Source organism: Lepeophtheirus salmonis, chromosome 7 (assembly GCF_016086655.4).
Source record: "Lepeophtheirus salmonis chromosome 7, UVic_Lsal_1.4, whole genome shotgun sequence".
NCBI lineage: Eukaryota > Metazoa > Arthropoda > Copepoda > Siphonostomatoida > Caligidae > Lepeophtheirus > Lepeophtheirus salmonis.
Genome location: NC_052137.2, coordinates 41,296,353 through 41,368,441, shown reverse-complemented (window position 1 = coordinate 41,368,441; position 72,089 = coordinate 41,296,353). Strand labels below are relative to the sequence as shown.

General features: G+C 32.9%; 1 protein-coding gene and 1 long non-coding RNA gene across 3 annotated transcripts; one reads left to right on the top strand and one right to left on the bottom strand.

Moving 5' to 3' along the window:
* The first annotated feature begins 16,989 nt into the window (after nucleotides 1-16,989).
* Nucleotides 16,990-24,772, top strand: LOC139905913 (uncharacterized). The gene is made up of 3 exons (XR_011781040.1): nucleotides 16,990-17,111; nucleotides 24,439-24,516; nucleotides 24,597-24,772. It is a non-coding gene; the product is annotated as an uncharacterized lncRNA (long non-coding RNA).
* A 2,395-nt stretch (nucleotides 24,773-27,167) lies between these two features.
* LOC121121406 (uncharacterized) lies at nucleotides 27,168-55,533 on the bottom strand. Of its 2 annotated transcripts, XM_040716319.2 has the most exons (3): nucleotides 55,252-55,446; nucleotides 30,199-30,295; nucleotides 27,168-30,110 (listed from the first exon to the last, which is right to left on the bottom strand). In XM_040716319.2, the coding sequence occupies exon 3, from the start codon at nucleotides 30,080-30,082 to the stop codon at nucleotides 27,380-27,382; it is 2,703 nt and encodes a 900-aa protein (XP_040572253.1). In that variant the 5' UTR covers nucleotides 30,083-30,110; nucleotides 30,199-30,295; nucleotides 55,252-55,446; the 3' UTR covers nucleotides 27,168-27,379. The 2 variants fall into 2 exon arrangements, with proteins under 2 accessions (XP_040572253.1, XP_040572254.1); XM_040716320.2 differs by lacking the exon at nucleotides 30,199-30,295 and having other exon boundaries at nucleotides 55,252-55,533.
* Between the last annotated feature and the right edge of the window lie 16,556 nt (nucleotides 55,534-72,089).

The window sequence follows — 72,089 nt, the reverse complement described above, 5'->3', positions numbered from 1 at the left end:
AGGTTGCGTAGCTTGTGTTTTCAAGATGTTAAGTAATATATGCTTTAAGAAACTCAACAATAAATACATTACACATTAATTATCAGCGATCTTTTAACTTAAGAAAACTTTTATAGGAAAATATGAATTTCTTTTGACATACTTTAAAAGTTAGTGAGTCGGAAGTCCTTTTCTGAATTACTAAATCACTCGTCATCATAATTAAATACTCGAGAGGATTTAGGAAAACTATATCTGTATATTTAATATATAGATATCTTAAACATCTATATTCAATAAATAAATTAGTGAAGGCTTAAATGTGACAAAACTGTAAATAAAAACGATTGTTCCCGTATTCATTGTCCCTAACACTTAAAAATATTTTCATATTTATCATTTGTAAATAATTGTGTAATGCAGCTCCATAAAAATATATTTATTTATGTGATTCATTAATTTAAGTTTATATTTTTCTTTTGTCTTAATTTTTTAGAAATATTTAACAATAGATCAATTTACTACGATTTACACTTATTACAATTATATATATATCTAAATATCTCGGTATGTAGAAAGACGTAAGATTTTTGTTGACTACTCTCATTGGTCAAAGGTATATTCATAGGTGGATTTGCTTCGTTCAAGAATGCCGTAGTAGTTACAAGGGATCAAAGTCTAAAAAAATCAGTGTACTATTTACTTTTCTTGTTGTTTTCCGTTACACCTTTAATTTTGGTATTTTACACTTTATCGGTAATTTTGAAAGCTATTTTGAGATTACTTATTTTCCAGCAAATGTTGCAACTAAACGAAGCAATAGCTTTAAAAAAATTACACAGGGTGAAAGAATAAGAATTTATCTACATTAAATATAAATGACGTGAAATTGATTTTTCCCAAATAATTACTGAAATTCCACCACTGTTAGGGGGATCCCCAAAACACTTAAAGACTTCCGTGCACGTTTTTTTCAAGTTTTTCTGACATTGCCATTTTGTAAAATATCAATTAATAAAGGAAAAGCATAAGAATACCCCATACCTAATATCCCCTCGCACACTTTCTCTTCTTTTAACGTAAGTATTCATTGCATAATACTATTAATTCATTCTTCTTTCATCTTTTTCTTTTGCTTCTATTCCAACTAATAGTCTGGTAGCCTACCACGGAAGATTTCACCCATAAAATACAGAAGGTTTGACCCCCTCAAATTATTAATGTGACCCAAAACATTTTTTTTTTTTTTTTTTTTTTTTTTTGTCAGCCTCTGGACATATTTTTTTTAAACCATAAGTTACATGGACAAAACTTGAACTAATTTATAATACTATGTCAGGGCATTATTTTCAGTCAGAAACTTGAGGCCAGACCCCCATAAGATACTCCGAATAACGGTCAAATTTACATTTTTTTCAGCTCATAAAGGTACATGCACAAAACTTGCATCAATGTATAGTACTATGTCACGACATCATAAAAAACCAATACTGACAAAACAAATCCGTTGGAAAAATGAGGTCACACCCCACCCCCAAAGTCGCCCCAAAAACGTTGAAGTTACGATTTATTTCACCCCCATAAATACATAGACAAAATGCAGCAAGCATTAAGAAGCTGATAGTCTTATGTCGTACCATCCTGCAAACATACCGTCTCCAAACAACGTTGTTATCCGCACAGCCTACGCCGATTGTCTTGTAATTGGTTTAGGCTGCTGTTCCACTGACGACCTTCATTGAAATATGGATAGAAGCCAGATTACAAGCCAATAACACTCAGCGATATATAAGCATAACTCAAATACATGAAGCCCTTGGCTATAGATTCTACGAATCACTGAATGCCTATCGTGCCTTCACGGGTAGTGACTATATATCGTCATTCAATAGGAAGGGGGAAATAAAACCACTAAATCTCTTCCACAAAAACAACGAAGCACAGTCTGCTTTTAGTTAGCTTGTTTCAGACTTAGCCAGAATTCAGTAATGTGCAGTTGAAAAGTTTGCGTCCAATTTGTACAGCCAGAAGAAAATGCCATCTGTTAATGAAGTGCGGGTCCAGTTTTTTGGTCAAGTACAAACCAAAGAAAGCTGAGGAACAAATCATAGGCCATTTCTTATAATAAGAATCAGACTCTTTTAATTGAGCGGTAAAGTCCTACAACTTTATGTAGATCAAGCAGCATTTGAAGATCTGAAAGCTATGGACTTCACCCTAAAAGAAAGGTGCACCTTAAGTACCCTCCCAATACACCCGTAACTAAAGAAAGTGAGGAAACAGTGGAAAATTGCGAACCCTGTGTATATAAGTCTAATCAACACAAAACAACTACCATTGTTTATGATAGTGCAAGTAATTGTAAATGCCTGTGTTGATGCTGGTACTAATAAAGATAATTGTAAAGATACTCCAAAAGCCAAGGAAACTGGCCTGTTAGAGAAACTGCTACTGAGGACCACGGAATACCAGAAGGAAAATTCCAAGTAAATCAAGCAGCAGGTGGGAAAAACTCTGGACAAAAATGAACTATTTATTCAAAAAGTCGTGATGGCAAAAAGCAGACCAAAAAAGAAATGTTCTTCGATTTGGCTGCCTGAAATCCTATTATTAGATCAACCCAAACATAAGAAACCTAAATGAGGAGCTGCTCTTATATCAACACTGCTTACCAGCTAGCTCTGAATTTAATCTCAGAAAATCTCAAATAGCCTTAATAACAGAGCAATACCTCCGTAAAACAACAAAAAGCCTTGCTCTTAGTAGGTATATAATCCATTACAAACATGGGTCAAAATTATGGGAACTTTTTAATCATTATAAATATGAAGGAAAAATTGGTATGCTGAATTCTGATTTAAGATTTATCCATTTTTTTCAGTACAAACTTGTTCCTAAATTGGAATATACATTTTGTGTCGTTATTATTTTGTCGTCAATTATACATGGCAACAGGAAACGATTGTCTGTGAGAATGAAATAAATTAATTTTCCTATGAGACTGATAGAAAAAGTAGAATTACAAGTCATTCATTCATGGGGGGGATTGAGAATCTCGACTGACAAAAAATTTGTCTTGGTTCTATTACATTAGATCCGATTCTAAATGTTCAAGAATTGGAATTTCTAAGACCGAGAATTATGAATCCTTATATCAAACTTTTCATGCCTAAATGAATCAATAAAATATGAAGCCATCAAAGGACGTGTTCCAGACGTTGATGACTATTTTTAAAAAAAAAACTCAGCAGGGATCAAAAGTACTTATAGAAATTTGCAGAAATGTACAAAATGGGGCACATTCAATCCCAAAGCCTTCCCTAAAAAAACATCCAGGAAGTGTCCACAATACTGGATGGATTACTAGAGCATGAAACCGGATGAAAGAACTAGAAAGCATAGATAATTAACAATACATCATTCAAGGTCAAAAAATCAAAGATCATCCAAAAGTCGGATTTTATAGCTTTAGATAGTGAGAACTCTTGCACATCTTTTTCGATATTTTTATACACATCAAAAATAATAACGTCTTATATGTTTTTGTTATTTTCTAAAAGCTTAGAATGAGAATTTAACTTATAGTACAAATGTTCATATATGTGTATTGTACATAGTTTAATTTACTATTATTTGTTAAATATAAGTAAACGAAGAAAGGAAAATTGCAACGCGCTTTTTATATTAGTCTACACTATATTTCTTTGATAAAGTCCACAAATGTCCACAAGGAAAACAAATGGGATCACCTTTAATCCATCAAAATCAAGTGCTAAAGTCTTCTCAAATTCAAATAAATTAAGATCTAAATACTTTGAATTGAATAAAGTAAGTGACTATATCGCTGTCAAATCGTATCTGGGTCGACAACCGTCAAGTTGAGCACCCTGATACTATTATATATAGAGACGGGTCCAAAGATGAGAAAGGCTATCACTCGAGGTGGCATGTCAATTCATCAATCATGAGCATCATTAAATAAAGAAGTAATTGTCTTCCAAGCAGAAATCATCGCCATCACACAATCAGTCTTACATCTTCAATCTTCTTAACCATCTAAAAACGTAATAATTCGATTGGACTCTATATCGGCAATTACTGCTATTCTTACTGCTTAGTCCAAGGTTAGCCGTGAATTTTTGAACTTTTTTGTCACCTTGGGGGTCTAAAAGAAGTTCAGCTGTTGATGCTTGTACCATTTACCATTGACACGGCATTACCTCGCTGACACAAAAATACCCGATGGATTTTGTTGTCAGCTGTGGATTCCCTCTTCTCCCTTGATACGTCATGGCAATGTCATAACCTATTCTTTTTGATATATACACAAAGTAATGAGTTATTCTATACTTATTCTCCGTTTCTAAAAGAACAGGAATACAATTTATTGTTGATCCCTCGTCATTTATATAATATATATATTGGCGATTTTATTATTACTATGAAGAAAGTTTGGCTATCATACACAATTAATAATGTATAACTTCATTTTTAATACAATATTACAAAGCAATATTATACTGTATCGAATAAAATATTACGAAGGAATATTATAAAGTATCGAATAAAATACAATGCAAATTTTAATAATATATAATTCATTTTAAAAATGATGAAGAAACCAGATGATTTCGGGTCTTTTTTAGTTTCTTTTTAGATAAAAGGTTGCATAATTCAATAAAGGTAACCCCATGATGAGTTCGAAATTTTTTAATACCACCTGGAGGCCATAGCAGAACATATGAACTTTGTCTACTTATAAAGCTATAATATTTCTCATAGTTGTCATTTTATTTCAACATCAAGCAGTATTTTAATAGAAACTCTTCCATTTTGGGAGAATATTTGAACTCTCATAAATTTGTTCTCGAGCAAAAAAATAATAGTTTAACTGAATGTATAGAATTCGAAATCAAAGTTGATTTATGTTAAATGATTTTCTAACGTACATGCTTAAAAAAATTATTTAACTAATCATTTCAACTGATGAATTTGTCCTCCAAAAATGAACTATCAACTTCAGTTTTTGTTTGTACAAGATCATTATTTTGTAAGTTTCATTCAAATAATTAATTAATATGAAATATTATACTTTGATTGATCTTATATGTGATTAATTCATAAAATTGGTAGAGTTGAGTGTATTTGCGGAATGAGTTAAATGCATTTGGAGTCGCATAACTCAGAACAACGATCACAAAAAATGATTCCAAACTATAAATTAAGAATAATTGATCCTTAGGTGTGTGTACTTTTAATGAAATTGTTTATATGGATTTATTATTTTAGGTACTGAGAATTAAAATTTAATTTCTAGAGTAGGATTCGAATATATTCTTGTTGGTGGTGGTATTATATTTTAAGATCCTGGCTTCGAATTTGCAGTTATCAATATGAGTAAATACATGTGACTCTGCTGACGCTTGGCGTACAAATCAGCCATAATTATTACTTCATGGGAATTAGATGTACCTAGATACTAAAAATTACATTATTTTGATCCTTGTAAGCTCATGAATGAGAAAATCGATAGAGTCTCACTGATGTTTCCAATTGGTTCTATTTGGGCACCAAATATAATAGCCTTTTTTTATCCTAATGAGGTAATAACATAATTATTGCAACATTATTTCATATTATAATATTAATCTTACTCTAATTCCAAATCCATTCAACTCCATGCGTAAAAAAATGCAAATTTACTCATTCCTGGCTCAATTAAATTTAATTACTTAAAATTTGATTATTGTGATCTTTCTAAGCTCTTGAATTGGGGATATGAGTAATCAATACAGTCTGTATGAAATACCTTATCCTTTTATGTTCGGTTACCAACATATAAATACGTAATCATCGTAATGAACTAATTGCATTATTATTAAATGATCAATAGAGGATATAATATTTCATATTTTTTGAATGAAACTTACAACATAATTTTGTATTAACCACATCTAAAGTTGACATTTCATTTTTGAAGGGCAAATTCATCAGTTTAAATGATTAGTTTAATAATTTTGTTAAAATTTACTTTAGAAAATCTCTTAATATAAATCTACTTTGATTTTGAGTTGTGTACATTATGTAAATCAATTAATACTTACCTTACAGGAAGAAAAAACATGTGTATTTTTATCTTTTTTACTTCATTAATAGGTATATTACCTTATACTATTGTAAATAAGAGTATATTGTAGTTAATTTATGTAACATTAATACTAATAAAAATAATTTGACCGTATTATAAACTTATTTTTATATATTTTTAATATTATCATTTACTTCAGAAACTAGTTGTTTTGTCATGCACTTGAAATTTGACCGTAATATAAAATGATCCTGAATCCACTTCTACTTTTTCCAATGACAGAATAGACTCCCATCCTTATAAATGCACTCAGTGTCATAGATTTGAGTTGTTTGGTATGTACATTCAAATCAATGAAAGAGTTTTCAAAGAATATTAGAAAACGAAATAGAGTAGACTTTGGAAGAAGTTTCAATGGAAGAGATGCATATGAAGAATAATAAGTCTCTTTGTTCCCCACTTTACATTTTATTCCAATATTACTCCTCTTGATTTAACATATCTTCAGTTATCATAGAAGTATATATAGATTCAATACAAGATATAGAGGGACGGATGTGTAATTGAACCAGTCTATGATAAAGTAACAGATTTGGACATTAAAGGACACCTGAAAAATAACTGATACTTCCATTAAATGAGATAATATCCATCGAGTAAGGTGCAAGAACCTTCTGTAAAGAGATGAGATCCCTTAATATGATGGATATCCTAATGTCATAAACACATAAGAGTTGAATGGAACTATGAATTGACTCAGATCCATATATTCAGATGTTCCGTGAAAAAGATCCATCCAAACCATCTTTATTGTCTTATAAGTAATTAATTTGATGACTAAAGTCCATCATAATAACTTGAATAACTGTTCTGACAAAAAAGTGCTAACTTTTTTTATTTTATTTATTTCTCCTTTACCCGATGAAGAAGTTTGTTTGTAAGAGGTTTCGTGAGCTTTCTCATTCCCTCTTGTTTAGATTTTACTGAGTAAATCCATCATTTTCATGAAAGAAACAATGACTAAGGATTTCAAATATTATGTAAATTGGAAGAGTTACTTAAAATACCACGTGAAATTGATATAAAGTTACAACTACGACAAATAATATAGCTTTATTATTGTACAAAGTTCATATGAGTTCGCCATGTCGAATTTCTTATAAAAATATGTTTCTCACTACAGGCTGCGTGATTTGAGCTTGTGCTGCTTCTGACCAATGTTACTTGAAAACATAGAACTCATTACTATTTACTTAATTAATATTTTATATTCTAATTTGTAAAAATCTCTTGATCCTTGTATTTTTCTCAATGTTTTATCACTGATATGATGACTCCATAATCTGAAGGGAATATTGAGTCGTGTTCATCATTGCCATCTCTACGTGTCACAGCGGTGGATAATACTTTCGTCCCATGATTGAATGTCTATAATTAGAAGAATAAAGGATCAGTCATTTTCTTTCAAGGATGGAGGTCCATTGCGTTGTCATTCTGTTGATGCTATGAGTTATGACCAACTTAGTTAAAGGAAGTATTTGTGAATTCAATGAGAGTTACCGTTTCCCAATTCTTTTTTTTAAATTGTCTCTTAGTATGATGACTTATCGGATTCGGATGTCTCAGGACTTGGACTTAGAGATATGGGGACTTGGACACATAAAAAATATGTTCTACGGCCATCTAAGGATCTCTGTGCTACTGCAATGGAAAAAATGATGTGATATATTTTTGTGTACAAAGTTACAATCATCTCCATGTATTGATAATTTGCTATGAAGTTGGATAATACCAGAGCTGTGGTACTCGAGTCACTGTATCTGGACTTGTACAACATAGCATGAGGGCATGGAGACTTTGAGTAGTCTCGGAGTTGTAAATATATAACTTGAACACGGAAAAGGTGGACTCGACTACAATACAGGATGTTATATTCAAATGAAGGAGTATTTAGTTAAAAGTGATTGGGTCATCTAAGGATTTATGTGTATGAAGTCAAGAAGAACATCATTATCAATTATAATCTCCACTCTAGATGTATTTTAACTAATACTTTAGTGTTTATGTTAATGAATAACACAAGCTTGAGTTAGGAAGGTGAGCTCATTAGACGTGTTTCATTAATTAAACTATCAAGTAAACAACTATAAATAAATATTTATTCATCATATATATAAATTAATTATTATCTTTATTGACACGATTATTAATTTGATTTAAATAAAATATTATAAAAGCTACAAATAAATTACACGTTCTGAAATATTCGTGACCTGTGCAATGAACTGCCATCTTTTATAACTTTACGACTGCATGTTATGTTCAAGAGTGTCTTCTTCATACGGAGAGATATATATTTTACTGAAATCACATGTGTCATGGTGAGATAATTATCTATTTCATCTTATGTATCTAAAGCGTGAGCTGATAAACTTCCAAATATTGAATTCATGGCAATATTAGTAAGAACTTCAATTAACATTTTTTTATTCGAAAATGATAGTCATTAATTTCGAAATATTTTTTGACTTAGAAATAATAAACAGTACATTGACCCAGATGGAACAATAAGACCTTTGTCAGGATTGACCTTACAGTAGTCTTTACAGGATATAAGTGTTATGTTTATACAGGGACCATCAACATTGTGAAACAGTGCTAAAATACATAAACTCCACTTTATCAATTTTTGAAGGACAAACACGTAGTATTCAGCTATGTATCCGATTGAGACATACAAACTCTGCAGTTTTTAGCAATACATCCTTCAATGTGAACAAATCTTTCGACTTTTGTCCTTATTCATTCCCAATTACAAAATGTGTCCGTTTGCGTCATGTTCTTCACAAGTTGCTATAATTTTGTTTTAATCTTGTGAAACATATGACATAGTAAGCAAAACAGTTTCATCTTGAGCAATACAGTTGACAGTTATATTTTTAATAATAGTATTTACTCCATGGAATATTAGGTTGGGATATAATTTTTTGTATATGTATTCAGCCATGATAAGTAGCAATATATAAATAACTAATTCATTAAAAAGAATACCTACATGTAAGCCGAAATTGCTTCGGGCTTGGACTGTAGCACTTGAGAGAAATGAGGTGCCGCTGAAAAAGATGAAGGCTATGAACCCTAAAGGATCTGTCTTACGTCTAAAATCAATGATTTTTACTCCATCATTTCTATCTATAATTTTGTTCATTTTGATAAATTGCTCAAATATCTCCTCAGTCAAATAAATATTATTAAGTTACAATGCAGCCTTATATTTTTGACGAATCTGGAGCGGCTGTTTAAAATGTCGAACAATATATCATGTAATTACAAAAATTCAGGTTTAAAAAATACATCGTCACTTTGAAATCCATCAATTTTATTTTCATATGCCCATTTCAAGGATCTGGGACTAAGTCTCACATCAATTGAACTGCTATTTTAACTTTCATTTTGCATTCACTAAATGATACATGACGCTTTGTCAGTCTATTCACAAGTCGAATGTCTTGTTTAGCTTGATTTGTGCAGATTTTTATTGTAAGACCATTAATCATTCCTTTATTAGGCCAATTAATTTCTTTATAATCCGCTAAAACATTTAATACATTTTTTACTATGTGAGGCGGATCACATACTGCAAAAACAGTTGAGCCTGGGCAGGAGGGATTGCTTAATGTAGTTGACATGTCTTCGAGTTTCTGCAACAATAAACAACGATGGATGTTGTTCATATTCTAATACATAAATAATCAATAAGTTACCTTGGGACGAAGATTACAGCAAAGTGTATTAAAAGCAGAAATATTGTATTTAGCCCCAACCATGCACACAGATCTTACCATTACACCTGTCTCATAACTGAATGTAATTGTTTTACGGATTATTACAGAAAAGAATATTTGATTGAAGTCCTTAGATGAATAAATATGCCACATGTAATTTCCAATAACTTTTCATACCAACCAACATCACAATTAAGGATTCATTAGCTGCCACCTCCTCGCCACTACTACTATGTCCACCCAAATCTACGTAGCAAAAGCATTTATCAAGCTGGTGTCAAATTCTACCATCTTTCATCGACACACTATTGATACAAAGGCTAGCCTCCTTAAATTGGGATAAATACTACGGCGTTTAAGTTCTTCAAAGGCTGGAATTTGAAAACCTCGATAACATTGGATGTTTCTTACATATATTTGGATTGTAGGAGGACTCGGCAATGTAAGGAGTTGGGCGACAAATTTAAATGCTTAGGTACCGTAGTAAAATAGTTTAATGGCAAAATCTTTTAATTCTGTAGAGAAAAAAGCCGTTTTACTTTTTTTACTATTCAGTCTCTTTATAATTTTAAGCTCAACGTCTGTAAATCTATCTCCAATATGTTAATATTCTTGCTTGAGATAAAATCCGTTTCCCTCATGACTTCAAGAACTTCATTCAATTTTAAAGTTACATTTTCTGCTTTCAGATTGAATTGACAAATCTTCTTTCGTAATTTTTCCTCCTCTATATTAATAATGACTTATAACTATTACATTTAACTTTTGATAAAAGTATGTCTGACGGGAACACATATGAGTGATCCCCATTTATAGCTTTATATTGATTATAGCTCGTGTCATCGTCAATATAAATTATTTCTATTGTAGATGAATTATAATTTTCGCCAATAAAATTATTTCCACTTCTTTGCCATCAGAAAGTTGACGTTTTCTTCCTCCTGGATATTTACAAATAGTTGAAAATTAGGTAGGAACTGAAGATTTTTTAACTTCCTAATTTCGTAGTACGGGTTATCGATGTAATCATTTGGCAAGAAATGATCCAAGCATATGACTGAATTTGATCTCGGTAAATACTCTTTTCGACGACAGACAAATATCCATTTCTTACGAATTTCTACCATAAAAAATCATAAATTATAAGGAATCTTTAAATTAATATATTTCTAACCTGGATCATTAAGCAGTATATAAAAACTGCTACCGAATGAAGCACCTTTGTACTTATTACGATAATCAAATGCAACACATGAGCTTACCATGATCCTCCAAATGAATAAATTATACATTATATGTGGAACTGGCTATATTGATAACATCGAAGTGGAGTCAATTTAGGCGGGGAAATTCAAATTTATAAACCAAATTGTATTAATACATCATATAATAGTACTTTATTTTCTTTTCAGACAAAACAATATAGTCTAAATTTTTACCCTCTGACGATTACGATACTAACATTATTTAAAAAAAAAAAAAAGATTATAAGTTGTTTTTAATTATAGAAAAATAGGTCAAAATTACATTTTTAAATAAATATAATATAGCGAAGAAATCAATAATATATTAAGAATAATTGGATATTATGTACTAAGTATAAAATGCTCATGTGAAAAACACAAGCTAACAATAAGACCTTAATTTGTCATTTATCTTAAATATAATTAATATAGCGGTCAATGTCTTGAAAACATAACCGAATATGATGCCTTGGTTAAACCTCTTTTGCCTTTGGATTTTGACTATTCTCTCTATATATTTTATTAATTCTAGGGAAATAGCATCCCCACTTTCATATGGCTTGGAATAGTTTGTAATACAGACCCATAATCAACAAATAAAGAGAAGGATTTTGAAATCTTTACTCGCCTGACAAGAATCTTAATGACGTTGTTCAAAATAAAACCGAATGAATCAATAAGATAAAAAAAATAAAATAATATTGAACTCATATATAATTTAGAAGAATATAATTGATCTTCTAATTATTTTTATTTGTTCAATTAATACTCAAACAATCAAATGATATATTGATACATTTTAACTATTGTCTTCAATTAAACAACTTATAATTAGCTCGTATGGCACACATTTAGAATTTATTTAATTTTGTAAAGATCCTAGATCTTCGAAAGAGTAATATTTCAATATGTTTACGAGTAATTTAGCTGTTTAGAAGATGGTTCCTGAGTCCGTAAGTTCGGGAATTGCAAAGATATTCAAATCTACTAAAGTTAAGAATTCATTTATTCACTTAAAAGATCCCAATAACTATTACATGTAACAACAGAATAGAATATGCTTTGCATACAAAACTACCGATAAAAGAGAGATACATTACCTTTAGAGTCTACAATCATCTTCCACATGTTTTCCAATCACGAAAGATACTCACAAGTAATATTGAAAACACTAATAAGGGGTGAGGCTTAAATTGTCCAGGTTATATAGTTATCCATATAGACTATATATTTCTGCATTATATGCATCAAGGACACTTATCGAGGAAATAGTTTTCTTATTGTATGAGACGAAGCAGTGTTGAAATAAGGAGAAAATGACCCAATAACTTCAATTAGGTTCCTAGGAACGCAAAGGATGCATAATATATTTGAATGCCTTGTACGAAAATCCATCAAAATCACTATGATTCTTTGAATTAAATATATTTCCACGCAGTTCACAACATTTTTTCTAAGACAGTCACAGTATTAACGAGTTAATCGTCCGCATAGGGCGTTTTTGTTCTTCGATCTAACAACATCCTTATCTATTCCATTTTTATAGCAGCTGAAATCTCTTCTGGCAAGCTGATTATTCAAAAAGACGTATGCCCCAAGTGTACGACTGATGTTTGACTTCCACCACACTTTTAATATTGTTGTCATAGTAGATGAGTGGTTGCGTGTTTTGTCAAAATCTGCTTTTCTTGCCCAGCAGTCGGTAAGATACATTAAATTGAGAATTCTAGTAATAGTGACGTCATAGACTATGAGTGGTTTAGAGTTTTGTCAAAATCTTGCTTAGCAGTTGGTACAACACATCAGAATGAAAATTCTAGCAAGCCCGATTACATGATGGTTTAACCTTGTATTTCTATTAACATTGGTATTCCCTAAGAACATTCATGTAACGGGGAATGTACAAAATGCCCGGGTAATCTAAAAAAATTTCCAATAGAGGTGTATCCTGTCAGCCTAAGTTTGCCCACACGTTATGCTTTCTCTGTCTATCTCGAAAGTGGAGACATTGACCAAGGATTGTTCAAGTTCAATTCTCGCAACACTTGAATAATAAATAAATAGTTCCTTGTTCATTTCTATAAGACATAATTTATGCAGTCAGTCGCAATGAAACTTCCTTCTCTGTGGGAACTTCATAAACACTGAGGAATGACTCTTTGCAAGGTTCAAGTTGCTTTCTTACATTGAGCTGTTCTAAGACATCATTTTTGTCCCTAATCTATAATATCCATTCTCTGCTACATGCAGCCAAGCCAAGACTTATAATGGGGATCGGGGTTTCCACGATCGATACCTGTGGCATCGATACTTAGACGCACTGTCCTACCTCAGTCTTCTTAAACTGCTTTGAGGAAATTTGCATAATCCTGTTTGCTTGTGATTAGCTCCACTCTGTAGCACTTGGCTGCCTGAGCAGATTGTCAATGTGAGCACTTTATATATTTCCACTCATCTTCATTTTTCCCCATTGCAACACTGGAAGATCCTGAAGTGTAGTGTTTAAAACTGCAGTTGGAACAATTTTAGTATCCGGTTACAGATTGTTGACAGAATACTCATTTACTCTCTCATATGATTCATGAGATTGTGAGTGATGGGTATTTCCATGCACAAGTTCACTTGCAAAATCCGTGGGCCGAGGTCTATTATAGACTATTAGAAGGGGTCCTTAGTACTCAATGACAGTGGTGGTGGCCAATGTCATGAAACTTAACAGTATAATGAAATGTTTAAGGCCTTACGTGAGGCTTTATTTAACTTAATTTCACACGTGGATAGGAGTTTACAATCCCTGAGAAACTGACATTATATGGGATGAACTATCTATTGGTTTAATAACAAGTTCATCTTTTTAATCTTTACAATATGTACATAATTGGTGATAACTTGGACTTGGGTTTTTTTCTCATTCTTCACACCCAAAAACGTTTGTTTAAACATATGTAGTCCTTGAGATATTCCGATCTATTTATAATTCGAGATGATCTTCTAAGAGTTACGGAAGGAGAAGATATACAAGAGGTTTCTTTGCAATTATTATTTTGGAGTGGTGTTGTATTAGCACTAACCGGTGAAATAGTAGGATCTGGTTCTTGTGACACAATCTTTGAAGTTGTATTGAATTGATCTACTGATTGTTATTTTGTATTGGAGTCATTAACATCACCGTTCTTTGGAGCTAGACTTCTGAGTGAAACATTGGTTTCAATTCTGTTGTTTTGTCTTATTAAGGCATATTCAGGGTTTGCTGAAATAAGATATACTTCTTCGACTAGAGGTTCGTATTTGCTTTGTCGAACATTTCTTTCGTGAAGCATCTTTCCTGGAGTCGTTAACCATAAAGGAAGGGCCAAAATATTTTTTTTATATTATAATTAAATATACACACGTGAGGAGTGCAATTTGTAGCAGTGCACAAGAGTGACTTGATTGCATGAAGAGCTTCCGGTAAAACCTTCTCCAATTGTTCTTGTTTTAAATCATTACTTTTTCAGTTAAGTAGTATTGTCTTCTACATTATTCCGTTGTAGCGTTCTACTTGTCCGTTTCCTCGAGGATTATACGGACTCGATCTACTTGTAGCAATTCCTTTCTTTGTTAAAAATTTATTTCATTCACTCGACATAAAAGCCTTCCACTGGTCGAAATGAATATTTGATGGGAAGCCAAATATGGTATATATATCACAAAATACTTTAATCACAGTGTTAGAAGACATATCCGAACATGGATAACTGAAGGGGAATCTTGAATATTCGTAAACGATAGTCAATATATATTTGTTATGAGAAGCACTTGGTAAAGGTCCTTTGAAGTTGACTGATAATCTTTCAAATAGGCTAGTAGCTTTAATCAAAGTTCCCCCCGATCCCTTATAAAAACAAGGTTTAAGTTCAGAATAAACAGAACAATTTTGGATAACTCGTTTAGTATCTTCCAATGAATAAGGTAGATTACGTGATCTAATGAAATGAGTTAATCAGGAGACCCTGGGATGGCTTAAATTATTGTGTAGTGTCTTTAAAGCCGTTTCATTCGTGAGAGATTGTCGGCAACTCCATTCTTTTTACCAGACCTATGAACGATGCCGTAATTGAAGCAGGCGAATTCAATACTCCATCTCATATTTTTTTTCATTTTTAATCTTATTAGAAAAGTGCTGATCAAAGATGAAAAATACACTTTGCCGATCCGTAATTAATCTGAAGTGATACCCTAGAAGAAAGTGCCTCCACTTTTGAGTGATTCGACAATGGCGTAAGCTTCCTTTTCGATTGAAGAGTGACGTCGTTCCAAATTAGAAAGAATTTTCGAAAAGAATGCAACAGGGTTTCCTACTTGTGTGAGTATTCCTCATATAGCATAATCTGAGGCATCTGTTTCCACAGTTAAATTCTTAGATAGGTTGATTGCTTTTATTACAGTAGAAGACATTTATTTCTTCAAATTTTCAAAAGCAGATTGAGTTTTCTGATTAAACAAGATCGTGAATTTTGTCTGAAAATTTTGCAATCCATTTCGAGTTATAAGAGAACATTTCTAATACTCTCTTTAGAGCAGGCTTGTTATATGGAACTGACATATCCAACAGGGCAGACGTCCTATTTTGATAAGGCTTGATATTTCCATCTGTTATTAAACATCCCAAAAATCGAATGGATCTTTTAGAAAATATACTCTTTTCGTTGTTCATAGTAAGATTATACTTCTTTGCAGCTCTTAAGAAGGCTTCTACATTTTTGTCATGCTCCTCCTGGTTTCCCCACAGATGGTGACATCGTCAATGTATGCTAAAGTCTTTTTTAATTTCTCTTTGTTGATTATATAGTCAATGATTCTTTGAAAACTTGCCACTCCGTTAGGTATACCAAATGGAATCCTTTTAAATTGATATAGTTTGCCCCCAGCATAAAATACGATATATGGTTTTCTTTTTCTAGAAGTTTAACTTGATGGTAAACATTTTTTTAATTGACAACGGTAAAGACTTCATTTAAGGCAATTTTAAAAGTAATTTCTTCAATATTCGGAAGTGGGTAAGCATCTAAAAGTGGGTTTTTTTAAATTCTTATCGATTAATCGATAATAAGTCGTTTTTTCGTTCGTTCGATGTGACCAAGACTTGGGCTCTCCAAGGTGAAGAACTATTTTCTATATCATCGTTGGACAATAATTTTGTACTTATTCCTTAATAAACTCTTCCGCTTCTTTACTATATCTCCTAGACCTTACCACTACAGGATAACAATCAGGAGTAAGGGTGGGAAAGAGTGTTGGAGAATGTACTTCTGCCACAGGTGATACAGCACATATCGATAGAGGAGGACGAGTTCCTTTGAAAGGAAAAGTAACTTACGAATGTAGTCTGATGAAGTTATGTCCGAGTATATGTTTAAGACCTTACGTAAGGCTTTCTTTAACTTAATTTTAAACGTGGAAATTGACTTTGTGATGGCATTGTGAGTAAAAAACAATAAAAGAATAATGAAGACAGTATTGGTAAATAAAAATATATACTAAGGCAGGGAGGACTCTCTCTGAATCAGGTAATAATTGAAAAAATCCGAGCCTCTTTTCTAATAGGTTTTTGTACATCTCTGATTATGAACAATAAATTATTTCGTTGCATCAATCAAAACAAGTTTTTCACAACAATGTTTTGAAGCATATGAGTGTATCAAAGGGTTACCTCTAAAGCCAGTTCATTTGTTCGGTGATCAAATGGAATTGATTATAATCTATGAAAGTATTATGGTATTCTATTGGATATAAATCATTTATATTGTATAAAATATTTATTAGGAAAAAAAAAATCAAATGTTGTTTATTCCGAAATAGCAGGCACTGAGCAATCTTTTTCCGTTGTTGAAAGATTCAAAGCATAGATACATTTAAAAATGTTGTTTGTTCATTTTAATGTAGTTGCTATCTTACACAATAGAAAGGACGTGATAAATTCATCAAATCTAACGGATGTTTTCAGCGCTATCGAAATCAGATATGAAAGAAAAAGTAAGTTATAAAACCATTGTTTTATTATTCATTATGATGATAATATTCTTAATTTGAAAATGTAACATGGTGGGGGGGGAGTTTTTTTTTGTTCAGTCACTTAATTTAATATTCATATGAATTATTTATACCATCTAAATTGTATTTTGGGTTTATAAACTATTCAAAAACTATATTTTTATCTTCACGGAACAATTTTAACATTCAACAGAACCTTTTACAAGACATTGTCTTTCTTTATGTTTGAATCTGTTCCGTATTATTATATTTTATTTAGTATACTTTTACTCCATCTAATTAGTGAACTGTAGTTTTATTAATATCTGGACCGTCTACCGTACAATCTCATCGGTGCCTTTAATAGCATTTTCAAGGGAAAAAATATAATGGAAGGTTCTTTGTCTGTCTTTATTTGATAAGTTTTAATTTATCATTTAAAATAGATTTATAGACTGATTGTTTCGACCTATGTTTTACAAGTAACATTGAATAAATATTTCTTCTTTATACCATTATTGCTAAAAAATGAGTTTTAGTAGGTAATTTCATACGATGAATTTCAGGATCAATTTTTGAAAGAATATGTACGTACATAATGGGATAACAATGATCTAAGAAGGGAATTTCGGATTACTAATTCTATAAATACGATGGAACAGAGTATTGAATAACAAAAATAAATAATTAACTGGGTTAAATATATCAAATTTTTAAAATATGTATGCATTATTTCAACATTGGAAATCATACAGAAGCCTCCCAAATCTTTTTGAAGTAATATCAACGGCATATATTTTTAATCAAAAGTTTTAACATACTGATAAGGGTGCATAACCTTTATATCTCATATTAGAAGATATATGTTAAAACTTCAGATTACGAGTATTAGAAGAGACGGATAACATAGAAAATCCAACTTTGTACCCACATAATTAGAATTTGCGAAGGTCCAAAGGATATTTGACCAATTTATTATCACTAGAGGTGGAGAATAGTACTCCAGACTTGGTACTCTACTTTGACTTGAGTTTATATTTAAAAACTTTGCAACTCGACTTGATCTTACAAGCATGGACTTGTGACTCTACTTGGTCTCAAAACCTAAGTAATACGGAACTAAAGAAATACCTTAACATATTAGACCCTATATTATAATTATAGACTTGAAATTATGTTGCTTAAAAGAAAATCGAGGACTCCAATTGGAATTAATAAAAAGATTCAAAGAATAGGTATTTGAAGCAAAGACTAGCAACCTAAATACTTTTTCTCACCTCTGATTATCACAACAAGACATAATCAACCTATTTAAGGAGTTTATTGGTCAATTAATTAAACTTGATTTACTTTTTGTAAGCCTGAGAGCAATTTCCAAATGTACATAATTTTCAAAGCTGGGCAGCGTAGTTAATTTACCATTAGACCAGATGCCTCCTCATCCGTACCATTTTTTAAGAAATTAAGGTTTCACACCATGTATATCCATTCCCCTGTACCCTAACAAAATATTTATTACGAATCAGAGCTATTCTAGTCAAAAATATTCAAAATTACCTCAAATAACAAGTATAATAGTAAGAAATACAATTTTATTTCTTGCATGATCTTCAAATAAATATAATTACTTAATAATAATATAAATAAAATATCAATAAGATATAAAGTTAAATAGACATATATTATAATGAGAAAACATTAATAAAAAAATCAAATACACATTCTCCTCCTTTTTGAAAAGCTAATCCAAGTTTCCCCTCATAAAGACTAGATTTTTAAAATTGTGAGATGTGAGCGGATACCTCTTCGGGCGCAAAGTATCTGAACCCAGACTGATGAGCCAGCAGATAAGGGCTGGGATGTATTGTACTGAAAAAAGAAGAAAAGAAAAAGTCCATCCAGGCTCCCCTAAACTCCAAGGGGAAGTCGAACGGGTATACTTTCCAGGAACTGCTCGGACGGGTTTTTGACCGCCTGTTGACTTCTACCCTTAGGTTTTCCTACAAATTAGTCTCGTTCTGTTCTGTGGCTGTGCTGCCACATATAGTCAGTGTCATCTTCCTTCTCTCTTGAACCTCTTACCTTCGCAGCTTTTGGGAGGTACTTTTATTATCTGAAATTTGTCTTCTGAATCCTTCAGAAGTTGATTCTTGACATTATCAGACTAGTCCAGATTCTCTTTTCAGACGACGGGCATTTTGTGGTCAGGATGAATAAATGTGGCCATGAGAAGTATCAATTCTTTGAACAAGTGACCAAATCTTTTTTCAAACCCTTTGGAGCGACTGTAACGCTCCTCCAAAAGCTATGCCACCAACTTTTACTGTAGACACCCACCATTGGATCTGACTTAAGATAAACCAACTGGTCGTGTAGATATTGCAGATGGGGGGGGGGATATCCCATATAGGCCTTGTTCTTGTCCTGCTGATTGTCTAGGCAGAGAGCAAGAGGAGCGATCACCTTGACATACTCTTACCAGATGGCATTGCCCCCCTCTGTTGTGAACGATAGAAGGTGGGCTACTGATAAATCTGATGTTAAGTTTTACCAACATATCTAGCTCCTTTTCCAGGTCACAAAATACTTGTAGGACTCATAGTTGAAGGTCCACCTTGTAACGCCTGAAGTCACCAGTTTCCTATTGATGGCCGTCATGTTGTCCGCTGCTGCCTGTTCTGTACACTCTAAATCAGGTGAGCCTGTCCGGACATTAGGTAGCATATCCTTGACAAATATTCCAAAGGCAGCCTTCTGGTCGAAGGACTTCTTAAAACCCTGCTCAATATGCGGCACCCTTTGTTTGGTTCTCTTGCCTCCATTTCAGAAGAGCGACTGCATTGTCAACTGTAGTGTTCCCAGAAGGCTATCTAAGTATGGAATAAACGGGCCTAAGAAAGAGCTAATAAAGTAGACGATTGGTATTACAATCATACACTAACTTATATTTTCCATGGATTACTATTTAAAGAATCTACATAAACTAAGATAATAAAATATATTTATAAAACTAGACACTACATTGTACATTGATGGACTATGGCTTAAACTAATCCGTACGGGCATAGTAATAAAAAGTAAATAAAACGATGCTGATATACAACACCCCTCTCCTCCGCCCCCAAATTCAACTTCTTATACGAAAACGAAGTTGATTCACATACCTTCTAACTATACATTATGGGGTTTCAATTGTCCGCAGCACATTTCCAATTTTATTTTTTATTGTCCCTGCAATTCACATCAGCTGGCAAAGGCAGTACCACATACACCCTACACCCACGTTGAGCTTAAATTTTTTATGCATCGTGTCGTGAAGGGGAGGAAGGAGAAGAAAGCAGATAACCATACAGCCGCGTGCCAATTAGGCGTCCAAATAATAACTCTGCAGCATTTTTGCCACAAGCAAGTGGCGTCACTCTATATGTGAAAAGTAATTCACCTAAAGATGCTTCTGGGTTCTCTTCAAAGGTCATTTATTAATACTTACTACTCTCTCTGCTTTCCCAAATTGTGGGCCATTGTCCGAATACACCCTCTTCGGCGGTATGTTCGATATTCTGATACAAAATCTTCAATTTCATCATCCAACTTGGGCTACCAAATCAAACTTCGAGCCACAGACTTCATTTTTACCATACCTGGATGAACCAAATGCAACTCTTCAACAAACTTTATTCGAGAAAAAGAAAGAGGGACAACCCAAAATAACAAGGCATTTTTTACCGGGCAATTGTCCTTTCTTGGGTACACACATTTAATAATTAAATTCCGTTAAAAACAAATCACAAAAGACCACACTAGGAACGATATATTATTTGAAAAATACAATTCATAGATTGGATGTTTCGTAGATTTCTAGAAATGTTCCTAAAAATTACATAGTAAAATAAAATACTTCTATAAAATATAAGCAACCACAGCGACCAAATAAAAACACTCATTACTTTTCCCGGCTAAGTACTTATTTAAAATTAAATTCACCAACTGCAACCTGAGCCACTTTTCTTAAGATATGGCATCCAACCTTTTTCGCCATCATTGTCTGAAACTTTGCAACTGCTTTGGACGATAGCCACATTTTGGCAGTTTGGCAAGAAGCCGTATAGTAGTTTGTGCTGCGTTGGTGCTCTCCCAATATTTTGGAGAATACCCTCCGCCAGGACTCCCACCGCTTCTACTATTCTCTTGTCCTTCCTAAAGTCGTGTTTTAATGTCCACGTCTCATTACATTGATATAAGAGGATCTGCTCATCGCGAAATACTCTCGGTGTGAAGTTGAGGTCCAATGCTATTCTGTAGTTTTCTTCTCTACTGACGCAACATTGCTGGGACTTGGAGCCATCCTTTCCCATCTCATTGATGGTTTGGATCGTCCCATTGCGTTTGCGTCTCTGCTGTTGAAAAAAAAAAACCTACTTCCAGATCGATCGAGAAGAAACTGGTATTGTTTTTGGACTGTATCGTTTCCAACGTTATCTTCTGAGTAGATCATTCTCTATTAAAACGGACCACAAACCTCTTCAATATATCTTGAATCCATAGTAAGAACTACCTACTGTTATAAAAGCTCAGTTATTCCCGTATTGCTTTACGTCTTTTTATGTTCAACTTTATAATCATGTAGACGCTCTCTCGCGACGTCCACTAAAAAATCTTGTTTTTGACGATGAAAAACCGACAAACTTATGTTTCTTCCTATCTTTTCCTTCAAATGTAATGAAACTGAGTTGCATTAGGCCATGTCAGGATATGACTATCTTCGCCTTGTTTTTGAGGCCACAAAAATAAACAACTGTCGAAAGTTGTTGACAATGTGTACAGCAACATATGTCATGCATATGAAAATGGTCTTCTGTTTTTGGGAATCCGTCTGGTCGTCCCTTCTTCCCTACGTAAAAGAATTCTAAAAGAACTTCACTTATCTAATCGTGGAACCGTGGATCGCTCTCTGTTACGCTGGGTGGCCTAATATGGACAATTATATCACAAATCTTGTCAATGCCTGCAATATCTGTCATGCAAATGCTCAATCTCCACTAGCAAAATACGTATCCTTATCTCCTGTCTGTTCCTGGGAACGTGTTCATGCGGACTTCTTACAATTCAAAGGGCAGGATATTCTAATTCTCGTCGACGGTGGGTCTGAGGCCGCAGCTATGTCGAACAACTTTACGTTTCACACACTGCAACAATTATTATACTCCCGAAAGGTCTGTAGAGATATTGAAGGACATGATGAAGAAGAATCCTGGAATGAGCTACTTTTTACTTATCGTTCTACTCCTTTATCATATGAAAAGTCCCCGGCTAAACTCCTTTTGGGTCATAATATACGTACTCTTCTTGATGGTTTACTTCTCAACAAAAGTGTTCCAATGAAAGAGCCAATCAGAGAAAGTACCAATGTTTGGTGTAAGAAAAAGCTGTACAAGTGAAGAACTGGTCCCCAAAGCAGTTTAAATTCTACGGCTGTCGTGTTTCTAAGCATTTATGACCCTTTTATAGTTTACTATAACATACTCCGAACGTCGTAGATTATCCAAGCATCAAACAAACGTTTTAAAATCCAAAAATACACCGGTCTTCTGGCTGTACAGTTTAAGAACTTGGCCTCAAAGCAATTCAAGCTCCACTGCCGCCCGTTTTAGCATCAAGGACCTCTTAAAATATGCTTAAATACACCTAAGCCCACCAGTTGTGTAGTAAAGCTCAAGGTATATTTGTTAAATTCTTCAGCCACCGCTTGATAGAGCATCCAGACACCCTTGTAATATCCAAAAATACACACTGGCCCTCAGGTTGTTAAGTGAAGTGCTGGACGAAAAGGTAGTTTACTGCCGTCGAGTTTCTAAGCACCAAGGATATTTTGTAATATAGTATGACACATCTCCGGTCCAAGGGTTGTAAACCATCTACTTATACACAAGTACTTTGTACTTTTTTGTGCAATGTTTATGTGATGAATAGAAATTTATATACTTAGAAAAATAATTGGAATGTATTATATTCGTTATCATTTATTGGACCAATGTAGTATTATACATATCCGATTATAAGAGATGGATTGTGCACAACCCGTGCGACGGGATTTATCATAGAATATTAGAAGAGGTCCTTGGTACTTAGAAACGTGGTGGTGGTAGAGTTTAAAGTACCTTTAGGCCCAGTATACGTCTTTGTACAACCTGATGGTCAGGGTATATTTTGGATATTAAATGGTTCTTTGATGCTGAGGGTAGTGGCAAGGGAATAATTTACCCTACTTTGGGGTGGATGTAGCAGCTCATATAATACAGACCCCATGGGTTGAGTGTATTGTAGTATAATAGCAGTCATTGTTGCTTAGACATAAGGCAACGGTAGAGTTTAAACTGCCTTGGGCACAGCACTTCACAAGTACATCCTGAGGGCCTTGGTGTATTTTGTGATATTATGAAGGTTTCTTGATTCTTGGGGAAGTGGAGTCGGAAAAATTTAACTTGCTTTGGGTCTCAAAAGTTGAAAAACAATATTTGGGCCCTGAGTTATAGTATATTTGAAAGGGTCCTTCGTGCTTAGATTCGAACTACATTTGAACCATATAATACTGTGTTGTGTTTATAAAATGATGACTAATGAAAATAAAAATATTTTTTTCTGCAAAAAAACAATCATTAATGTATCTATATAACATAATTAGTATATCAACTATACCTAAATTTATTATACTTTCAAATAAATGGAATTAAAATATGCAATCTTATACAAGTATGCGCGTCTAAAACTGAACACTCCTTAAAATTTTCCACCATGCCCATATTTGTGATTTTATTGAGTTGAAATCAGTTGATACATTGAGGCAAGGGTCTTGACTAGTTATAAACAAAACTCCAGCAAAATCTAAATAGCAAGATGGAAACAACAGCCGATAATAAGGAGAAACGTCGAGTCGCAATTTTGGAACTTTCCGCAAGGGGAAAAACTCCCACTGAAATTGCCAAGGTTCTGAACTACAGCCACACCACCGTTTATAGCTTGGTAGCCAAAGGGACTCCTGAGGCAACCACAAAATCTAAGTCAAGGCCTCGAAGGGCGGACGCAATGGTTACTACCCCTAAAAAGTATGTCGAAGACAAGAGAGGCAAGGTCACTACCAGCAGCCTCTCCAGGGAGTTCAACGTCAACTGAAGGACCATGGACGGGCTAGTTAAGGAAGATCTTGGCCCTAAGGTCTACAAGGGAACCCCTCGTCAAGCCCTCAAGCCGTAAAATTTAAAGGAGTGTTCAGTTTTAGACGCGCACACCTGTATACCAATAAATTTAATATAATTTATATTATCCCAAATAGTACCTCAACAAAATATCCGTTCGACAGATTATCATTTGGGAAAAATGTTTTCGCCCAATTGTCTTGGAACCCATATAGGTAAAAGTATGTCTTAAAAAAAAAAAAAAAATAATGCCGTTACTTTTATTGTATCACAAAACCTTTCCTTCGAAAAAAAGAAAAACAAAAAAGGGCGAAATCGTCTGGTAATTAGCCAAATACATCAATCATACGAACTCCTAAATATCTCTTATTTACTCCAAGACTATAAACATCCTATTTATTCATCACCATTTTTAAAATGAATTACATATATATATCTCTTAATATTAAAATCTATACCTATATATTATTTTATTCGATACTCTATTACAACCTTACTTTGAAAATTATATTGTAAGTGTAGCTATAAATTTCTATTTCTATATGATAGCCAAAAGTTATTCATGTAAAGAAATAAAATAAATGGACAATATTTGTTGAGGGATCAACAAGAAATTGTATTCATGTTCTTTTGGAAATAACTTATTACTTGTTTTATTTATCAAAAATAATACATTATCAAATAGCCATGACTAAAGTTTTAGCCATAACGTATCAAGCGTTGCAATTGTCAAATGCGCCATATTTGAACTTGTTAGTACTTTATATAGCTACGAATATTTATTTAAAAAGCACGTCATATCTCAAAAATGAATTAATAAAGTATTTTATCATCATGAACGTCCTTATCAAAAAAAAAAAAAAAAAAATATTAAATAAATTAAAGTTTCTCAGAATATTAAATGGTCTAAATAGTGCCATAGAAAAATCTACTGGTCGGGCTAATGATTTTTTCTTTTTTCATTACAATAAATCAAAGGAACGACATTTTTCATTATTTATTCGATTTTTTACTCTAGTAATTTATTTTATGACGAAATATATCATTCAGGAATAGATCATGACAAATCAGAGTACGAAATTCCATGTTTTAATAAGTCTATAGAAATATGTAGCTTGTGTACTATTGGACCATTTTTTAACGAATACAACTCTAGGAAAAGCAGATGTGAAAGTAAATATGTAATAGTTTTTTATTCATCTTGGAGGGCAGAAATAATTTTCTAAACATGTATAATAATTAAACCACAGAATTGATAGGCATCCCCTTTTCTTGGAAGACATCACACTGAATTTAGTAGATGCATTTTCACTAAATCTTCAAAATAATCATTTTTTTAAATTATAGCATCATTTTAAAAGCACACCGAAACTACGGTCTGTCGAAAACTTTGAATGATTTTCAGCAAGAAAGAGAATAGAAATTTAATCAATGGACCACAACCAAGCATGTGTGCCACAAGCACCACTATAATGTAATTTTTTTTTGGCTTCAGTAAAAGAAAAATCAAATAATATGAAAAGTGGAAAAACTTAAAAACCTATTTCAACTTTCTTACCCACAATTACCACATTGAATTTCAGGTAGCAAAATTGGACTTATACTCTGTAGTTCATGGTATAAGAGAGATGCTACACAATTTGACCCTTTCTTACATGTTTTTTATAAATATTTTAGGATGAGATTATAAAAACTGAGAACGTTAAAAATTAAAATGTACCTATTCATATATTGAACGTTCCTAATCCTTCATTCTCAATAGAAAAAAAGATTAATTTTATAAAGAGAACTAAAATGAGATTGTCCCCATTATATTGACGAATAAGGAATTTATTTAGGTTCAAAGAAGTTCATAGTTAATAGTGTAACAGATTCTCGATGATTTTTGGAGTACTCAAACCTCGAATTGTAATCTCCACGTTCAGACGGGACATGGTATGGTGTCTTAGTATTGCCATTGATATACAATGTCAAATCAACCAAAGGGTTAGTTTGTAGAGATTCTCTGAGTAACAAGATAAATCCTTGAAAATTATCATGACAAATATTGCTGCGCATTCCCATTATTCCCGATTAGGGGCACACAGACTACGAATGACGAATGAAAGTTGGTCTAATATTCACATTTTCAGTTGCCTCTTATTAGAAAAACTATATAAATTGGCGTAGTTTTTCTTTGCTGATTTAAACGCACGTTTAAACAAATCTAAGTAAAATAAAAGACAATCACAACTTTTTTTATTATTAAAATTCTTATTTTTCTAACACCGTGTAGCGTAAATCGATTGTACTTATCTATACAACGCAAAATATGTATTGCTAAAGCCATTTTTTAGAATAATAATGGATTAATTTTTACTATAACTATTATTTAAGTAAGTAAAGTGAAATAGTTTCAGGTTAAATGGTATAACTGTATTTGAGAACCTCTTTTCCGAGTACTCAGGCTTCAAGTCCATAGTCTACTCTAATTTCAGAATCAAGTACTAAAGTTCTAACTTCTATTTAGTATTAAGTACATAATATATATATCTGACACAATAAATTGTGAATTATATTTGATACAGAGTTAGATTCGATACAAAAGTTGAGATAAATAGTAATCAAATATAAATATTCTACATCATTCATATGCGCTCAATTTATAAAATCATACCATAGATATATATACTTTTTTGGCATATTAAACCATCTCCATTCAAATAACTACGAGTTTATAAGAGGAAAATCTGTATTGCCTATCACTAAAGTTAAATAAAGTATATTGGGAGAGCAAAAGAGTTTATAACGAATACGACTCATAGTCTGGTTCCGAGTACAAGTTCAGCCAGAGTAAATACAAAATGATAAACACCTCTCTACCAAGTGATCATTAAGAATATATATGTATTATGGATAAATATTAAATTAATAAATAAATGAGATTGGATGGATAATACAATTAATAGATTGTAACACAGATACAGCTTTATATAAAATAATAATCAATGCGGTAAAATAAAAAATGATTTGGTATGATAAAAAAGTGTTACTACTTGCTTAACAACATTTGAATAATATGTGATACTACAGTGAATACTAGGATTCCTCCTCTGCTCGATATAGTGAAAATATTTGGGATTCGTCTTTCAAAATTAGTTTTTCATGGAGTTCTTTGCTTTCATAAATGGTGTCCTCTTCGTATCCTTGTATTAGAAGTGCATAGATGTTAATTTTATAGACAACATTAATTTCAAAGTCAAAATTAAATTCAAACTGAACGGGACCTTCTTCACAACTCTCAATGAGTTCCTCCATTGCTGCACCTTCTTCTCCTTTCCATTTGATTTTATATTTAGACACTTTTTCTGTAAGGGATGGATCAAAAAATATGGTCAATTTTTCATTTGAGGATATTCGAATATTTGTAGGAGGGAGAGGTTTCGTGACAAAGGAAATTGTCGCCTTTGAACTTGTAACGTCTTGATTAGATCTACTTGAAGTAATTACAGATGCTATAGCCGCAGTATACTGTCGACCGGTTCCAGTAATTTCAGGTAACTTACTGGCATTGTATTGTATGCGATCTCCAGGCATATCTGTAACAAAATGATAATTTATTTCTTCACAATCAATCCAGAGTCGATACTTGATTGTATTTGGAGGAGATTCCCATTTCAAAACTGCGGATGTTGTTCCTGGTAAAGAATCCGTATGAAGATCCTTTGGGGGATCGGGAAGAGTTGTTACCCAAGCCTCATTTGATGAAGACTCTGTTTTTAAGTTTTCATGTGAACAAAGTACTTCTATTCGAAGTGTATAGTCTAAACTTGGTGTTAGCCCAACTATTTTAAATAATTTTTCGCTTCTTTTCACAACTAATACACGGATAACTTTAGAATCAGAGAACCTCTCCACTGTTATTTGATAACCCTTTAGATGCGAGTGTCCTTCCTCAGAATGAATCCAACTAAGTAAACAGGAATCCTCGCTAACGTTAGATACTAACATCCCTTCAACCGGGTGTGGCTTCGTGAGCAACGTGTCTTGAATATATTGCCGTGTATGTACATTACCAGTTTTAGTTCCTAACTCAACTCGATACAATTCTCCTGGATCCAACCCAAGAATAGTATAAGACGTTAGTTTAAAGCTAAGATTTTCAATTTTACGCGTAGATCTCTGGAAACTTAATTGTCTAGAAATATTTTCGTCAAGTACTTGCCCTGGTAAGGGATGGATATTCGATTTTGACCAAATAGCTCCAGTGTCAACATCCTCGTGCTTTTCTTTGTCTATTCTTTCTAATGCCAGTGTATACTTGGTAAATTCTCCTTTAGGTGGATCCCAAAATATTTCTGCTTGATCAGTTGATACACTTTTTATCATACCTGAGCGTGGCATTTCAGGTCCATATGGAGAAAGATTAGTAACGACTTTTTCACCCTTCATTCTGGACTTTCCGACCATGCATGCTATTGTAACAACATACTCGGTACGCCCTCCAGAAAGATCATAAAACCAAATGGAGTAGAAAACATCATCATTCGTTTCACTATCATATGTGTTTGCCGGAATAGTACATGTATTTTGTACGGTCTCTGCTGGATATATCGTAACTTCATAACTTTCTATATTGATTACTGAATTTCTTCTAAACAGCTTTTCTATGTCTGCTGGTCGCCAAACGATTTTGAGTTTATCCTCTTCTAAAGTTAAGTCTGTCAGTGTGTCAATTTTAGGACGGCAAGTTTCATAAAAATTATCATCAGAATGAGTAAGAACCCGAAGAGTGGATTCAATCCCACAAGTATGTGCTAGGAGGTCGAATAAAAATAGAAAATCATTTCCATTCCGATATGCGTAAAACTCATTACTACCGCCTCGATAACGTTTCTTTTTTTGAATCTTCAAATCATCTTCACTAATCTTTCTTAATAAGTTCGATACACTTCTAAATCCGAGACTCCAGATGATTGCTCCTAATGAACATATTCCATGAAGAGCCAGAAGAACTATTTGAACATACATTCCTATGACGAAAAACTTCATTTTTTTTCCTCGGCATTGAAAAAATATATTATGATCTGTTTCAACTGGGCCATTTATGCCATCAACACCTTGGATTAAGACGGAACACGTCCTTGGAAGATCATCATTCGTGGATAATAAATAAACAATATTGATAGATAAAAAAGCTATATCTAAGAGGATTTCACAAAGATTTTTTGCTACGTACACACGTCCAATGATCTTGCTTCTTTTTAACGAGACACAAATTTCATTTCTTTGTCGTCGTCGAGAAATAACTTCAGTGGATGTTTTTGGATCCGTCAAATCCTCGGATACGTCAGGATCCTTACCAAAAAGAGATTCTTCAACAATATTTTTATAGAAACGCTCCACTTTTTGAGCAATCCTTGGTATTTTAAAAGAAAATTTCTCAACAATCACTAATATTAATGTTTGAATTAGTAGTATATAGGGCATATATTCCATGAACTTAGAATATACGGTTCGAATACATTCTTCATCATTTGAAGCATAAGATAAAAGTCCTAAGGTACCTCCAGATGGATAAGGATCTATTCCCCCTAATGTCCCATTTTCAACACCGAGTATAACACAATTTAATTCGCCTGTTCCGAGAGTAGATAATAATCTCACAGATAAAAATATAGTACCAACAGTTATGAGAACGTAGCTTATGTAGTCTTCTAGTACATCAAATGTATGCTTAAACACTTTTTGCCATGGAGGATCCGTAAGCCAAGTTTTGGCAACATCTTCAATGGATGTCATTTTTAATACAAATCCTGTTCACCTCTATCTGAAATAAGAATTATAAAAAATTAGATAAATATTTATTAATAACTTTATCCGCTATTAATAGTAAAATTATTATGAATCATACGAACTTATTTGTATTAATCAGGTTCAGTTTGAGAGCAAATTCACTATTTCTTCTATAACATTTGAGTATGTAACGAACTTATCACGAAGGAAGACATGGTACTAATAAAAAATTGTATTTGTTTTATTGTAGTAATACACGCCTTATGCGAAAAGAATAATAATAAAAGCGTTTTCTTAGAATATGCTATTTTATTTTTTTAATACTGTACAAAATATCTTGAAGAATTATTTAGCTACCTGGTTAAATGTCTATTGTTAGATTTAATTACCTACAGAAAATAGCTTCAGAAAATCAACATAATTTGGTAGCTTGCTAGCAAATTTATTATTTTATTGTCATTCCTAACATATTAGAGTTTTATATTTTTTTACCAAAATAGATTTATAAATATCGTAGCATCTGATTGTAGGAAGATCACCAGAGGCAATTTAAGGGGAGCAAAAATACCAATGGAAAAAATAACAAAGAGAAAGTGATTAAGTGCAAAAAATACCTATTACCAATATAATTAGAGAAGAAAAAAACTATTTTTAAATTACAAATTTACACGAATCACATATAAAATATAGTTTTTTCACTGAATAATTTGTTAACATACAAAAAGTGTTTGATAGTGTCATGGACGTCCGTATAGGGGCGGGGGAGCTGGAGGGGCTGTAGTCCCCCTAAATCAATGAAATTTTGTCTTTTTCAAAATTATCAGTTGGGCAAAAATTGTAAGTTTAATACCCATGAGAGTAACGATGAAAATATAGAATGGACAGAAAAACAGAAAATCAAGATGGTAACCGTCATAATTTGAAGAATGTTTTGGAGGAGGGAAATAATAATCTCATTACGTTTCATTAGATCAGTTGTGACAAGGGAGGAAGAGGAAAAGAATAGAAACAAGGGCATTTGCTCCGATCTGGATCCCCAATTCTATTCTGAGTCCAACAAGGACTTACAATTATAATTTCGCTACAAGTCCTCAGGGTTACGCTCCGTCTTTAATGAGCAAACACGAATGTTTCATCAGGTTGTAAATATAATAAATAAACATGACAACGGTTCGAGTGGAAGAAGTGTTTGTCAATTAATTTTCCGATACCAATTATAATATAATTAGACATGATGGATTATTCATAATGGAGAAGACTCATGGATTGACGAACTACGTTTGTAATAATGGTCTTCATTGATATTTGTCAAAGAATATGAATAACTATATATATTTATTCTATCCAATTTCAAATGAGAATCTAGCTCTCCAACTTCATTGACTGCATAAATTTAGATTCCTTTGCCCAAGTTTAATTGCATCAATATATTTATCTATAAATAATATATTTGATGACTGCAGAATTTTCTCTAAAAATATTTATTCAAGTCTTGTATAATTTGGTTAATTTTATAAAATTGGTGATAGGCACTATATTAGCTTAAAAGAATATTTTTCAAATTTTTCACTTTCCATTATTTTTAATTTATCATTTTTTCCTGACACCTTTGTGAGAGCTCATAAAAGACGAAGAGTAATCTTGAGGATTTGTTGCAGAGTTATAATTTTAAGTACATATTGGACTAAGAGTAAAATTGAGGATCAACATTGGAGTTACTCTTGGCAATGTCTTTGTATATTGCCTTCTCTCCTCGTCATAGCATATTGCATCTAATCTGGATTTTAAAAAAATTGTCACAACCTATGCTCCACCTTTGACTGGGAACCCCTTACTGGATAGATTTTGTTTAAAATTTAAACTGAGAATGCAAAAAGTTAATAAGAAATATTTTATAAAAAACTATCATCCAATTAAAAAAGAGTCCTGCTTTTTATTTTCTCGAAAAATTCAACTACTTATTAAGAAAAAATCTTTGATTTGTAGAAAAAAACAGGGCGAGGAAGAAAATTATCTTTGCCATAGGCCCAGTTCTTGATTGAGGGCCCGTGCGGGGTTTTTAAAAATTTTAACAATATGTACAGGAAAAAAAGGTTTTACTTTCATTTCTAAAAAGACAAAAAATACTCAAAGAATTGACATTTCTAAAAAGAAATATTATTAAAAAAAAATCATACATATCAATGATTTAAAAGACCATTTGAATAAACAATATTAATATTTGAAAAAATAAAAAGAGCTCGTCTTTTTTTTTCTAATAAAAAAAAGTGAAACTATTGATAAAATAGATTTTTAATTTATTTAAAACGATAATTTAAATTTATAAAAAAGGAAATGATGAATACGGTTCCACAGATTTATCTTTGCCCTAGTGATCATTTTGTGGATTTTCAAAAAAGAAAATGGTATTTTTTAACTATCATTAATAAAATATTAGAGAATCTGAATCATGATTCTTCTTTAAATAGTCCAATCGCCAATTTTGATATTCACAATATTAGGGATAAAGTATGAATAAATTTGGATTTTTTGATCAAGTTTTTTCGTAGAATGAATGTAGATTTTCCATACAAACAAACTATAAAAAAATTGCAAACACTTGATTCTTATCTTTCATTAAAAATTCACATTAAATTCATTCAAATATCAACTTCTGAACATACATATGTTTATTTTTTCTTTATGATTTATTATGATTCAAAGCATAAATATTAATGAGCTTTTATTTTTCTCATAAATCGTTGCCTTCATTGTACCTTGCAACCTTTCTTTAAAAAAAGAAACAGAATTTAAGGCTCAAAATCAGTTGATATTTAGTCAAATCATCTCAAATATTAAATTATTATTATTCTAGGCTTAACTGGAGATCATTTCAATTCAACCAATCAACGTTCAAAACCCTGACAGGGGGGGATTAGAAAATAAACAGCTCACGACAAAAAACGATGTACATTTTTATGTTAGTAAAGTAACACCGTGCTAAGTAATGGAAACTGTCGTGACCTTTATTGTATCACGTAATCTTTCATAGAAAAATGCTCGAAATCATCTGGTAGTAAGCCAAATAGTTCATACATACCAACTGCTATTAATCTCTTAACTCCTCCCCGACTATCTTTGTCATAATATTTATACACAATTTTAAAAATGAATTACATATATATATATTTTTTATAATATTATAATCCGATGTAGTATTTTATTCGATACTATACAATATTCTACTACTTAGTAATATTATATTAAAAGCGTAGCTATACATTTGTATTTCTTCATAAATATGTATTTATAGAAATAATATGATGGCCAATATATACAGGATTTGGCAGAAAAATGTGGACTGTAAATTTTCTCATCCATATATATTTATTTTTGACATTCTAGTTCAGCTATCTTTTGTGCATATACAAACTATAATTAATACACATTTCATCATCTTGTCATCATGAGGGAGTAAGACGCCCAAAGGCAGTGCATCTCATATCTCATAGATGCTGAAGTTGAGGTAACAAGGATTATGGACATTGTGAAGTACTCCAAGAGCCTGGTTTCCTTGGTGTAAAAGGTGATGAATGATGGAAAATGCCTCTCCAGGAAAGCAGGAAGTGGAAGGCACAATTTAAGGAGGGATCCAGTGTTTCTTTTTGCCTGGTGAAGAAGATAATGGAGGGCCCAACAATAAATGAATGGACTTCTCCATGACTGCTGGGACCATCAATACAGTCGTGAAGGGCGACTTGGGATTGTCCTCGTTCACGAGGACCCCAGAAGATGGCTTAGGGTCCTCTATAGTATTGTTTCATTACGGTTCAAAAAGATGTAGTCCCCTTTCCTCGCCAGATTAAAAACTGTTTGACTTTGTCTGTGGAGTACTTTGGAGGGGAAACCAACCAAAGTCCACACCCATATGTGGACTCACTGTAAGATGACAAAGGGATTGCCTGTGACAACTTATTTGAGGAGTTCATCATCAAATTTCTGCAAGGCCTTCTAGTGACTTGTAAAGGCTGTGATTGATACTGAAGATGTCCATATTGATTGACCAAGTTTGTAAAGGCCTTGTTTACAGATTTAAAAAAATTATTTTTTCTCTTATTTTTGAAAATAAAAAGTATTGAAGTATTTCTAAAGCAATCTCTCGAGTCCATGTTTTGCTGGACAATCCTGCATATACAACGAGGAATTTACAAGAAATGGTATTCTTGCCTTTTCAGAAACGTAGCATAAGTATACAATAGCTTAACGTCGTTTATTTTTGATAAAGAATTAATTAGTAAATAGCTATGACGTATCAACTGAGATGAGTGAATCGACAGCTGACCAAAAAAAAATGTAGGTATTTTTTTGCTAGCGAACACAACACCGGGAAACCCGTGGGAACTCTACATACCTGGAATAAAGACCGTATTTCTCTTTTCCCAAATGAGTAACTTTTTTTTCCATTATATACAATAATATAACAGAAATTTCATTAAAGAATGTTCTTCCTTTCATTTTTTTTAATTACAAATTTTAATCTGAATAACCATTTTGACAAAAATTTTAAGTACAAAACTGATTACTTACCACGGTTATCGTTAAATATGTTAATTTCCAAGGAAAAAGGTATGTAAATACTAATTATGCAATAAGTATATATAAGAAGCAGGATCTATGACGCAAGTGGGAAAAAAGGAAAATAAAATTAAGTTTATAGACTTCCATGATTCAGTAAAGTAATTATGAAGAGTACGTTGGTTCTTAAATTTGCTTTTATCAAAATGTTAAGGGGACATAGTCCAAAAGTATTCCTATTAATAGTAAAAATAGATATAAAGTTTAAGCTATATTCATCAATATTGAGTCGTTGTCCAGTACCCTTGAAGTTGTCCATTTCATAATTTTATGGGGAAAACATATAATTAATACCTAAAAATAGTATACATAAAGGCTTGTTAACTTAGCAATTGTGCGCGTACACGTCTTAGTTTTTATATAGGTATTCACATACATATTAAAGATATCGGGAAAAGAGTTGCTCTAGCAAAAATATTATTTAAATATATATATACACTTAGACGTGTACACGCACAATAGATGTGGTAAGTGAAAAAAGAGACATTTAAAATAACTAACTATTTTAGATGAAAAACCGGTAGAAGGTCAAAATTTCGACAGACAAAACGTAGACCAACAAAACTTCGAATGGATAAAACGTGGAATGGACAGAACGTCAACCAACAGAACATTGACCGGAAATTATTACATTTCAAAATATGAAAAACTGTTTCTACGACATTTCACACCAGAATTTTCCAGCCCAATATATATTACCCCACCACCCACTAACAGTAAGGAACCCTCACAAGCCCTCCTTAATACCAAGAAATTTGGGGCTATTTCAGGTACCACCGGGCCCCAAAATGAGATGAAACACAAAACAGTCGGAAATTTATGGGACCCTTTCGGGATGTAAATAGAGGTGGGCTAAATTTAAATAGTGGCGGTGGGTTTCATCTCATATTGGGGCCAGGCCGTACCCGACAAAAGATCAAACATTTAGGGGGTACATATGGGATGTGAGTGGCTCTTAGTTGTTGCTTAAATTGTGGCAGTGGGTTTCATCCCATTTTGGGACACGGCGGTGACTGAAACATCCCCAAAATGTATAAGGGGATTGGGAGGCCCCCTTACTGGTAGTTTATATCGGAAGTGTGCTTCTGATGGGTTATGTTTCAAGCGGGAAATATCGCAACACCATTTGGAGTAGCCCTTTATTCTATAATCTACGGTAGACCTTCTGTCAGTCGTTTTGTCTATTCCATGTTCTGTCGATCGAGGTTTTGATGGTCGACGTTTAGTCCACGCACTGAAAAAAATAATTTTTCAAAAGTTTTTTTATTGTTTTCCAGTAAAAATATTATTTCTTATAAAAAATGAAAAGTTTTGAAAAAAGGAAATGAAAGAATTTATGAGCTAATGTTAATAAAGTGCTAGTTTCTTCGTACCGATCCATATTTTCACTTGTATTGGAGAAGAGTGTATCGTAACATCTTCGTATACTCAATCATTTCAATGGGGCATGAGTAGTGATGTAAATCGTGTGTATTTTTAGCTGTACCGCTTTTTTGGATTGGTAATCTGAAGAATGAATTTTCTTTTCCTCAGCTGATGTCATTATTATTTAACTTTTGAGTAGTGAACTTATTTTCCTAATACACTCAATTATATTCAAAAACTGATTGAACCATCGTAACCTTGAGGATTTGTTGAAAAGTTATAAGATTGTAGTCCTTTTTGGACTACGAGTAGAATTGAGGATCGACATCGAGTAATTCTTGCCAATATTCTAGTTTATTTCCTTCTCCCCCTCCTCTCCTTTCACAGCTGATTTTAGCTGAACTAATTAAACACCTAAACTCCTCTCATTCAAAACCTTCTTCCTACTATCGGGTTTACTATGTGTATTTTCGGCTTCTTTTTTTAACATGGCCAAAATACACACGATTTTGATCACTAGGCATAAGTCTTGTTTACTTATATTAGTTTGTTAACAAAGTGATAGAGAGTGGTGCCATCTTGCGGCAAAATAATACAACTCTTTGAATAATAATATTATTTAATATAAAACGTAGGAGTATATTACTCACATAGGTGGGCACTGCAAAATTCTTCTCAGCATGAGCTATTTTTTTAATAACAACAAGCTATAGACTCGCACACCACCTTACGGATAATATATACACTTTTTTTTAGTTTGCTCAGGTCCTAATAGTTTGCATAATATCTTCCAATGTATTAAAAAATTGATTTTCTTTGGATATAGGTATTTGTAGATGCGTTTGATATTAGGTGTATGTAATTGATTCTTTTTGTAGAAAGGATGGCTATACAAATGTGAAAAAAAAGGCAACAGTGATTGCAAGGAAGAAACAAATCCAACAAGGAATGTAATTACATTATATCAAAAATTCTGATTTATAGCACAGGAACATACCTTCGAGCTCTAATTTGCTTATAATAATATCTATGAGAAAGGTTATACACGCTCAGGTATACTTTATTCTGAGTAAATATAAGGATACCCTTTTTTTTAATCAATGAATTACCTTGCAATAGACTAATAGAATGAGGCAGTATAAACTGTTTAACAAAAATAAGGGTAAAGATACTAAAGCATTCCATTTAAAAAAAGTCAATCGATGTCAAAATATGGGCAGCTGTACTCAATGGTCATGAAAATAGATAATCATATGTCTAATTTGTATATTGGGTGGCATAAGGTCCACAAATCCTGACCTTTCTCTTCAATATTAAAATTTTGGGAGTCCTAACTTCAGGTGTCTACGACACCCTCTCAGGCCCGATCAAACGGCATAAGAACTAACTGTCACGAGATCTGACGAGTCGTGTCCCGATTCTTATTTAGGACCGAAGACCACAATTTAGTTCAGTCCCACTTGTCAGTCCTTAAAGAAAGAAAAATCTTTCCCTCCTGACGTCATTATGTGTGTTTTTCCTATTTTTATTTTATAATTGAATAAATTGTAATGCTAATTAAAAATATGATATGTTCGAATTATAGTATCATAATGAAAACAGTAATAATTTTTGAAAGATATGTGCAATGCTCTTAATATATATATCTTATTTGACTTAGCAAAATGTCACTTTTTGTTGGAAAAATTCCAAAAACTGAGGAAACAGTCCTAAGACTAGATTAGACCGAATAAAAACGGACAGGGCGACGCTAGTTCTGATTGTCTCCAACAGTAGTGTGGGATTGACCCTAGAACTGATTTACAAATCAGTCTTTTTTTTCAGTTTTTCTCTTTATCGGTCTGATCTTTTTTAGCATACAACGGTCCTAAGGACCGATTAGTCGGTCCTAGCTATTTATATAGTATTTATTGACTCACAGTTTTTTTTTAGAAATACAAGGTTAGACCATGACGTAATCAGGCTTGTTAGAATTTTCAATTTGATGTATCGTACTGACTGCTGGGCAAGCAGGTAAATTTTGACAAAACACGCAACGAATCATAGACTCTGACGTCACTATTGCCAGAAGTTTCTATTTGATTTATCGTACCGACTGCTGGGTACGAAAGATAGATTTTGACACAACACGCCACCACTCATACACTATGAAGTCAATATTAAAAACGTGGTGGATGTTAAACATCAGTCATACACGCGTCATGGTATAACCTTGTATTTCTATTAACCTTGGCTAGAACATATAATAATGAGCTCTAGCCACACACCTCCCACTCTTTATATTTTATACTTTCTACTCTTCTCTCCTTGAAAAACGTTATGATTAAACTTCCCTAACTGAAATAATGCAGTTAGTGACAACGTCATTTCAGCTTTGATACTTACCATAAAAGACCGATAAGGACCGGTTCTAAGACAGACAAATTTTATCAGTACTGGACTGATGATACTGTAGTCTTTTTAGGTTTTTTTAGATCGAAGCAACGCTACCCTACAGTCATTTTGCGAAAATTATTTATATTAAAGATTTAATCTAAATGAATTTAGTTGTGAAATATTATATCATAATTGAATACTTCTTCTTTGTTCATTTTCTTTAGAGATGAGAATGTTTTATTTACGCCATCGCATCAGAAAAGGACTGAAGCTAGAAAGAGGGATACATAAAGGAATGTTTATTTCATTGAGTTTATGTATAACTTATGTAATTAGACACGAAACATGTGTTGTCAACTCACTAAAAGAATATTTGCACTTTTTTTTTTGCACAGGGAGTGGGCAATTTGTGTGTGAATATAAGTACAGTATACATATTAGGTACATTTTTATAGATAGATTAAATATTGAGAAACAGAGGGCTCTAGCCTCGCAAACTCCAACTTTCATGTGAAAGTGCCTTAAGGGTAAAATAATATAGGAAAATATTCGTGTATTTAAACTAAGAATATGCTGCTATGTAACGTTGACTGACCATTTTTTGGTTCCTCAAAAAATGATATGTATTCAAATTATTTTATGTACTATTTTTTCTAAGTAGATCTAATTATAATTTGTTAACATATAAATAAATTCAGGAAATAATCTATTTTAAATTATTATTTTCGAAATTCAAGTATGTGAATATTTATGTTTATTTTAACATTTGTAAACGGAGCGACATAATTCAATAGACAACGCGCTCTGGAAAAATTATTCTCTTGTGGGTATGTTCGATAGTCTGCCTGTCTAACAGAAGGAAGTTTAAATTATGTATATAAACTTCTAAGACTTCCTAGGTGTGATGGAGTAATTGTAATAGTATAATGTTAACTTATACTTCATCAGTGTGATTAAATCATCTGACCATTTAAAGGCACAAAAAAAATGAATATTTTATTTACAACTAATCAAAATATCTCTACAAAATTATCTTACTCACTATTCATATTAGTCTCATTTCTATAGCAAGTAAAATTTTGCAATTTCTTGAGTGATTTTGAAAGATGAAGATACATATTGCAAAGTTTTAAAATATTCAAACAGTTTTATAAACACTACGATGAAAATTTATTTTAACTATGTTGTTGCATAGAGTATAATTAAATATTATCACAGAAAAAAATAATTTTAAAATCGGCCGAATGGTTAGCGAGATATGCCCCTTTTTTAAATCTCAACCACTAGGTGTCGCTCACACATTGAAAAACTTTAATCACTTATGATAAAAGAACGATTTTGGTATCAAACTATTTGTTTGGGGGGGGGGGCGAGAAGCTTGAATTTGATGTTATAATCAGTGTAAAACTAAGGAAAAGCATTGATTTTCATGTTTTTATGTCTCGATAGGCATATCTTTGGGGCCCAATTTGAGAATGAAGAATTGCACGAAATTTTGAAGGAAAAAATATTTTGGATTTCTTCAAGAGTTCCACATTCCATTAAAAAAAATTTATGTTCATTTTTGCCTTCAACTTTAAATTCAACAATTCAAATTTAATGTTATTATTGAACAAGTAATATTTGTATTTAACGACAATAGACTTTGTATTTGCCAGTTTTACAAGCAGTTAATCATGTGAGAGTACTCTTAGTTGATTGGTTGCTTCCTTATTTTTATTAGATTTGTAAATTAGTATATAATTGAACATGTTTTAGATAAATGTTACATTGGAAATACATGACAAACTGACTGCCATCTCTTATGGTACACCATCAGAAATAAGCATAAGCAAGGTAGTTAGATATTTTTATCTTTTACTGAAGAAGAACTTCAACTTCTTTTTATAAGATCAAAGTTGTATGATGTGTTTCTGGAAACAAAAGAAAATTATTCGAAGTTTGACGATAACACTGTTTGCCTTTGTCATGAAGCCATTTTCCTTATACGGTATGAAAAAAGATAACAACATTGCCTGTATTCATCTCATTAGATATTGCTCGTTCATTGCAAAAAATACATCGTGATTACATTCCTGGAAATACATTTTGTCCTCGTTGCAAGCTGCATTCTGTGAATGAGTTGACTGAAGCAAGCGTACCCTTGAACGTAACCACCTTGGAAAGTGAAGGAGGGTCAGAAATACTGGAATCATCGGATGACTCCGAAATGATTCATGCTAAATTCCCCCATTAAAGAGATACACAATGAAAATCAATAAACACAACCTTAATGAATTTGGAGAATCTCCACTAAAGTTTCCCAGCTTGAATAAACGACAAAAACTATCAAAATGTAGAAAAAAAGTTGACGTAGTAAAGTTTACACTTAGCATGGCTGTTGCTAAAGTTTCTGGACTTCCTACTAAACATATTGTAGCAACAGGAAATGACATACCAAATACGAATATCATGAAATGGAAAAATGCATTGTCTTAAAAGTGAAGGCGATTTATCTACTTACGCAGAAAAAATGAGAATTCTAAGTCTAGCTCCCAAGTAATGGACTTTAGCAGAAATGCAAGCTTTTTTTGGCTGCACAGAGTATGGTGCAAGAAAAGCCAAATATCTTAAAGAAAAGGATGTTCCACTTACTGGATCCCAAAGAAAAGTTTGAGATGGTTTTTCTGAAGAATTGATAAATAAAGTTATTGTCACGTACGAAGATGATGAAAACTGTCGAATATTGCCAGGTTACAAAGATCATAAATGTGGCATGCAAAAACGCCTAATGCCTTGCATAATGACAGAATTATTCAAAATATTTTTAAAAAAAAGGTTGATGCTAGGAAATGCCCTAGTATATTTGCACAACTAAGACCAAAATCTTGTGTTCTACCTGGCGCCTCAGGTACACACAACGTTTGTGCTTTTAGTATTCACCAGAATGTTGTATTAATGTCCTCAGCTTGTGGATTTGATTACAAAAAGCTAATGAAAGAGATTTTTTGTGAGATCGACAACAAATGCTTCATAGTTCACAGGTGTGATAATTGTCCAGGCAAATCCAAATTGAAAGAAAAACACCAGGAATTTTTCAAAGACAATGATCTCAATTAAGACATCTCATTTACGCAATGGGTCTCATTTCACAGTACTTGCCAATTTCTAAATACACCACATTATTAAATTCAAAAACTGATGAAATGACTGCAGATTCTTTCATCGTAAAAAATCAATCCAGGTACTTGAAAGAGCTTAAAGAAAATACATTGTGATGCTGTAGAAAATTATCAATTTTTCAATACGATGAAATCCAATCATTTCATTGCAGTAAGAAATATTACACTTTTCACCAAATGGTTATATACTTCCAAAATGATTGTGGGGATTTACAATCTCGCTCTTTTTCTGCAATTTCTGTTGATATGGTACCTGGCACATGCATTGTAAAAGAAAGAGTTTTTGTCAACCAATTGTCCCCAAGTGTTGAAGGTAGAATATTTTTCAGTTGGATCTACTGCCCAGTACAATAATCACAAAAAAATTGTTTAACCTAACTTTTTGTAATAAAGATTTTGGAATACAAACCAGCTGGTCTTTTTTTGCAACAAGTCTCCTTGTGATGGGGTTGGTGGCGTAGTAAAGTGACAGTTACGTTTTGTGAGCTTAAGCCGTCCAGTTTCAAACTAAACTTTAACCCCAGAAGCTACCTTCAATTACTCCCGAGACAATATCAAAGGAGTAACTTTTTTCTATATTTCTGAAATCCGGAAGGTTGAGCAAAGGCAAAAAATAGAAGAACACTTTTTGCAAGGCAAAACTATTGCAGGAACTAGAAGTGACCATTGCTTCGTGCCATTAGATGTTGGAACCTTTGGGACTAAAATAATTTCCGATAATGAAAACCTCGCTTGTGAACACTGTTATCAACAGCGCAAAAATATACCTCACATGACGTACATAGCATGCAAGTATAACAGTCAATGGTGAATTAGTATAGTAACTAAGAATTGCGAATCAAAAGTATGCCGATGTTTTAGTAAACTTTATTCATCCGGAATCATCAGGACAATTTTTTTGGCTACCAAAAGAAGATAAATGTTGGATAGAGTGTAATTCTATCATCAGTAAAATGAGTTCTCCATCAACAGTAAATGGCAGATCATACAATTTCAATAAAAAGGAAATTCAAGATGCAATACAAAAGTGTAATGTGCTGCTCTAATATCACTCAATATATTTACATAAGAATGTTGTCATTTTTTTGTTTTATTATTATATCAATGTGTAGTGCTATTGTGGAACAGAATGACAATTACATGTATTTCATCAAATAAAGCTAATAAAGTGAAATACACAGTCTATAGTCGTTAAATATAAATACTAAGTTCAATAATAACATTAGATTTGCATAGTTGAATTAAAGCAACGAAGAAACGAACATAATTATTTTATTTATTTATGGAATATGGAACTCTTGAAGAAATCCAAAATATTTTTTTCTTCAAAATTTCGTGTCATCCTGCATCCTCAAATTAGGCCCCAAAATATGTCTCTATAAACATAAAAACATGAAAATCATTGATTTTCCTTAGTTTACACTGATTATGTATGTATACCATCAAATTCAAGCTCCTCACCCCCAAAACCATATAATTGGATACCAAAATCGTATTTTTATCATAAGTGATCAATGTGTGAGCACCACTTAGCGGTGAAATTTAATTTATTTAATTGCACCATGGGTATAATGCATTTGTTGAAATATAATAGAAATACCCTATTGAGATTTTAAAATTATTTATTTCCTTTTCTAAATTTTTTAAAGAAAAGTTTCATTGCCTTATAGTTTAGAGCAGCAATTTTATTAGTCGAATAATTATGAGAAAAGTTGACGGGCATTGGTAGTGATGAATATCCATTATATTTTTTTAGCTCAGACGTTTTTTTGGAACTGGTAATCTGAGGAATGGATTTTCTTTCGTCAGCTGCTGTCAATACTATTTAATATATAAAATTAGTGATTTCCTTTTCTTTCACATTCAATTATTTTCAAACTCGGATTGAACAAGCAATATGTACTCATAAAAGGCAGCAAGTAACCTTGAGGCTTTGTTGCAGAGTTTTGATGGACTCGAAGTAGAATTAAGGATCAACATTGGAGTAATTCTTTCCAATGCTCTTCCTAATTTATTTAACCCCCTAGCTACAGCTGCTTGTAGCTGCTCTCCAATACATTTTTCAAACTGTGTGGATTTTCGGTTCTTTTTTTGAACAGGCCCAAAATAGACACGATTTTCATCACGATATATTTATTTATTTCGCAGAGTCAGAGAAATAATTCAATGAGAAAATGTTTTGTACGACCCAGATATTTTGGATAACAGCAAAGTAACTCTGCCGCTATTGAACGTCAACAGAAAGAGATAAGGAAGAATGTACATAGAATTTTGTCGGGTGTGTAGAAATTTATCTTATGAAGAATCAATTGATCATGAGAAACGAAATAATCAATCAGAATAACCTGATAGATCTTTCTTTCAAATTGAAATTTGTACGTTTTTCTCGGAATTACAGTTATATGTGAATACAAAATACAAAGAATTGAATTAAATTGATGAGTCATATTTCTAATTTTATTTTTTTGTAAGTATTTATCATTGTTTTTTGATTTTATTTATTTTTCATTCATCATATGATTGCAAAAATTTCATATTTGATACGTAAACTTTCCTTTTTTTTCACCTTGTTCAGTTTCAGTTGTATTTATGAACCATTCCATGATATGTACTTATAACATTAATTTGATCCTTACTAAGATATTTTATGAATTACTTGGGTTGAATGCTGGACCGTCCCTTGAATTTTTCTTGGGAAAGGAAAGTTATATTTTTTTATGACTTTTTTTTATCATTTTTTAGAAGAGAGATGATTTTTTTGAACCATTCTTTTAGAGAAGGCCTTTTTATTCCCCCCTCCCCTCCCCGTCATTACATCAATAATCATATCTCCGGCTAAATTTATGAATGGGGATGTCCCCCTTCCCTATAGTGATGGCAACAGATGAAAATAATATTATCGGTCGGTATGTTAAAAAATTACAATAATGGTGTCATGCTGACAATTTGAAGTTGTCTGGATAGAGAGCAGTTTAGCTGCCATGACGTTTCATTTAACTAACTGTAAGTAGCTATGATATTAAGGAAACAAAAACAAACCCTCTCCCTAATGATACAGGTAGGAACAGTTTTGATGTCGATCCTCAAATTATGTTAAAAGTACAACAATGATTTACAGTCATAACTCCGCAAAAAACCCCTCAGTGACACTTTTTGTCTTTCACAACCTAGGGATTTCTTTATACTTATATGTCCTCTCTTCAAGAATGTAAAAATAATTATTATAACTTTGGAAAAAAGCAAAAATATGTATTCAGGTAGCAACTAATTAAATTTATTTACTTCTCTAAGAATGGAATCTAACCTACGCACATTTAATTCAAGGGAATAATTTCTCCCGTGTGCATTGTCATTGAGATACGTCGTTCCATTATTTACAAATTAAATAGTGTCACCCAAAACAAAGCTTCGATCAATCTACAGCAGAAGCCTTCCATGAAAGATCTTGTCTGGGTCTTCTCAGTTGAGAAAATCTTCTGTCAAACCCAGAACCATAACTTGAGGAATAATAGATGGTTGGCAAAAGTCCTTATAATGTCCATAGAATTATGAAGGCAAAGTACCCACGGCAAGTACTGGTTCTTAGTGTTGTTAACAGCGGGGGTCACACTATGCTGCCCTTGATCTTTAAGCAGAGCCTAAAGGTCAACGCAAAGGTCTATTTTAATGTTTGGTGCACCAAATGTCTCTCCTGGATCTGCAACATCATGAAAGACCAACTTTGGATCTGGCAGACTTTCTTCAAATTCTTTAAAATATTGCTATTTTTATTCATCTTACCAATTAACTTATAGTTGTATGTCAAGAGCTTATATAAGAAAATTATATATGGATTTTTTTTAAGTATACCAATTGATCAAATATAACAAAAACAAACTATAATCAACACCATTTGCATTTTTGAAAGAAATGAATTCAAATCTGTTAAATTTAAGATGACTGAAAACAAAATATGAGATTATATTCATTCCAATTGCACTTAAAAAGAATTGATTTGAAGGGTATGCAATATTGAACATGATGGAAACTAATTAATCGATGTTTACCTTTATATATAAAAGTGTTTTCTGGAAGATAAAATTTCTAGTAAAAAAGGGGCAATTTTTCCCAAGGGCAATTTTCTCAAACCATAGATACAAAGTAGATATTTATAGAACTTCCAATATAAATATTTATAGAACTTCCAATATAAATATTTATTGTACTTCCAATATAAATATTTATATTACGCCGGTTTTAAATTGGTTTTAGATGTAATTAATTATATTAATCAATTGATAAATCCATAGATCTTTCTAATACTTTCCCCAAATAAGTTTTTGTATTAGAAGGCAAATAAGGTTATTGTGGAATCATTTGGTTTATCTCCATTCATATATTGCGTATACATTATTTATATGGCCATTAGGCTTTCACTCAATCAATAAGCCCTTATGGAAACTATATATTAGATCAGAAGAATTTATATTATGTACAATTGGGGTATTTGGAACTAGTTGTACATTAGAGTGGTCTCTAATTGTTGTAGGAACTTACAGCATTTAAACATTATCTTGAAAAAATATTACGTGTCATCAACTAATTTTTCTACCTATCTGAAAATTAAGTTTTCAGAGTTGAGGTCTACCTATACAAGCCGTAGCAAAAAAAAAAAAAAAAAAACCAATATGTCGGTCCTTAAATATTCTGTCATGTCTAGTCTTAGAACCGGTCCTATTGGTCCTTCGGACAATCAATCATTGGGAACGGTCATTGAAAAAAATATGATTTTGGATTTTTTGTAAATAATGTTATCATTCTAAGTTTTGTTTGAGAGGAATCTCCGGCAAACAAGACGTTTCGTTGGTTTAATTACCATTTAAATAGTTGATGTAGGGAATTATTGGACCACTGCGTCAGCATTAAACCTTTTGTGTACTCGTTTTTGTGATAGTACTCAATGTTCCGATAACATTTCTTGCATTATTTTTATATTATGGAATTTATTTGTAAACATGGGTCATTGGGACCGGTTCTTAACTGTCGGTCCTCAGAATTTTTCATTAAAATTTTGATATTTTATTAAGCCAAATAAGATAGGAATATGAAATATATTTGTATTAAATATATTTTTTTTTTCATTATAATAAAATATAATACGAACATATATTATTTTTATTTTGTTATATAATTAATTTTATTACATAACGTACGTATTAAAAAGGGAAACACACTCCCATTGACGTCACGAGGGGCCGATTCTACCTTCTTTAAGGACCAACAAGTGGGACTAGACCGTGGTCTGAAATAAGGACCAACACAACACTAAACACAAAAGGCAATAAAACACATTTTATAAACCATATCTAATAGGTGACGTCCCCATTGTCCATACATCTTCAGTATTTTAATACAGGGTGATTTCTATATTTTTTTTATTTATGTTTCAATACCTTTTTAAAAGAAGGTTTTCGAGGACTGACTATTTTGTACAAAATAAAACAAAATTTTATTGGCAACATATCTTTTTCATAAACTTGGATGATTAGTTATGGACAATTTTACAAAGCTCCTAAACCTACCCGGTTTTCCGGGGGGAAACTGTTTCCAATTACCCGATTTGATTAACCCCATTAATTTAGAATTATTGCATAACATCAGATCCGAAAAAAAACCAAACAATTTCAGCTCTCTAGCATTATTATCCATAGAGCTACTTGCATTCAAATAATTTATGAAATTATGAAAAAATATTGAAAAAATAGTTTTTTATAAATTAAAAATTGAAACAAATAACAGATTTTCGTAAATTGCATCAATAAAAATCGGGTTGTTTAATTTCATGAAATAATATTTACTACTCCAACGCATGATCCGGACTGATTGCATTGCCCCCCAAAAAAAAAAAAAACTACAGAAACCCCTGTTCAATCATGGCTGGGAGTAAAGAAAATAAATAGATAGATAGGACTGAAGGACGGACTAATCGGTCCTTTGGACCGTTAATGGGTAAAAAAAATCGGACAAACACTGAAATAAGGATAGATTGATTAGGAAATCAGTTCTAGCTATAACCCAACTTTGCATAGCAAGGAATAGGTGGCCCGTCTTGCGGCTAAAATATGCAAACAACGTACATAAAATAAGTTGTTCATGTATTTTCGAAGTTTGCTTAATATTTGTGTATTACTTTCACGGCCTTTCTTCACTAACACAAAAATATACAGTCACTTTGTTATCAGCTGTCGATATGTTTCTTTTCTCCATATCAGTGTTCTGGCCATTGATTGGTTGTATTAAAATTAGCTACAAGCAATTGAATTGAATTGGCATACTACCAACTGATTTTGGGGCTTTTTTTCTATTTCGTTTCGTGTTAAAGGTTTCGTGAGACAATAAAGGTAACAACTAGTGTTCAGACTCGGTCCTGCTCCGAGTTTTCTTTTTCAGTTCACTCTTAAGTGAATTTTTCGGTCCAGACTGCGGTCTAAGACGGTGGACTGATTTTTTTTAGTATGACTTTGTGGACCGATTTTTTTTATGGTCTCAATTTATGGATCAATTTTCTTTGGTTTCATATATTATGAGAGACCAAATTCTTTTCTTTTTTTAGATCAACTGTGATTTATTTTTCCAAAAAAATATCAAAAGTACACGGTATGTTCTAGAACAAATATTGTATACATATGAGGGACAACAGGATTAAAAATCATCTGAGCTATCTATGTTTAAGCTTCGTATGCCGTGAAAATACATATGATGTCGTGTTAGAAACAATTTATTTTTAAAATCGGTGTACACCGATTTTTTTTTTTTTTTTTTTTTTGGACCGAACAAACCGAATATTTCTTTGGACAGATCCATACCTAAGTTTCCTTTGGACTTATCTAGAGCATTATTTTTTTGAAACCGATCGAGATCAAGCTTTTTTGTTGGACCCAACTAATTCGGTCCAACAAAAAATATAACAGTCTCAAACCGGTCTAGGATTTCTGGACCGAAACTCAACACTAGTAACGAGGTCGTATAGCTAAGTACAGTGAATACTTAATATTATTTTATAGTTTGCTCATATTTTTTCTTTTAACACCAAGATAAAAAGCCCTCAAAAAGAATTTAACTATAATATGTATAGGTCGTACTATCGATTGATTATTTTTGGAATGATAATAGCCTTTTTTCTTTCAAATTGCGAGAGAATAATATTTATGCTACTAAAGGTATATATTGAGTCATCGCTTCATGGGAAATATTTGATATATGTATGAATAATTATATCGTACATACAATTGGAACTAAACTTTAAAAAAATTCTAAATTATTTACTATATGATTCTTCCGTCAACATGCATATGATATTTGAGTCCTCCAGAACTTCTCTGAAACTCACAGTATAAGCAATCAATCTCCATCAAAAAAGAAAAAAATACATGGAAAAATATACAAAAATACTTTACAAACACACGCTATACTTCCCACAAAGTCACCTCTAACAAGAAATTAACTGAACCGAATCATATAATTGTGTATAATAGTCCGACTTTCTTTGCAGACTTGACTCATTCATGCACATAGTCATAAATATGTTTTAAATGAAATATATTTATATATTCAAAATGTGGGCGAACAATGAAAAACGCTTATAACAGAAACGCCTCAGTTCAATGAAAATGTTTTTCTTATGCAGATTTTGCTCACTCAATTAAAAAAAAAAGTATATTAAAATGCTATGAGTTTAAATGCTTTGTATACTTATTTTATAAAATCCGTGACTTTTCTTTGTTTATAATTGTTTGACATATATGAAAGTTCCTCAACTCTGAGTACATTTTTCTTGGGTAGCTACTATGGACAGTTGAGACGGAAAAGACATGATATGGAATTAATTGATAAATTTTTGAAGACGATGAATATCCATGTAGTATACAATGTCTGGGCATATGTTGTGAAGGTCGGTTCACGTAAATGTATTGTTGTGGGAGTCCTTATTTATTCGGTCTGGTTTAGTTCAGTCTTAGGATCGGTACCTTCGGACTGCCAGTACTAGAGTGATTAAAAAAAGAAGAAACCTCTCGGAGTGACGTCGTCAAGGACCAAACTATATAAGTTTTAAGACCGAACTGGATCGGATTGAGAATGAACAGGACGGGACGGTAGTCTTTAGTCCTAAATATGGATCGACACAACACTACTTACGAGAGCAAAATCCTCTCTATATAGATCAGCTATTATTACATCTTAAACACAAATTATAAGGGAAGAGAGTGAACGGATAATATGTATTGCATTGTTTGTGTTTTTTTAGGGGGGAGGACAAAAGGTAATGCCTTTGGCCCCTAGCCTATATTACTACATAGCTTCTAGTATTATATGAAGTGGTGCGTAAAATACAGGGTGGGTATTTTAAATCCCTAGAATTTAATGAGAAAGTATATTACAATTTATTTCCCAAAATGAAAGATGTACTCCACGCATTTTTTTTCTTACATGACGGGATCCATAGTGAAGGCAATCACTCAAACCAACTCTCTCCTTTGAGAATGGGAGCCTTCAAGGAGTCAAAAGTGTTATGTACACGTTTGTTGCACTATCTCCCCAAGATACCACCCTACACATAGTAGTCCAAGGGGTTTAGATCAAGCAAACTAGGAGGACACATCTCCATTCTTTTTAATAGTGTTTTACATTAATTTATTATCAGTTATTAGTCCAAAACTATCATGAATCTTTATTGCAGGTATTCCAGACCCATCAGACTCCTTTAAACTCTTGGGAACATCGTAAACAGTTGAATTGGTCAGTTTCATAAACTCAATAATTTGATTGGGCGTGCCTCCAGGACGTAGGCACATAATAAGGGCCGCACAGCGTTTCTATTCAGAGGACATCTCAAGGATTTTGTATTTTTTCCTATACAGTTTTGTCATCTGATGAAACATTTTCATAAACAAAGATTTCAGGGTTGCCAAGATATTGATATCTAAACTTGTACCGGATTTTAAATCCCGACACGGCATGTCCCGCCGTTATGTTAAAACAACATTGTTGTTTTTTTTTAGTTCATACATAAACTTTTTTGAACAAAAATCAAAAAAATCTGGTAGCCATGACAATTTGAAGAGTGTTTGGGAGGAGAGAATATTAGCTGTCATGACGTTGTATTAAATCAGCTGACAGCAACAGCGAGAAGAAGGAAATAAACACAAATCCCTCGCATATTTGGTAAGGACATATATGTTGGAATTACCCCAATGTGATCCTCAATTCTACTCCGAGACCAACTAGGACTTAAACTTATAGTTCCCAAGCAAACCCTCATTGTTATTCTCCGTTGTTCATGAGGATACGCACTAGTTATTACATTAGACTGAGATATTATCTTTTCAAAAATTAAATTGAAACGATAACAGCTTTAGGAAATCAAAAAATCGTGTTCAGGTTGTGATTATAAAAAGTCGCTCCCTCTTTCTATGACATATTTTATACATCTCTCATTATCAAAAAAATTAAAAAAAGATAAATCTATGTATATAAATCCCCTATCAACAGCTGACGTGAACTTATGAAAGAACAGCCTCCTCTATATGGGTAATACACTATGTTTTAGATAAGGTCATATGACGAGGGATAAAATACTTTTAGTGGGTCCTTTTATATGTTAAGAGATATACAATTGGCTACTTGACATTATAGGAGACTAACCATTCGCCTCACCCTGTTCCTCCCGCTATATCAGAACCAACTCGACTTACAGTGACATCATAAGTTTTTGGTTTAAATGTATGTTTAGCAGAGCTGAACAGAATACCCACTTTTGGGTTTGGCTGTATCCATAACTTTGTACTATTTTTTAGGATTTCATCGTATATCCGTACATACGAACATTAGCAAATTATTTATTACAAATCAAATATCTTCTAGTATTAAATATTTATTACTAATACTAGTATAAAAATAAAAAATACCATTTCATTTCTTGAAATATCTTCTAATAAATAAAATTATGCATTGATAATAATTGTAATGTAATTTTTGACTTGATTTTTGACCATATATTAGAAGAATATCAAGTTGATTTATGTATAAGTTTTGAGATTCGTAGATCTATTTTTTAATTAAACTATATAAATTAGCGTGTACAAGCAGCTTTGAGGTTACTTAATTCTTATGTGCACAGAGGAGTCGTTCTTTCCTTCTTGTTTCTAAGTACTCTTCAATATACTTTCTCTCTCTCTCCCCCCCCCCTCCTCCAGGTCCAGTCTTGAATGAAAAAGGGAAATATATTGATCAGCAAAAAAAAACTGTGCCACTATGTTAGTTTATAATCTATAAGAAGTACGCGGTACGGACTACATGAAGTCTCTAACATTTTGTCAGACATTTCCGTATCTAAATGTCCTAACATTTCTTGGTTTCATATCAATATGGAAGTACAGAGGTACACTTTTTATACGGACTTTCTGTGCCCAGGAATATATAAGGTGTGTCGATAAGAAAATTGCAACGCAGTCTGGTTGACGTTGCCTGACAACTTTTTTGGACTCGTCACACTCCAGAGTGAGTGTCACTGACTAGTATTAACTCGTATTATTCCAAGAATTATGTCCTCTTCTAGAGGACTATGTGAATTTGTGCTCTGGCAACTTGTACAAATCCATTAGACGTCGTCTATTTTGTATATTTATTTGAAAATTTTTCTTTTGACCGTTTTTTTATTAGAAAACAAATTTTTTTTTATTTTTAATCATTTTAGTACCATAATCTTTGGACAGTAAAAATTTAAGCTAATAGTATTGTTTGATGAGAAAATAAAATATTATACAATTTGCTTTATCGAATTTCCTCCTTAATTTGCTCGTCTGTGACGTCATCAAAATAGTCAGTAAACAAAAGCAAATAAATCTCTTATCGACGCACCTTATAAATACTCAGCTTGGACCAGCCCTGATGTCTAGTTGCTGCAACTATATTTGAATAAAATCAATACATATATGTACTGCTGATAAGAACTTTTGTAACGTACCTCGTTTGAAGAGAAGTAACATTTGTCTCTAAGGAAAACTTGCTTCTATTCGGATTTGAATTTATCATTTTGCAACAAGTATAGGGAAAACAACCATATAATGCTATTTAATTGATTTCCTTTATAACTGAGCGTATCTACACTGCTTATATTATATACACTTCCTGCCTAGCAACTCATATCAAATATTCATTCACATTGAACAATGCTAATAAACTAACAAAAGATAAAAATTGAGTCAACGTATATTTACAACAGCATTTTGCTTTAAAATAAGTCTTTTTTTTTTTCACTATTTATAGGTATCTTCAAATGAATTAAAATAGATTTTATAAAGTTGTTTTGTAATCCAATATAAAGGTCTAAAAACTAATAATACTAAACTTACTTCATAACAAAACAAGAGACTCATAAAAGAATGTGAATGGTTAACATGTGCAAAATATAAACTCTTTTATCTAAAGACTTATTTGGAAGGTGAATGACTGAAATGTTTTTCCGTTATTCCAATGAAATCATGACTCATGCTAATTATTTCCCTCCTTGCCAAACTGTCTGCAGACGTATGTAGTACGAACAAAAACGCGGGCACCGGGCAACTTGTGGGACAATAATTAGGATTGATCATTACACAAAATTATTTTTCTTTGTGCATATATGTTATTTTATAGTACGTAAGAATTTATCAAAGTAGATTGACATGTTGTTCCTTAATGTAACGTCATTTTTTGACATAGTTTTTTGAAGGGTGGGTGATGTATGTAGGAAGTAAATGATGTAGCAGGAGATGAAGTATTTCTTACGATTTACAAAAAGAATATCATTTAACAATGAACAATTACTAATTCATTAGTTATTGATAGTTGATGTATGTATACACAAAAGTAGTTATAGGCAAAAGAATCCTGATTATTTCCGCAAGCATTGTATCAAAAGTGGTAGTACATGTAATTAAAATGACGTTATAAGGTACATAATTAAACAGTGCTTCAATTGGCGGTAGTTTAAAGTCATTTTATTTATAAATGTTGGAGAGAGAATGCTAAAGGGAACGAGTAGTGTATTTACTTCACTCTTAAATTTGTCCTTCTGAAAAAGTAAGGACTATCAAGATCATCGCTGATAAGAAGATCTTCGCAGTAACTCGGCCCACAATCAAATGAACGCCGGTTTTATTACAGGAACAAAGGATTGCGTTCCATGAATATCCAAAACCAAATTTCCAGCCCATGTCATGGTCTTGGGTGTCATTGTATCCTATGAAAATATAATGCTTCCACATTTCTTTCAAAAGGGTGGATTTCATTCAGATAGATACATACAGATTCTCCAGGAGGTTGTAAGGCCATGGATGGATGATAATTACTACAATACAAATTATATTTGCGAGCAAGACGGAGCTCCAAGAAATACAAGCAATTATCTTAAAAAATTATGTCTGGACAACATAGGGAAATTGTAGTCTAAGGAGAAGGGGCCACCATGATCACCAGATTAGAATATATTAGATTATTATATTTTGAGGCGATATTGAGAAGAACGCCTGTCGGACCGCCTCGATAATCTCATTGATTTTAAAGTTTACATTGTCCTGGAATGGGATATCATTGATTCTAAATTGTCAGAGCAAGCAGAAACTTCCAACCTTTATTAGGGGCAGGTGTGGCCGCAGATGGTAGACAATTAAAAACTTGAATATTTAATATTGTAGTTTTGGATAACTTTAAGAAACATTTTCCTGTTAACACGCTCTGAAATGGCGTCTCAGTGCTGGCTGGCAGTGGCTTTGAGAGCCTCAGTTTTTGTATGAGGGCACTGCAGGCTTTCATCTTGAAGTGCACCCAAAAGGTGTAGTCAATGGCGTTGACATCAGGGCTGTAGGAGGCCCAACAGTGTCAAGAGAGAGTTAAAAAGAACTCTAAAGGGTCTTATAATAGAGGAGATATTTTTTTTATTGCTAGTGTCAAAAGGCTCACAAGGCTCTTTCTACCCACTTTTTTATATAGCTTTCTGGACAGTTTGGTATGAAATACCGAGATCTCTTGCATGGGCCCTCATGGACTTGAGGGAATTGGCCTGGGTTGTTTTCTTTAACTCTTCTGGGTCCAGTTTGGCCTTTTTGATGAGACATTATTCCTCTCTAAGGTTTCGGACTTGCTGACAGGGCAAAAGGGGGGTATGGAGACGCCCATCTGCTTGGACTGCGATAATGGAAATTCGTCGATCACGTTCAAGTGTCATTTTCTCGACTTGTACCTAAGCTAGAGAGCTAAGGTTTGCTTTCTTTTGTAATTAATTGTTTGCACTTTAAGTTATCAAAATGTGAATTAATTTCAATGTCTCCCCCTCATGATTGAATTAGTAAGTGTTCAGATTTCAATGGACCACCCGGTATTGACTTTTTAATTCTACAAATCTTGTAAGTGAGCAATAACCACTTTAGAGAACTGAAATTTGGTATCATTATGATTATGTAGCATGCAATTATAATTATGATTTAATTATAAAGCAATCACTCAAGCATAGAAAAGATAATCCTCTCTTTATGTCGCATACAATTATTAATGAGTATAACTAGAGTAATATTACTTACTTAGCTATTATATACAAAATTTTATTAGATAAAAAGTATCCATAAAAATGTTTAAAAAACTTACGTGATATAATGGGTTGGGTCACTAGTTATTTAGGTCTTTCAAAATCAGTCACGTTTTACATAAGTCTTCTTGTCGGCTGCATTGTTTAAACCGCGTCAAAAAGTCTATTGAGTTAAATTTATTTTATGTATATGGATATACAATAAATATCACAAGAGTAACAACAACATGTGCACAACTAAAATGAGTTATCCTGATCCTTTTTTTTTTCCTTTCCTGATTGTGACGTCATTTATAAAAAAATGACTTTCTTTTACTCAGACTCGTAGTACTAGGTATGTTAGTATACACACGTATTTATGTATGGGAGAGGAGGGAGCAATCCGTTTGTTAGTTCCTTCTATGGTTGATTTTGTCCTCTCTTCTTCCTTTATATCCCACACCCTCTTGCTTGTAATGCTTGTAAACTATATATTTTTCTCCAATATTCTAACTCAAGATATTCGCACTAAAAATATAGACAGTGGGGCTAAAAAATGCACTACATATGGAAAAATATTTTGAGTGAGTATTTTCTGATTTAAAAGGTTGTTTGTACGTTTAAGACATTTTCAGAGTGGTCAAAAATCTGTAATAGTATCTACATATTCCTCATAAAGTTAGGCGTTGCTCTAACCATCTTAGGAAATAAGGAACTTTTTAGCAAGAATGGATATATCTGTGTAAGAATTAACAATGAGTGATATTGTTAAACATGATCTTTACGGCTTTCACTACAGGTTAAAGGCTTTCTACTCCTCAGAGCGGGACACCAAATTTGCACTAGCAGTGAATTATAATTTTATCCGAGTTATTTTTCATTACTAGTTTTCACTACGCAACCAATCGATAAGGGAAACCAAATCAAACTAGTTTTGTTTATATACCATGTCTCTTAGTGTAAAAATGTAGGAACAACTACAACAAAGGTATCGCGTGTTACCTTTGCGTCAAACATCTTCCGCGCCGGTATTAGTGTCGAAAAACCTACCATAGCCGTTGGAATCTCCTTCTGGACTACCTATAACATCAAGAAGTTCATACGGCCCTATATAACCAAAAAGAACCCATACTTTTGCTGGAATAATATGGCACACTTTTGGCCTACTTCCATGTTACCTTTCTCCACTCCATAGCCTTTGCAGTTTGAGGTGCTTTTAGAAAAATGTCTTCCGCACTTCTCATCCACATTTGGCTTCGCTCCGAGCTGCTATCATGAAAGCGTGGTACGCCATTGACGCGAGCTTCATCGTCAAGACCTGCTAATCTGTTTCTCAGCGTGTCTGGGCAGTTATTGCTTGTGAAGGAGGACAAATTGAATACAAAATCATACTAAATATAATTTTTAAACAAAACACAAATTTGAATTGCGTTGTCACTTTTCTGTAGAACATAAAAATCCCGTTTTTTGAAATTTAGTTATGCTACTGCAAGTTTTGGGTCTCCCCACTCTGGATATATCTCAAATTAGTGATAAAATTAATTTGGATAACGATCTATGTGCATATGGCATGGATTGCAATAATGTTATCTAACTTTAAAACTGTCACAACGCCAAATATTTTGATGATAAACTCCAGAGAAGACCATATTTGAGACCTGATATTTGATACAATTGTAATTTAACTTTTATATTATTATGCCAGTGTATTTTTTAAACAGAGATTCCTCTGACACACGCTCTGTTCCCAATTCCAGATACTACTGCACTATACAGGGCGAACACTAAAAAATGAGAGCCCTCTTGGAGGCCGTCAAGACTCAGTTCTAAAAATCCAATAATTTTGAACTTCGCGCCATTCGAACGAGCTGACAAAATTCTACAATTTGATGTTTGTTTTGTTTTTATGCGATACAAAATGTCTGAGCAACGAACAAAATGGCAGAGGGTGTGTGATATTCTCTCCGCACAAGTGGATCCCAAAAACATCTCAGCCAATGTCAAAGTGTACCTGGACACAATCTACAGCATCAGGAAGACGATGAATAACTCCGATACGGTCTCCAGAAAGCCTGGAAGCGGGAGCCATAAACGGAAGAGGAGTGCCGAGTTTGTGGACATGGTTGTCAGGGAGAAAATTAAGAAAGACCCGACGAAATCTATTAGGAAGTTTTGCAAACGAAATGGAGATCGACCTCTATACCATCAGGAAGTTACAGCTGTACGAACAGATAAATATGTGGCGAGAAAATAGAAGCAAGTTGGATTTTTCTATGAAACAGAGAAAAACGTATTATAAGTTTTTTACTTCAATGAATAACCTAAGTGGATTAAAAAAAATACAGCATTAAACCACTGAAAAACTGTCCAACAAATTATTAATATTTGCTTATATTTTTATATGAATATATTATATACAAATTCAATCAATTTGATCGTGCAGTATTGGAACTTTAAATCGAATTTTGATATTATCAATATAATCATTTTCAGTTATAATTTGTTATTATACAGGTAATAATCCCTTTCTTCTTTTCCTTATCCTCGCAACATGAATACTTATACACTCTTTTAAAAAAAAATACTTTTGTAAACCATACCTATGTGCTCTTCCTCAGAAACAATTATTTTTAACTCTCTTATTTTCGTTCCGTGAAATTGACATCAAGGAGGCAAAAAAGATACAAGATATATATGCCTCGATCCCAGGTCCATATTGATAATAATAATATTAATGTGCTTTTGATAACTCCTCCTTTTTTTAAGTTTTTCACGTCATAACGTCTTAGTATCTTTTATAATCAGTGTTACCAAATACCCGATTTCAGTTAACCTTAAAACTGCGGCTCCTAAGGACTTGATCACTTTTTTGGATTATTATTAATTATAGTCCTTATACCAACGGATATGTTTATCATACTGTCGCAATATTTAGAAAAAGTATCCCAGCTTGCTTTTATGTTATCGCCACACAAATATACTTATTTCCTAACGGATTTTCCAATCTTCCAATTTTTGAGTCCTAATCCTGACGAACAAGAATTTTAATTTCTGTTTAAAATGGAATAATATTAAATAATTGGGTATGATAGTTTTCCCCTTCTACTCTCAAAGGGAAGACTGCGGACAGTTAAATACTCTGTTTTCGGCTCTATTACTCTGAACTAGTTTGTTTTCTTAGGTTTGCCAAATTTTAATACAAAACACGTACATGTATCTCCCATTGTTTGAATGTATTTAAAGGTTATAACAGTCAATAGTTTTCCATGGATTGTATTTGAATATGCTTCGTCAAATTTTGCTACTGTCTACGTAGGCAAGCTTGACCTTTTAGACTTACCAATTTTTAACATACATGTGCCTCCTATCCTTTGAATTTGTTTAAAACTGTCAATAGTTTTTCCATCAATTGTATTTGAATGCCCCTCATTACATTTTACAACTGTTTTTGTAGCCAAGTTTGACCTTTTAGACTTACCAAATTTTAAGCCAGTATACTTACATCTACGACTTATTTTTTGAATTTGTTTAAAGGTTATAAATTTCAACAGTTTTCCACAAATTGTATTTGCATGTGGCTCGAAAAATTTTCCAACATATAAAAAATATAACGAATTTGAGTCAAAAAAATATGAAAAACAATATTTCATGATGAAAACTAGACTTTTCGGGATGGTAAATTAGTATATTTCAGTGGGGCTAGCAGAAAGTCGGCTCTAGGGGCTGTAGCTCCCACATTATTGTGACTAAAATTTAAAAAAAACCAAGTGCTCTAAAATATAGTCCTGTGGACGTCCCTGTATTTCCATGTATTATACTAGGTCAAGATATTTATTTTAGATAAATGTTACATTCCTGGGTATATATAATAACATCCATTCTCACTTCTTTCAATTTATAATATTGTTCCATTCATGGAATTAGGATTTTTGATTGTGGGATATATAATTTGAGTTTGATTCAACTTGAGTCAATTGATAAAAACACATGTTCTTTTGCAAAAATATTTTTCTTTTCTCTTTAATGACTTAATTTATTCATACAAGTTACATATAAAATATAAATATATATAAATAAAGATTCTATTTTAAAATTAATTAACTAAACCAAAGTCCAACATCTTGAAAAATTTCTATAAATGATGTCAGTAATCAATCCATTTTCAACAAAATGTATCTTCTATGTGGAAAATTTGACAAGCCACATTCAAATACAATTTGTTGACATTAATTAAATAAACACAACGAAGTCACGAAATATCTAAAAATATCATAAAAAATAAAGTGTTTACATATTATTTAAATAAAAGTATAAAAGAATAATTATTCTGTAGATCTGGAATAGCTTTTAAATTTTGTATAATTGTTGATTAAACGGCGCAAAATTTTTAAGTTTGTATCTGACAAGGATTGGTAGCAGTGTAATATGTCCGCAGTATAGTTCCATGAAGACTGATACATCCGGCGATCCTAACAGAGAAGGTAGAATATCAGGCTGCAGCTACGACCAGAATAGCTCTGACTTCTTCGACTCTGATAGGCTTTAATCCTGTCAACTTCTTTGCAATCATGCTTTTACAGCTTGACAATGCAAACTCCATAACTTTTGTTTTTCTAAGAACACTTTGGAATTTTAAGGAGACCAAATAAAATTAAAGGCGTTATGAATTTTGATGTAGTTTTAGGTATGTTTAGGGTTATAAAATTTCTCAAAATCTGGTGTACCAGACAACTCGCAAACGCGTACATAACTGTGTTGAACATTGCAAATAAATAAATCTGGCTTATAGGCCCGTAAATGTCTTTAAACAGTAGCGCTGGATCAACTTAAGATTAATCTAGTGAGTACAATGTAATATTTGGATATGCGTGGGTTTTTTTTATATGTTTGAATGGAAATATATCATTTTTTTAATGACTCTGAACGGGCCCAAAAATATACTACTACAAGACGAAAATGATCTATCCGTTACATTTCGAATACTTCCATATAAAAAAAATTACCATACAATCACTAAAAAAAAACACTTCTGAATATGTCATTGCAATATCCATGGTTTCTGTTTAACATATCTTTGGCTAAATCATTTGCTCAATCTTTGTAATTGTAGCGTCCATTTTTATCCTATTTTTCCCCAGAGGACATGCCAAAAAAAATTCTTTTCCAGAGTCACAATTAAGTTTATTTAAGTTATTCATAGTAGACTCAATAGTTCTTTGTATTTTAGGACATTCCCGCAAATGATGGACTACTCTCTCAGGAAAAGCCTTGCAGAAATAGCACATTTTTTGGGTGCAAAAATACACTGGACACTTCTAGAGTGGAATAAAGGATTTTATTATTTAAATATTTAAATTAAAGGAATTTAAATATGGGCTCTGCAATGATTCAACAATTATCTCCACATTACGGTTTTAGATGCCCCACCTATTTGCAACCCATTCAAAGACTGCCGCCGTCAAATAGTTACTTTTTATATCTCTGAAAGTCAGCTATGTAAAATAAATTTGAAATGTCACCTCTGGTAGCTTAATATTTTTAGGCGTTGGTCCATACTTTTTGGCAATATTACTCAATGTCATTGTCCCATCGAGTTTTTCACAACACAAAACATCACTATTAGTAAAGATATCTCTTTTATTTATGGGCATTATTCCAAGCCCATTCACATACCCTTTTGTTGCCATTAGCAACACAAAATTCATTTTTTTTAAAATAACAGGATAGACCCATTTCCCATTATCTTCCCATCTCATGTAATGCTTATATTAAAAATTGGAAGGGGACCTGAAATACATAATTCTTTATGAAATAGATCTTCCACATCTTATTCTACAATTGTTGTCCTCATTTACATGAAGCTTTCTATAAATAAATCTTATGCTTGCCATTCTCCAGACACATTTTGGGCGAATAAGACTTAATTCACGGTACTTTTTGCTTGCATAGACCCGTTCTAAAGAAAGGTTTTTTCCCTCTGTCTAAAGTAATACATTTTTCTATTATATTAGTTGCATCATCTGAAATGCTTTGATTAAAAGAACAAACTTTTATTATTATTTGCAAAATACTCGACAACCATCATTGAGTTCCATATTATAATTTTATCAATTTCATTCATCCCAAGACCACATTATTTCAAATATAGTTTCTGAACTTTTGTAAAAAATAATCCGTCGTTTCTTTACTGAACATTTAAACTGATATAGACTCTGAGGGTATTATTATATGCTACATATTTATTTTTTGCCCATACTTTTTTGAGATCATCTGTTAAAGGTATCACCATTTTGGATTTTTCATGTATAGCAGCAGTCATTACTTTTTCGAAAAAAATTCGATATGGTTAAAAAAGCTCATCTCAGTGCATATGACCTCATCTTTATTTCTAACAAACATTGCCTTCACATAATCTGCATAAACTTAAGTTGTTGTTCCATGGTTAGGGCTTGTAGCACTTATTCTTTCATCCCTTTGAATATGTTGATTAAGATGAATTGGCTTTATTATAAACAGGAGCGCTGAAGAGAGGTATCTTTGATAGCATCCTCTCTTAGATTCATAGTGGGTTGTATTATGACTAAAACCTACGATTGTCCTTCCAGAAAACAACGTACTGCCCAACATTCTTATTGTTATACAACCAAATCCTTTTTTCTTTCAGGATCCTTATTATATGATAATGAGATAGAGTTTTAAAACCCTTCGTATAGTCAACGGCTAAAATACTTGCACTGGTATGCTTTTCTTTTAATAATTTATTTAACATTTAGTTGAATTTCCTCTATAAATATCCCCCTAATAATACCTCTTTGTACATTATGATTTATTTTAGGTACATCTTTTTAAAATCTGTTTGCTCTCAATCACAACGTTATTTTTCAAATCTGCGGTACTAAATACGCATCTTTAACATTTTGAGTGAGCTTTAGATAAATGATGACAGACAAAATTCCTAAGGAAACAATCAATCTGATTGAGATCATATGTACATCCAAAAGTGTACATGGTTTGTCCATTTTTGGTGTATCTTTTCTTGTGAAATTAAGAATAGGACATATAAATCCCCATAAGATCATTCCGTGTCTTTTTTTTTCTTAGATCATCACATTGTGTTAAGAGTATCCTGACCATTTCACTTGTACCTTCATTATATTTATTTCCACTGATTCTCGAAAGTTCAGTAAATTTTCGTCTCCTTCCTTTAATCTCCATAACTTTATATTTCCTTATTATTTTGCTGCTACTAAAAGGGTATTTCTATCTTTATGAAAGGTTTAATCCCTAGCACTAGTTTATGTTTAGAGAAATTAATTTCGTTTATTATTTGTGCATCAAGTCAAAGGTTATTAAGAAGAGTGTTGTTTGGAGTTCATTTATTAAAACATAATGTCATATCCTTGTGATCTGAAATGTAACACCTCAGTACTTTGCAATATCAATCCTTGAGGAAACTTCTAGTAGGTCCTTGTTTTATGTGAAAAACGTATGCTCAAACTTGTTTTTATCTTCTGCACAGTCGTAAAACGAAATAACTTTTATTATCTCCTTCAAAAGAAAAGTTGCCCGCCGGACACTTTTTAACCCTATCACTCAAATCTTTTTTTGATTCAGTTTAATTTTGAAAGCACCCACTATTACTGTTGGCCTTGCTGTAATCTGAGAATCATCCTGGTTAGCACTGCATATAGCAATTATATCAGTTCTAGGGTCATGGCTGTCAAAAATCTCCTCACTGAGGAATACAAGGATACAAGGGGGATCAGAGTCAAAAAGTCATCAACGCAATAGACTCAACTATAGGATACTTGATATTTTCTTCAGATGATAAAATTTTCAAACGACATATGGATCTGTTCAGACCCTTCTGAGGTCTACCCATCATGAAGACAAAGAAGCCTGTATACAGACTAAATGCTACATGTAAAACGACTACTAAATTTCATCAACGTGACGACATTGACATTTCTTAAATCAGAAATGGCATATTTTCAGTTAAATGTTCATACAAATAAACTTTTCTTAATTAATTTAGACGATTAGGATGTTTATATTATGGCTCTAGCTTTTTGTTATTCGAGAAGAAGAAACAGTTGCAACTGTAGCGTGCTACAACTGTCTACCGCATCCCCTACATATAAATAAATAATTATATTATATGACCGATAGTTTACAAATAGTTCTTCTATAATTGTTTTGCATGAGTCATACTCTTTGCAAATATTTCATGGAACACTGAACATTTTATTAGTAATCATTCTCAACTCATTAACTTTAAAAAAAACTTTTACCGTTTTTCCTTTAATTAAATGTATTGAAAAGTTTTCTATATTGATGTAACATGTTATAGCCCATGTTATTTTAAGCTTTGATGATGTTTCTCAGCAATTATGTATATTTTCTTCTCTTTTAATTCAGAGAACCCCCTTTTGCTACTGACTTGATTGTTTTTGAAACAGATTCTAGTCTTTGTAGAGGAATACCGAATATCTTTAATAATCTTTGGAATCCAATTAAAACTCTCCCTTTTATTTCAGGGATGCTCAGTGAAGCGGGTTTTGATATTAGGTACATGGAATGCACATTCCAATTTATCAAGTTTTTAATGATTTTCTAATTACATTTGAATTATTAAAAATGCATTTTAGTTTATGTAGGACTTGAAAGAATATTAAAATATCGATGTATTTTACTTTTGGTCATCTAACATCAAAATTGTAAACAAATCTTTGTTATTTGTTCGATTATTAAAAGGATTCAGCAAAACTCTGTTTGGTCTAAATATTTTTTTTTTTTTTCAAATCTGGCAACAGTACTGTCCTTGCGATACAAAACCATGTATCTGACTTTAATAAAATTTTGAAGGATAGCCCAATATGTAGTTACAAGAATGAGAATGTATCCATATTTTAGGGAGGGAGGGGAGCTCAGGACCTTTGAAGTACCGATACTTGCAAAAGAATTGAGACTCTTTGGGGAAACATAATAATAATAATAATTTATTTTAAAGGATTTTTTTTCTGTATTCTATTGAAACAAAAGTGGCTGCATGTTTGATTTTCTATATAATTATCCAACATGGCGGCCATTAGCTTCCAATAAGTCCTCCAGACGGAACTGGAAGCTCTGCATAATCTGATGAGGTAGTCCTTTGACATTACAGCCCAGACATGGCTGACGTAGGCCTTAAAATCTTTAATATTTAGATGGCATACTTGAAAAGCATGCCTCTCGATGTGCTACTATATAAAGTAATCAATAGGATTGATATCTGAGCTCTGTGGTGGCCATAAGCTCTTGTCCCAAAAATGCATGTTGTTGATGTTTTTTAAAGGTTTTTTTCAGGTGGGTATCTGTGAGGAAAGGCCTCTTATGAGCTTGTAGAGAGTACCCACTCTCATTCTTGATGACCCTTGACACAATAGAGTAGCTGACAGCCTTGTTCTTGGCAAAGTCAGACATGGGCATCTTGGAATTTGCTTGAAAAACTTCCTTGACCTCATTTGAGTCCAATTTTTTTGGCCTACTACTCTTGCATTTTGTGGTCATATCGTGGCCATCATGTAGGCGCTTCTGGACTCGATAAACAGTAGCCCGGGATGCTATAGTAGTATTAATGACATCAGCGAAGGGGAGTCCGGGGGCCTGTAGTGAAACTACCTCAATCATCTTCTGCTCATCAGCCATGGTTGTTAACTTGATTAAAAAAAATTGTTTCATCATAAATAAATTTTGACGGTCGTAGCTATAAGGAACAGTTGAAATGTTGTATCTACAATCACTCAACTCCGAGCAAGAAGTAATTAAATTTGAGTCTTAATTCATTTTTACGGAACCGCTTACAACTTTTAGTTTTTATACTCATAAGTCATAGTGGGATATTAAAAACAAGTGGGGAGAAAACTATTTATAACTAATTGTTTCACCAGCTTCAAATATTTTTCAAAATGTTAAAACTCCCCAAGAATATTTTACTTAAGCAAAAAAATCAAAATTTCCAAGCTACATTATTTTTCCAGACATGGGCAAAGTACTTGTTGTTAATACTTTGGATGCCCATGATAAGAGCAACATCTTTTAAGGCCCCGCAGATATGCCATTAGATTCACAATATTTTTTACGTTGCAATATGGGTTCCATAAATTAATTTTTGAGTGTTTCTTAGGACTGTGTAGATACTAGATCTAAGAATTAATATTGCAATCAATCGTGCGCGTCATATTAAAAAAAATGAAAGAAATGTGTTTGTATAGAATAGTATAAAAACGGTAGGTGAAAATGAATTAAATCTCGCAGGGGTCTTCACATATTTTATACAACTCTAAACTCTATTGAGTTGTATAAATATGAGTTGATAACTTTTAACAGCGAGCTCACGCTCGTTTTAGTATCTAAAACTAAAATAGGGTCGACTCTAAAAGCAAAAATACTCTCTAACTCATCACTCATATTTAAATAAAAATATCAATCTGGGGGAGAGAACAACTAAATATTGACTAACTATGTGTGAGTATGCTCATGAAAAACAGAGAGTAATACAAGTGTTTGCGTAATAACTCTGGGCAATACTTCCACTAGTATAGTCATAAATGTATTATTATTTATTTGTTAAAAAAAAAAAAGAGAATACAAACCATATACCGGGTGTAGAAAAGTTATTTAGAACTGTCTCTAAGTAGTCATTAAAATACTCATAATTCATCAGGATGATGTTGTATATAGAAAATTTTATTTTAAAATATTTTCTGCTCTAACAATGTACATTAATTATGAATCTGACCACCATCATCCTCATAACAGCCTCCAACCGCCTCTGGAACCCCTTGCACACATTGACAACGTAGTCATTTTTCATGATTCTTCACTATTGGTTAACAGAGGTATTCATGTCATCAATATTTGGGTTTGCAGATTTTCCAGGATTTCTTCTCAATTTGCCACCGAATGGAGTAATCCAGTGGATTCAGATCTGGGCGCTGAGGGGGGCAAAGGTTCTTGGACCAGAAGTTCATGTTCCTACCCATCCCCTTTTGTACAATATTAGCAGTATGGGCCGGAGCCTCGTCCTGCTGAAATACATACGTGCCCTTGTTGGTCTTTTTCATGGTTATGGTGATCTATAGCAGAGGTTCCCAATCTTTTCAGCCTGCGACCCCTAAAATAACAGTGCTAGAGACCGGCGACCCCCAATGACACTGGAGGTGGTTTATAATATTGCGCAAAGCCACGCACATACACTTTGTTAGGCCGCCTATTTGCCTGATCTCCCATACTGCGCGCGCACACAAATATTAAGGTGCCCACTCACTCGACTGACTCACTGTAAGATCAGAGCTCCTTCACATGAAGCAGCTGATCAGTAACTGACTGCTTCTTAACAATTGAAATAGTGAAAACGCAAAGTTTCTCTGGTCACAGCTGCTCAAAGATCAACGCTGCAGCTTGTTGAACAGAGCAGAAGATACTGATGGTGTGTACCTAGTTTCTGAGTCTTCCTCCAGCTCCGTAATATTATTTATTTCAAAATAGAGTACTTCTTATTTTATACATTTCATACATTTACACACACATATATTGAGAGGACTCAAATAGGCGTAAGTTCTGTATTTAATTTATTTCAAAGTAGACTTATTCTAGGCAATTGTACTTTTTTCTCCTTTTCATAGTTTCGTATTTTCCTTTGTTGTCACAGGTAAAAAAAGCTACAAAAAGGTCAATAGTTTTATTTTTTGTCTTTCTATACATTCATAAATGCAACAAACTATAGTTTTAATATTATAGTATAACTATATAATCTGTGTGATCAAATATATTTTGCGGCCCCAGACAAAATTAATTTAGGGGACAAAACAGCTCTTACGATGGTAAAGATTCCCTACCCCTGGCATATACAAAACGGGTATTAATACAACACAAATAAAATAAAAACACCCTGTTTCATAACGAAGATAAAATTATCTTATAGTCATTCGAGAAATAATATTCAACCAGAACACTGTGAATATCGAAACTACCAACTCTCACTCGCCCTGACCAGTGCTCGAGTTTCGTCTTTAACGCCCAGATTTCGTCATTAATTGGAAAGATGTTTTTGTTTTTACCCTGCAGTGCCAAATTAAGTCCATTTAATTTTTCAAATATGCAAGAGAAATACGCCAGCCATGTTATCCATGCAGGATTATTGTGGTGGTCGGCGAACTAGGATCCATGCTTCATCAAAAAAATCTGTACCTCTTCCCGCAGTTTATAGAGGCAGCTGATTCCAGTTCATTACACAGAGAGGCAAACAACTTAATATTGAGCTGACGTGTTTTCCTATAGATGACAATTTTAACTGTAGTGTTGAGAGTATGTTCAAGGTCTGGTTCAAGCGTTTTGTGGCAAGTGATTCCCTGTGAATCATGCCATCTGGGAAATAGATGTGTAGAGCCACTTGTAATACTTTTGCTCTCAGTTCTTTCTTTTCACCAGCTCCAGCCTGTCTATATCGATGCAATTTTCCGTATTTAGTCTCTCTTCTCTTAGTTTGCTGTCAAGCTTTTCAAAATTTTCCTCATCTGTGCACAATCCCTCCTTCGGGGAGCAAAACAGTATGTCCTCATCTAGTTTTCCGTCAAAGCTGTACCTGACAAAATAAGCAGCTGGGCAGGTTTGGATATATATGTCAACTCATCTAACTGTAAAGTGTATTTTCCTCCTTTTATTCTATCCACCAGCTGGCACATTATCTCCTGGGCCATGTCTGTGATAGGCTCGACAATAGCCACATTTGAGAACAGCATTGATTCCAGCTAAGGGCTAATTTATCCCCATGCATGGTTCGAATCATAGCTGTATCAGTAGATTTAATTCAGGTTTCATCAATTGTGTGTGATTTTTTAGCTTGCAAAAATAAATATGCTACCTCATATGATGCCATTTTAGAGTTTCCTTCTAGCGGAAATCGGAGATTTATCAGGGAGTGACAAATGTTTGGTTTCAATTGTCGGAGTATTTTTGCCAGATTGCGGCTCTCAAATGCCAATACCTCATGCATATCACAAGTTGGGGATGTTGTCGTTCGTTGATTATGGAACATGAAAATCCATAAAGGAAAAATTTCTCTTGATATTTTCGATCCTTGGTGTGCTGTTCAGACTGGTGGTGGATATTGCCACGGATGTACCCACCTCTGCAGAATATAGACGCGCTTGAGGGTGGGGTTTGTTTGTCTGCTCTCTACCTCCACTTACCTCTCCTGCTCCGCTTGCATATCTACCTCCACTAGCATTTCAAGCTCTGCTGGCCTTTCCTTCTCTGCTAGCTTGTTAAGCTCTAGTAACATCTCCTTCTCCACTAGCCTGATTTGTTCCGGTGGCCTCATCAATTTGGTTGGTATTAACCAACGTTTCATTGCGAATATGAATAATTATCACCTGTTTCCAAACGAGTTTTGGTCAGTTCCCGTGTTACTGGTGCTGCTGTAAATTGAACTGTCGCTCACTTGTGTAGTCAGTTTATGAAAAGAAATGTTTTTTATTGTTTTTTTTTTGTTGAGGAAAAAAGGAGGAAGAAAGCAAAAAACTGAGGGGAAATGTGTAAGCTATTTTATTAAACGACTCTTATTTTGAAGAGGGATTTTACCGGAAGGATTTTCCATACTGAACTGCTGCTTTGTCTCCTGTGTATTCCTTAGAACGAGGCCTTATTCTATACAACAACTAAACGCTCAGCAACAATTGCATGGTTTTATTCTAATATCAACTCATATGTATATACTATACAAAAAAAAAAAAAAATATTGATATTTCTTGGTATGCAATTGGAAGACACCGTATCTGTGTCTTGTGACCCTCACTTTGGAAACTTTGGAATGGGACCACATTTTCCTTCAACACCATCAAGTAGTCGGCTGTGGGTAACAAGTATCCAATAGGAAACCAAATTAGAGGCATATTTTTTTCTCACGGCATATACAAATATTTTATTAACTTCATGTACATCAATCAAACGCTTAGAATCTAAACCATTCAAAAATAATTGGAACTTTTAGATTTAATCAACAACACCTATTCAAAACTGAATTTTTTGAAGATCTCAACACTTTTTTTACAGTCCGTATGTATATCAATCGTTTGCTCAAATAATATATCTATATGAATCTCAAAGTTTGTCTGGATGGATGTTCAGATGTCATAAAGTCATTTTCAATCAATGATGAAGGAACAATTGTGTGTAGCTAATGTTTATGGTGTCATTCAAATAAATACAAAAATATTCAAAATAAAATAAAAAGGGATTAGTAAAGCTGAGGGCGGCATATTAAAAAAGAAAAGAGGAATACATATATATTACTAGCAGGGGTCAAGAGAAACAAATAATGAAGGTAGAAGAAAAGAAACTCAGGGAGGGATTTAGAAAGGGGAGGTGAGAAGAGAAGGGAAGAAGGGAGATAAAGAGAGAAGAAGAGAGATGTAAAAGGAGACAGAGGGGAAGGGAAGAGGGGAAAGACAGAGAGAAAGAGAAAGGAGGTATTTTTTGGGTTCAAATAGTCTCTTTATGACCTTAGAGGGGCCAAAAATTATACTAAGAACATGCATGGTTATTTTACATGTGTACTTGCTAAATTTCAGACTGATATGTTCCACCGTTTTGGATTCACCAAAAACAGACTTTTAACTAGAAAAAAGACTCATTTTTCCAAAATTGGATTTTTTGCTATATAAAGCTCATCTTTATTCAACCAAAGTAAGGATATGATTTGGAGCACTGTACCTCAATATGTTCTTAATTATGGTCGATGATGTATTTTCAACGTTTTGTGCTACCTTGACATCTCAAAATTTATTGGTCTCTTACTATGACCCTATATGATCTTTGTACCAATTAGATCCATTTGTATTGTAACTTTTACCGTACCCCTGCTGATTAATAGACAAACAAACTAACGGAGGCAGAAACACAATCTCCTTTCAACTTAGTTAGGATGATGTAAATATTAGTGTTGGGTTTCCGACTGAAACTAGTAGACAAGTCTGAGACCGTTATGATATTTTGTTGGACCGAAATAATTCGATCCTTTAAAATAGGTCGTTCTAGATCAGTCCAATGGTAAAATTCGGTTTAGATCGGCATAAAGGGGAAAAAATCGGTCTAGATCGGGCCAAAGGAACAATTCGGTGTAGTTTGGTCTCAAATAAATCGGTCTTATTTAAAATTCAGTCTAGAGCAATTTTATATATACATTTTTTATGACGTCATATGTGCTTTCAAATTGGGAACAGGGTACAATGACGTTATACGAAGTTTAAATATATATCGTTAGGAGAAATTTTATCCAGTTGTCATTCTTGGAATAAGGAACTCCGAATACGAGCATCTCTGGAGATGGATGATCTAGTTAAAAGTATATTTGTTTAATTTCCTTTATCTTCCATTGGGCTGAACTCTTGGAGAACACAGAAATGCACTTATTCCGGTCTTAATAGATTAAGATGATTATAGCATCAAATTAAACCATATTTAAATTTCAAATTGTTTTATATTTTAGTTGTATAGTTATATTATCATATTGCAATATATAGATAGATAGATTATTAACTATTCTGAATGTTATATGTATACAGTATTTGTTCAAATACATATCATATACTATTTTGATATCCAGATAGTTATAATCGATGTAAGATCTTTGCTTAATAAAATGACGGTTGATGTAGGAAAAAGAAGAAATTCGGTGTCTTATAATATATAACACCGAAAAAAAAAGTCCTTAGAGTGAGAGAGAAAAAAATCATATTAAAAAATCGTAAATAAGGTCAGACTGAAAAATATTGGCCCATAGTCTGAGATTACAGTTTGGACCGATAAATCGTCTCAACTCCAACAAAGTTAATCAACGGCTAATAACTCTGAGCAATTCCTATTATTCCTTTTTTGTTAAACAACAAAAATATAAAAATTTCACCACTTTTGACTAAGATCTATCTTGTACTTCAAATTAGTAACGTTGTTCTCGAAATTTTATTCTCGTCTTGGCCTCGATCTCGAAGGTAACTACAGGTTGGTCCATTGAAATCTGAACACTTACTAATTCAATAATTAATTAAGGTCGAGTTATTGAAATTATTAGATATTTCGATATATCGCAGCATATACAATTTTGTACAAGTCGAGGCACGACATTAGAACTTGATCCAAAAATTTCCATTTGCGTACTTCAAACAGTTGAGCGTCTTCAGGACTCCCGTCTACCCCATCAGTAAGTGAGAAACTGTGTCTGTTAGAAAGGCCAAACTTGACCCGGAGGAGTTCAAGAAAACAGCCCCAGCAAATCCCCTCAAGTCTATGAGGCCCATACAAGGGATCCCGGGATTTAACACCAGACTGTCCAGAAAGATATCAAAAAGTGGGTGGAAAGAGCCTTGTGAGCGTTGGAGAGGCCACTTTTAACAGCAACAATGAAAATTATTTAGAAATGAGTATTTTGAGTTCTTTGGAACTCTTCTATGACCCTTTTGGCTCCTACAGCCCTGATGTCAGCCCCTTGACTACAACTTTTGGTTGCATGTCGAGGGGACTTCCGGCAGTGTCCTTCTACCAAATAAGAGAACCCTCAAAGTCACTGTCATGTAGCATTGGGACCTTATGATAGAGGACTACATCCACAGCGGGTGTCATACCTTCCTCTACCACCTGGAAGCCATCATTTCTGCTCAGGACAGCTAAATTAATTATTAAGAGAGCTCAGCCACACATCTATTTATAGTATTAATTTTGTTAAAATTCCATACTTAATTAATAAAGCATATCTTTTTGAAGTTCACAATTAAAAATGTTCCGATTTTAATGTGCCTCTCAGAAGAGAAAAATAATTCCTCTCACCTCTACAACTAAAATATTATTACTGTCATTTTAGCTTTGGCCTTAGAAACTTACC

Coding starts and splice junctions, on each gene's coding strand:
- LOC121121406 (XM_040716320.2), bottom strand. CDS start 30,082: ATGACATCCATTGAAGATGTTGCCAAAACTTGGCTTACGGATCCTCCA.